At 42.7% G+C, this 72,089-nt stretch overlaps 1 protein-coding gene across 1 annotated transcript; it reads left to right on the plus strand.

The window, feature by feature from the left end:
• Window positions 1-11,230: 11,230 nt before the first annotated feature.
• Window positions 11,231-45,658, plus strand: ZNF800 (zinc finger protein 800). The gene is made up of 5 exons (XM_060244807.1): window positions 11,231-11,544; window positions 19,161-19,269; window positions 21,084-21,179; window positions 41,751-41,894; window positions 43,308-45,658. The coding sequence occupies exons 2-5, from the start codon at window positions 19,209-19,211 to the stop codon at window positions 45,137-45,139; spliced, it is 2,133 nt and encodes a 710-aa protein (XP_060100790.1). The 5' UTR covers window positions 11,231-11,544; window positions 19,161-19,208; the 3' UTR covers window positions 45,140-45,658.
• Window positions 45,659-72,089: the final 26,431 nt, after the last annotated feature.

A 72,089-nucleotide genomic window follows, 5' to 3' on the forward strand; every position in this document is an offset into this window, starting at 1 on the left:
TTGCCAAAGTCAGAGGCTGGGATGAATGCATGAAGTTGGACCAGTTCCAGAAGGGCCTAAACGCTACCTTGCTGGATCGCTCTCCCAGACACCTTGGTCAGATGGATCCAACTAGCTTGCGAGGTGGAGACCTGAGTACAGATGTTCTCACTCCAGCGACGACGACAACAAGGGGATACACGAGACTCAGCCCAGAGAGAAGGGGGAGGGATGAAAACCCCCCCAAACCATTGGAGAAAGAGTGGAAGTCTTCCCAGAGGCTCTATTACCACTGGGGTCACCCACGCATCTGGTGGCTGACTGCCCTCTGGTGCCTTGAGTTCCTCCCCTTGCCCTGAAGACCGGCAGAGGGACAAAATTCAAGAAAGGAAACCCCGGCGACAAGAAGGACCCATGCCACCAGGGAGATGGAACGGTGGTGATCTACAACCCTGTGATGGAGATGACTCTGGTCCTCCCAACCTTGTGGTCTGCATTGCCAGCCTCTAGCCTGGAGAGTGAAAGCGACCAATCGGCAGGGAAACAACCAAGACCTGCTGTGAGTGGACAATCCAGCAGGTCAAGGAGACCACTGCACCATAGAGAGTGAGAATCTCAGGAACTTTGTTCTTTATACCTCTGATCTTACTGAACTCCGAGTTCAAATGGTTCATGCATGTTAAAGCTTTATTAGACTCTGGGTGCACTAAAAACTTAATCGCCCTGTTGGTGATAGAAGCCCTGGGATTACAAAATGTCTTGTTACCCAACCCCATACAATTTGAGCAAATGGACAGGATATCAATGAGAGGGGATCCCTGCACCCATGAGTCTGAACCATTGCCTATAGGGCTAGGACCACACTGGGAGGAAAAGACTTTTGTAATTGCCCCCTCTGCCTCTTTTGAAGTGGAGTTGGGAGTTTCCTGACTAGCCAATCATGAATCATATGTATGCTGGAACAGTCAGGCTATAAACCTTTTTGAAAAGCAATGTGAGACCCGCCTGTGGGACAACAGCTGGGACCCAAACCCTCCTTCAATAAATGAGAAATTGTGCTTAACTTCAGAAAAGGTGTATAGCACCTCAAAAGAGCACAGAAACTTAAAAGCAGTGCTTGAGGAGGAAGAAGCTGTATTGATATCAAATGCATACCCTCTTCCCCTTATAAAAGACCTATTAAGCATGGTGGCACTAAGAAAAATATTAGGCTTGAGGGATGCTTATTACCAGAAGCGCATCCATGAAGGGGATGAGTGGAAAACCATGTTCAGCACTCCAGTGGGACAATTTGAGTATTTGGTGATGTCTTTTGGATTACAAGGAGCACCAGGGGTGTTTATGAACCTGATAAATGAGGTGTTGCGGAAATACCTGTACAACGTTTACTTTGATGTTTTACTGTATAAAAATGGCCTCCCCTCGCACACCCAACTTGTCAGACAGGTGCTGAAAACATTCTATAAGCATAAACTCTTTGTAAAGCTGTCCAAATGTGAGTTCCACAAAGCTAAACTTGATTTCCTAGGGTTCCAACAGTCTGGACAGGGGCTAGCAATGGAATCCGCCAAAATTCAGGCAGTAGTGGACTGGGAATGTCCTAAAACAAGAAAACAGTTGCAGAGCTTCCTCTGATTTGCCAGTTTCTATCATTTCTTTATAAGCAACTTTGCTCAGGTCGCCTTGCCCCTCACTTAACTTCTTAAGACCAAAGGGAAGGGGCTGGAGACTCAGAAACCTGGTGTACACCTAACGTGAAGTACCAAGCAGCTTTTGGTGATCTGAAATGCCTATTTACAAGTGAGCCCAGTCTCATCCATCCAGATGAAGGGGAAAAAATCATGGTGCAATGCAATGCTAGTGACGTCGTGATGCAACTATTAGATGGGGAAGAACACCTTTGCCCTTGTGCATACATCAATTTTTTTTTACTACAACTGAGTGCAATTGGTCAGTATGGGGCAAGGAAGTCGCTGCCATTAAGTTTGCCCTCTCTACCTGGAGGCAGTGGCTGGAAGGGGTGCGAGTGCCATTTGAAATTTGGACTGACCACAGAAACTTAGATGTGTTAAGAAGCCATCATAAACTGTCTATGAAGCTGGGTGAAGTTCTTTTTCAAATTCAATTTCACGTTGTACCACCTCCCTGGCAAACATAATTTCCTAGCCGATGCCCTCTCCCACCTACCTCAGCAGGAAAGCAAGAAGGAGGAGATAACTGACACAATGTTTATTCTATCCCAATTGAGTGGGGCAGTCATGATGAGGGGTCAGAAGTCCCACCTAGCAGAGCAAGCTATGCAAATTTTGTGGGGGGAGAAGCTGAAGGCAGCGACAGAGGCTGAAGGGGAGGGAGAACAACCGCCAGAAATACAACTGGGGAAAGGGAACTTTTGGTACCAAGACAATAAGCTGTACATTCCCAAAAGTCTCCATAGGGAAGTGTTACAACATTGCCATGACAATAGATTATCGGGACATTTCGGATATGTAAAAACATTGCATTTAGTACAGAGGCAATTTTGGTGGCCACAAACGAAAAAGGACATTTCTGAATACATAGCTACCTGCCCTATTTGTCTCATGGCCAAGAAAAGGCATGGGGGGAGGGAAGACCTGGGTCTATTATAGCCACTAGAGACAGCCTCACACCCCTGGTCGGCAGTAACTATGGACTTCATCACTGACTTACCCCCAAGTAAGGGGACAACTGTCATATTGGTGGTGGACACTTTTTCTTTTAAATTTTGTAATTTTTTTATTGATTTAAACTACAAAAGTAAAAAGCAATGCAGAGAATACATAAAAAGGGGGAAAGGGGCGTTGACAGAATGGGGAAAACAGAAACAGAAAGATGTACAAATGTATCAATTATAATTCTACCTCCCAATAAAATACTCAAATCATTCTACCTGCAAGTATAAAGATCTCCATATATTTTACCTTCCTTTCTTTCATTACCAATATTTTTTTAATAAACTAGAAGTAGCAATATGAATCTAAACAATTCTTCTTAAACACAAATAAGTATATAAAGTTAAAAAAAATTTCAAAACTATCTCAATGCCAATTTTGTCAAATTTAACTTAACCCTATTATAGGCACAAATTAACAAAATCCTTATTAAAACAAGCACATAAAAATCATATCTTTATCCTTAACAAATAACATAACATACAACTTAATAGTTTGTCTATCTCAGTCTAAACAGTTTCTCCAAAGGAACATGTTAGAAACAAATCTACCAAGTTACAAAACAATTGTGCTATCTGCCTTTTCAACCGTTAATCCAGCTCTTACATCAGTATGAGCATTTTCACTAAATAAGCATATTGTAAATACATCCACTATATAAAGAAATATGTTATCTGCACTCTTTAGCATTAATCCAAGTTGACTATATATTTAATTACAGTTTTACCAACTCTCTTACTTCTTTAGGATCTCCCTTATTCTTTTAAAATCGGATATCTGTTCATTATTAATAGTTGCATGTTTGTTTACCCACAAAAAAAGAAAAATCAAAATTCAGGAATCCTTCTTCTCAAAGATTAAAAGCTTTTGAGTTCCTTTTAATTTCTGCATCCATATTACATCAGAGACAGCCCATTTAATCACAGTTTGCCTTTTGAAATCGCATGCCACTGCTTAATCAGGGTTCCATATCCAATCATCCACAAAAATGAAAAAAAAAAATCAAGATCCTTCTTCCAGAAAGCTTTCCACATCTTAATTTGTTGATCGGAGTGTACCTTTTCTCTTCTCAATGTGGCCTGCGCCCTCAACAGTGGGAGGAAGAATTCAACACCATTTTCCCCTCTCAGCATGACTTCACTGGATCTTAATTTCCGGTCTTGTTTTAATGCTGCAACATAAGAGACCATTTTGGTTTTCCTTTGTTTGTTTCGGAGCATATCACTTTCCCATTTTGATTCCACAGACGTCAGCAGACTCTCTTTAGCACTCAACTCCTGTACGTTTGCAATTTCACTAGCTTTAAGCATAAAACAACTCATTTGTTCTTTAATAAGCTGCATAAATGAGCCAAGATCCTGTTTCAGAGATATAAAAAAGATATCTTTTCAAATGTCATAAGACATTTCGCTAGGCAGTGCCATTTTTCTCTGGCAGCAAACTCAGTCTCTTAGTTCAAATTGTAAAGTAGCTTCGAGCTCCTGCTAATCCACATTCCACGACAGCTCCAGCTGAGATTTCAAATGTTCAAAAGTGAGGCCAGGGCTGCTGGAGAGCTGCTATTTCTAGGCTGGAGGGGGTGTGGTGAGAGGGCAATAGGTTTGTGGATGTGCCCATTGTTTGATGGGGCTTCCTGGAAGGGTAGTGATAAGGAAACTGGCTGTTGAATGTGACCATTGTTCTGTGTTAATTGCTGGGAGGGTTGAAGATGGTTGTTGACTGTGCTGATTGTTCTGTTGAATGTGCTGGTTGTTCTGTGAATTTGCCTTTAGGAGGAGAGATTGTACCAACAATGGCTCTTGATTATTGTTCTATTGCTGGCCATTGGTTGTTTGTTAAGTTGTTGTATGTCATTAAAGGTTACTTTGACTTTGAGAAGAAGAGGTGGTTGGAGTGGGAAGTTGGAGGGGGTGAGGGTGGATGGGAAGACAGCAAGGGGGGCACTCACCCAGAGCCTCTTTCTAGAGTCTGTTGTATTTTTCTTCACAACGGGCCTTATCCCTAGTAGCCTATAAAGATCAAAAATTCCTCTCTAAGTAGTATCCTTTGGATGTCTTGTTCCTGACTGGGGGCACCTTCATATTTATAAATCACAAAGAACTTCATTTTATCTATAATCATGACCAAATCCCATATAGTGAGAAACGAGGGGAGGCATCTGTAATTCTTTTTCTTATTCTAGAATGGTGCTCAAGGATACAGGTTTATACGTTTTATTGAATGAACTGTATATTGTTCATTCATCATTGAACAAACTATTTAGTCGCAGTGCATTTTGCAATTTGCATTCCCCATCATCTCAGAGAAGTAAGGGCCAGCAGGCACAACTCCCAATTTTCTCTTTATGTATTGTTCTTGAACAGATGAACAGTGCTGATGCATAGTAGCTTTTGAAAAGCCAAATTCAAGGTGAGAGATTATCTGAAACCGAATTAACATAAAACTAGAAATATCTGATGCCCTACAAGTGAACCTATGGTGTGACAACATTTATATTTTTAAAGACATTCATACCAACTTTTCTCCCCAAGAGGGTTTGAAAGCAGCTTCATTATTCCCTCCTCCATTTTATCCTCACAACAACCCTGAGATAGCTTGTCTGACAGCCAATGGTCCAAGCCTCCATGGCAATGTGAGGTTTGAAGTGAGTCAGTGCATAAGAGCCGGAGAGCCGGTTTGGTGTAGTGGTTAAGTGTGCAGACTCTTATCTGGGAGAACCGGGTTTGATTCCCCACTCCTCCACTTGCACCTGCTAGCATGGCCTTGGGTCAGTCATAGCTCTGGCAGAGGTTGTCCTTGAAAGGGCAGCTGCTGTGAGAGCCCTCTCCAGCCCCACCCACCTCACAGGGTGTCTGTTGTGGGGGGAGGAAGGTAAAGGAGATTGTGAGCCGCTCTGAGACTCTTCGGAGTGGAGGGCGGGATATAAATCCAATATCTTCTTCGTCTTCAATAAGCTTTCATGCGCATGCACACTTCTTTGTTGGCTTAAACGGCGCCATTAGATTCTAACTCTGATCTATTGCTTCAGACCAACACGGTTACCCACCTGGATTTACCTGTCAGTTCAGGTCAATTTTGGATCTGCCAGCAGTGATAAGGCAGCCAATTAACCCATGGGCTGTCTGCAACCTTTCTGTGTGTATTCAGAGGAACAGACTACTCGCAGAAATCAAAAGCCAACTCCTAGAAGATGAGAAGCCGGAAGTCCACTTCTGAACTCCTGCTGGGGAAATTTTCATCTGTATCCAGTGATGTTTTTTTAGTAGGAGGGGGGAATCAGGAGCCAGCTCATGGCTGCTAGAAATGGGATTTTTCTGATCTCTCAACTTGGAAACTTTGTTGCCTTCCACACTTGTTGAGAGGCAGCAAATAAATGGATGGGGATGATTAGAAGGACAGATGATTTTTGTTCCTTTTCTCTCCACTCCAGACTGCAGGCTTGGGCTGCAGAGAAAAAAGAGAAGCAAACTCTTTCTCCTCTTCTGTTCTCAGTGCAGAGATTAAAAGCATTGCACTTGTCCATACCCAGCTTGGACAGCAGGGAGGAACAACCTTCCACAACTTCACTATGAATCTATTTTGCAGAGGGGGTGGGGTGGATAAGAAGCCAATTCACAGTGATCAGAGAAGTCAGTTTATTCTGCTTCTTCAACAATTTTGCTGAGAGGTAGTGGTGGATAAAAACCTGACTCCCCAGCTTTTGCCCAGCAGGCAGCTGGAGAAACTTGTTTGGCAGCTGTTTGAGTTGTTTGATACAATCTGAAGATATACTCGATCAGCTCACACTTATTGCATCAAACAAGATAAATCTGACTGCCAAACTGGTTTGCTGAGAAATGTGTGGCATCCTTGCTAGCGCCAGATCCTAGTCTGATACTCTAACTACTACTACACAACACTTTTTCCAGAATACTGTGAACAGTTTTTCTGGGCTAGATCCGCACATTACTGGACACAGTGCTATTATTGTGCTGTAGCAGTCATTTGCTCACACAGGAAAATCCAGTTGTGAATGATGACTATAGCACAGAAAGAGTGCAATATTCAATGATACGATATGAGAGAGAAATACAGACAAAGATAACGAACCTCATCCAGGTTTTGGAACACCTTCCCTTTGTAGTTAATTTACAGTGTGGAGTTTTAAGAAAAACAGCAACTGAATATGAACTGTAACCTTCAGCCTTCCTCATCCTTGCTGCTCTAGCTGCCTAATATTCTTATGTTCCCCAGTTTTCCATTCTGGCCCTCCTCATGTTGCTCTTTCTACTAACTCTGCTGCTGAACCACCTTCCTATCCAGCCCTCCGTCTGACTGTGTTTCTCAAGGCCTTGCCTCCTCTTTTCCTAGCTCTTCTATCATTGTATTCTCTCTGCCCTACATAAAAGATATAATTAGTTCAGCCAGTGGCAGTCAGAAATCCTTTTATTTGCCTTGCCACATCCCTCTGCTCAGCAAATTACTGCAAGAGCAGTAACTGCATCAATCTTTTTAAAATCTCATAATCACTGTATATATATTTTGCTTTTGCTTTGTCACAGGGTCTCCATTCACTTAGCCTCACAACAGTTCTGTGAGATACATTAGGGTGAGAGAAAGTGACTTGCCCAGGGTGATTTATGGGTAAACCAATTAACCAATGAAATCGGCTGGCAGTAAACTCAGGCCAGACAAAAGGAAATGCTGTCCACAGTGTATAATTTTAATTCTCAAAATACTTTTACTCTTCCTTTTAGGTTGTCAATGCCAGTGTAGAAAATGGAATTCTACAGGAGGCAGTGATGGCCACTATATAAGATTTTTTAAAAAAAAAAAAATCAGGGGCTTTCCTATTAGGAGCTATCAGTAATCACAACTGAAAGGAATCTTCATTTTCAGAGGAAATAGATATCCAAGTACAAACAGACCCAGGAAGGCTAGCTCCATTATGCTCCACTTGTGAGCTCTGCCCTAAACAGCTGCCTGGATTCTCATACCCTTTCAACAATTCTGTGAAATAGGTTAGATTGAGAGACAGAAACTATCTAAAGGGATATGAATACAGGTATTCCTGGTTTGACACGTTAACTACTACCAGAGTTATTATTATCTGTAACATCAGGAGTAGACAGAGCAAGTTTTGGGGGACCCTAGACAGACAGTACGCAGGAGCCTCCTTTGCCCATGAGCTTCCCTGCTCATACTTCACACCCACTCGTGCCTCCCTGTGCATCCTTTCCACATTCATTTACAAGCCCTCCCACTGCCGGGGGGGAGGGCTGCGGGACTGCCTGTCTCGATCTGAGGTTGTCTCCCTTTGCAGGGGAGGCAGCTTCAGAGTGGTGCCGTGCCTCCTCCTTCCTCCGCCTTGCTGCCAGGTGGGGGAAAGGCCCATGGGACTGCTGTGCCTTGCTCTGTCTCCCTTTGCAGGGGAGGCAGCTTCAGAGTGGTGCCGTGCCTCCTCCTTCCTCCGCCTTGCTGCCAGGTGGGGGAAAGGCCCATGGGACTGCTGTGCCTTGCTCTGTCTCCCTTTGCAGGGGAGGCAGCTTCAGAGTGGTGCCATGCCTCCTCCTTCCTCCGCCTGGCTGCCAGGTGGGGGAAAGGTCCATGGGACTGCTGTGCCTTGCTCTGAGGCTGTCTCCCTTTGCAGGGGAGGCAGCTTCAGAGTGGTGCCGTGCCTCCTCCTTCCTCTGCCTGGCTGCCAGGTGGGGGAAAGGGCCATGGGACTGCTGTGCCTTGCTCTGAGGCTGTCTCCCTTTGCAGGGGAGGCAGCTTCAGAGTGACGTCGCTCTGCTCTGAGCCCCGCTAGGAAGAAGAAGATATTGGATTTATATCCTGCCCTCCACTCCGAATCTCAGAGTGGCTCACAATCTCCTTTATCTTACTCCCCCACAATAAGACACCCTGGGAGGTGGGTGGGGCTGAGAGGGCTCTCACAGCAGCTGCCCTTTCAAGGACAACCTCTGCCAGAGCTATGGATGGCCCAAGGCCATTCCAGCAGCTGCAAGTGGAGAAATGGGGAATCAAACCCGGTTCTCCCAGATAAGAGTCTGCACACTTAACCACTACACCAAACTGGCTCTGGAAGCCAGGCTTGGAGGAGAGCATGAACTGGGGTGCAGTTCTGCCACTCTCAGCTTCCAGGGTCTGCAACCAGGGAAGCTGAAAGCAGCGGAGCAGTGGGAGAGGCCACCTACCTTGGCAACTCTCACAGGCCGACCCTGATGGAAGCTTGCTAGGTTGACCTCGGACTAGTCACACACTCTCAGATTAACCTACCTCATAGGGTTGTTGTGAGGATAGAATGGAGGAAAGGAAAATGATGCAAGCCACTTTGGATCCCCATTGAGGAAAATACAATGACCTTTTGTAATAAAGTTTCACAATAGAAACTTCGGCCACACCATAATCCAAATCTTGTTTATTGTGAAGTCAATTTCAGTTATTGTGACCCTAATCCCTTTACTAGGGAGTAAGTGCCATTCAGCTCTGAGGACTCACCCCTACACAAAAATGCTTCACATATTTTAAAGTTTGCAATAACATAGGGTTTTGCTGAAACAGCCATAACAAGTAAACCATTCAACAATAAAAGGTTTTGCTGAAACAGCCATAATAATTAAACCATTCCAAGATACACAAATTTCTGGAGGGCAACTGGGTTAATCTATGGTGTCCAGGATGGGTGGAGAAGTGAAGATGATGGCTGGTACCAAGTTTCCTCTCACACCATTCATTTCTTTGACAAATGTCATCCAGTCCCTAATACATTCCTAGCAAGATTCCAAATCTGATAAAAGAGCTCAGTCACCAATGATCAGCCTATGTTATAAAATGCATTCTAGTTTTTTAAAAATCCTGCAGCAGCACGACAGGGTAATCTATGCTAAAATGGTTATAGAAAAAACCAGGATTATGCTGCAGAACTGAGCCATCTTTTTTTTTTTTTTTTCAAGGCAGGTGACTTTCTTAATAAGGAATGAGCCAGGGACCAACTTCAGGTGGGCTTAACATGGATCAACATGCTTTATTATTGATTTATTTACACTCTGAGTTAACCAAATTTGGACCAAGATGGCTGTTAATATGCAATTTAAGTTAAAGGTGAGGGAAAGGATCCAAATTAAAATGGTTTCTCCTTATACAAGTTCGGCAAACTTGAGATTTCCCATAGTTTGACTGCATGGATTTAGAAAAGATATTAGATACAGCGAAACTACAACTCATATAATTAAATAAAGCAAATATATTTCTTTATGAAGTATAATCCATTCTGCTTCTATGCAGGCCTGTTAAATCATTAATCCCCACGGACTTAAGTATCTTGGGTTTCCAAAATTTCATCAGGAACACGATATGAAGGTTGTCTTTTGCATCTATAAAAGGTACAATAAAATCTGGATTTTTTTTTTAAAGATATTTGAGAGCCAGTGTACGAAGCAACGGTCAGACTAAGATTTGGGAGACTCAGGTACCGATCCCTACTCAACCATGGAAGCTTGCTAACCTCACAGGGTCGTGGTGAGCAAAGGTGGAAGAGAGGATTCCGATATAAACCGTTTGGGAAGAAAGTTAGAATATAAACCAAGTAACTAAAAGCAATTTTTTTAAAAAATATTCTGTGCTCGATCTGCATATGAGCACAGAATCCTCTCCAGGACAGCGAGAGAGAAACGGCCCTCGCTTTTTGCAAGTATGCGGCGGCTGCAAGCAAGAAGGGGGAAACGAACGGGCAAGAAAAATCGACCCTCTTAACCTACCAGCCGCGATCCTCCCACGCTTCCTCGAGCCTCCGTGACAGCCGCCTCCCATCGCAGCCTAAGCACGAGTCCGACCGAGACGCTGTCGCTCCCGTATCCGCAGAGCACGCCTCTCGCCCAAGGCGTCCCATTTGCTCCTCGTCCCTTTTTGAGCATCGCGCCGAGATACCCCCTTTCCCGTCAACGGCGAAGCTTCTCAAACGGCTCCACGCTCCTAGGAGCAGCACTTTGGGAACCCGCTGCTTTTCCACCGCGCTCCTATCCGGCGTGCAGCAAAGCGGGGAACCTGCCGGAGAGCGACGCGCGCGCGCCTGCCGCTCGGGAAGCTGCAAGCTGAGCTGCAGGACGATTCGGACTAGAGCAGCGGGGCGGGAAAAAAGAGCAACCCCCCCGTGCAGAACAAGCCGGGAGCGTCACACTCCCCCGTGCAGCGGGGAAGCGCCGCGGTGCCGTAACTCGCGCCGGCGGAACGGAAAGAGCCCGCCGCGCCTCTCCTTCGAGCGCCTGCCAAAGGCCCGGGGCGAACTTCGCCGCCGCTGAGGCTGCAGAACGAACCGCCGCGTGCTGCGACGGAGCTCCTGCCCCGCCGGCAAAACGTCGCTCTGATTGGTTTAGAAAGAAAGAAAGAAAAAAAAAAAAGAGCAGCGGGCCCTGCGCTCATGCGCGCTCCGACCAGCCAACTTTCTATTCCCCGGCGGGAATGCAGCCGCCGACACCTGTAGGCGCTCTCGGAGGAGGAGGGAGGGAGAGGGAAAAGCCGGGTGCGGCGCATGCGCGCTGCGCTGCCCCAGGCCTGCGGCGGCCGTAGTCACTTCCTGCCCCTGCGCCCATCCGGCTCCGGGGTCGCGTCGCGCTGCCGCTTGGGCGGGATAGGCGGCGGCGACGACAACAAGTTTCACTTCGGGCACGGCGGGAGCGCCTCCGTCCCCGCCCCCCTGCTCGGCTCCCTCTCCTCTCCCTCCTTCCTTCCCTCGGAGGCGGCTCGCTGTCACCTGCTGCTGCTGCTTGCCGGGGAAGTGGTGCCTCACGCGGGGTGGCTTCCTCTCCTCCCGCGCCCGGGCAGCCGACGGGCTCCGTCTTCGAGGCGGGCAAAGCAGCAGCTCGCCTCTTTCTCCTCCCGCCGTCTCCTGTCCGTAAGTGCGGCCGCCCCTCGCGTCTTCCGCAGCCCGCCTGCCCTGCTGGGCAGCCCCTCCCCACTCCCCTTCCCTTCCCTTCCTTTCCCCCGGCGCTGAGCACTGAAAAGAGCGCGGAAGGTGGGCGGGGAGGTCCATTCCTGGGGCGGTGGAGCTGTGACAGGTGGCGGAAGGGAAGGGAAGGGATGGGCTTGAGCGTATGAAGCTGCCTTCTACTGAATCAGACCCTGGGTCCATCAAAGTCAGTATTGTCTTCTCAGACTGGCAGCGGCTCTCCAGGGTCTCAAGCTGAGGTTTTTCACGCCTATTTGCCTGGACCCTTTTTTGGAGATGCCAGGGATTGAACCTGGGACCTTCTGCTTCCCAAGCAGATGCTCTACCACTGAGCCGCCATCCCTCCCCTGCTCTCCAGGGTCTCAAGCTGAGGTTTTTCACGCCTATTTGCCTGGACCCTTTTTTGGAGATGCCAGGGATTGAACCTGGGACCTTCTGCTTCCCAAGCAGATGCTCTACCACTGAGCCACCGTCCCTCCCCAAAATGTGGAGGGGGAAATTAGCATATAGGTAAACAGGAGAGGGATGGGATGAACATATGAAGCTGCCTTATACTGAATCAGACCCTTGGTCCATCAAAGTCAGTATTGTCTACTCAGACTGGCAGCGGCTCTCCAGGGTCTCAAGCTGAGGTTTTTCACGCCTATTTGCCTGGACCCTTTTAGTTGGAGATGCCGGGGATTGAACCTGGGACCTTCTGCTTCCCAAGCAGATGCTCTACCACTGAGCCGCCATCCCTCCCCTTCTCTCCAGGGTCTCAAGCTGAGGTTTTTCACGCCTATATGCCTGGACCCTTTTTAGTTGGAGATGCCGGGTATTGAACCTGGGACCTTCTGCTTCCCAAGCAGATGCTCTACAACTGAGCCACCATCCCTCCCAGCATATGAAGCTGCCTTCTACTGAATCAGACCCTCAGTCCATCAAAGTTAGTATTGTCTTCTCAGACTGGCAGCGGCTCTCCAGGGTCTCAAGCTGAGGTTTTTCACGCCTATTTGCCTGGACCCTTTTTTGGAGATGCCAGGGATTGAACCTGGGACCTTCTGCTTCCCAAGCAGATGCTCTACCACTGAGCCGCCATCCCTCCCCTGCTCTCCAGGGTCTCAAGCTGAGGTTTTTCACACCTATTTGCCTGGACCCTTTTTTGGAGATGCCAGGGATTGAACCTGGGACCTTCTGCTTCCCAAGCAGATGCTCTACCACTGAGCCACCGTTCCTCCCCAAAATGTGGAGGGGGAAATTAGCATATAGGTAAACAGGAGAGGGATGGGATGAACATATGAAGCTGCCTTATACTGAATCAGACCCTTGGTCCATCAAAGTCAGTATTGTCTACTCAGACTGGCAGCGGCTCTCCAGGGTCTCAAGATGAGGCTTTTCACACCTATTGGCCTGGACCCTTTTAGTTGGAGATGCCGGGGATTGAACCTGGGACCTTCTGCTTCCCAAGCAGATACTGAAGTAGGGTAGGTTGGTCCAAGGCTACCCACAGGGGCTCTCCAGGGTCTCAAGCGGAGGCTTTTCACATCAGGACCCTTTTAGTTGGAGATGCCAGGGATTGAACCTGGGACCTTCTGCTTCCCAAGCAGATGCTGAAGTAGGGTAGGTTGGTCCAAGGCTACCCACAGGGGCTCTCCAGGGTCTCAAGCTGAGGCTTTTCACGCCTATTTGCCTGGGCCCTTTTAGTTGGAGATGCCGGGGATTGAACCTGGGACCTTCTGCTTCCCAAGCAGATGCTCTACCACTGAGCCACCGTCCCTCCCCTGAGATGAGCTGTGTGAAAAGGAGCGGTTTGTGGCTAGACAGAGAGGGTTTGGGAGGTGGTTGGGCGTAGGGTTCTTTCAGAGGCATTTCTGAGCGGCTCTCCCTCTTTTGGCACCGTCACAACAATCCTGTGAAGTAGGGTAGGTTGTACAAGGGTGTGGTTGGTCCAAGGCTACCCACAGAATGGCTGGCTGTGGAAAGGCAATACCTGCACATCCATGAAGACACAACTCTTATGATGCCAGATTGTTGGTCTGTCAGTCAGCGTTGTCTGCTGTGACTGGCAGTAGCTCTTACAGGTTTCAGGATGAAGCCTTTGCGTATCACTTGGTTCTGTTGAACATATATGAACATATGAAGCTGCCTTATACTGAATCAGACCCTCGGTCCATCGAAGTCAGTATTGTCTACTCAGACTGGCAGCGGCTCTCCAGGGTCTCAAGCTGAGGTTTTTCACACCTATTTGCCTGGACCCTTTTTTGGAGATGCCAGGGATTGAACCTGGGACCTTCTGCTTCCCAAGCAGATGCTCTACCACTGAGCCACCGTCCCTCCCCAAACAGGAGATGCCGGAGAATAGACCCATGGGGCCTTCAACATGCAAACCAGATGCTCTTAGACTGGGTCAGGGAACCTTTGTTGCATGTCAATGAGAATGTAACCCTGTTTGGCCACTGACTTTTTCCTCAGGGGAAAATGAAATCCAGACTTCCCCCATCCCTTAACATGTTTTGTTAAGGTGAAGCAAAGTAACATAAAATGTGTGCAAGCTTTTGCATTCTCTAGAGCAGTTTATTAGGATGAATGTTGGACAGCAGCTTGTTCTTTGCACTGGCTGGAACACAGAGTCTATTTTCCCAGTTATGACTTGCTCCATGCCTCTTTTGCCTACAGGGTGACTACAGAATGATTATCGCTGTCTCAGGCTTCACATGCAGAGCTACAAAAGATATTTTGAATGTGGCCAAATGCACATTTCAGTAGTTGTGAAGTCCAGAGCATAGCTTTGACAAGAGAAATGGGAGCTGGGATTGAGTCCTAAAGTTGGCTGGTTCAAATTAACCAGAGACAAAGCTGATACTAAAACAGAAGGCATGGCTTGAGGATAAAAGTATTGCTTAAATGTAGGGAGAGTATTTGATGGTGGTGAATACACTTCAGCGTGACATATAAATGAATGTAATGAAGGGATAGAATCTTTAGTGCATGTCCTGTATGACTGCAAGATGTACAACATTCACCGTGAAATCCTTCCTATTCCTGCAATCTTGCCTACCACTCTTAATCAAAAAACGCAACAACCAAAGGATCTTCGGAATGATAGGAACCCTATGGTTATACTCAAATTAGCTAAATTTGGCTGGCTTGCCACCAGAACTAGAAAGTCACTCGTAGCTCTGAAGGGTAATAGCTAGGCATTTTCTTTCTCTCTCTTTTAGTTGGTAGTTTTTTAAAATGTTTAATCCCATTATAAACTATATGTTTTATAATTAATTGTAGCAGTTTTACCTGTGTTCTCTTAGCACAATTTATACGGGTTACTGTAACCGGCATTGGTTTTATCTGTTTTGTTTTTGCTGGCTTCTGCTGTGAATAAACTTGACTAAACTTGACTTGTCAGTGTGGCATATGAGTGGCGTTTTGATACATAGAGGGGTTTGGAAGATGTACAGGAATATTGTGATGGTATTTTGTGGACAGTACACACACACATACACACAAACATCCCAGGTGAGGAAAGCTTAGAGTGTGTTGCGGTGCAAAATTCAAGGACAGTGTCAGGAGGCCTACCTTGCTGTTACTCTTCTGCAGTCTGTGCAGAATAGAACAGTTTAAACTACTTCTTTCCCCTGAAATTGTTTACTATAGAAGGCAACTTGTAGTATGATTTTTGTATTTATTTCTTGTTACTTTTGTGGCTCTATTATGTCTTTTATTCTTGTTTTCATAATAATTGTTGTGATTTTATTCCATATTTTTAATTAAATGTATAACTTGCCTTAAGTCCTGTGGGAGAAAAGTGGTCTAGAAATAGTGTAACGAAATAATGGCAATATACAGTAGTTGTGAGACAAAGTCTTTAATGTTAATTACTACTGAAGAGGCTTTCATAGGGCTTATTACAGAACTAGTGGCATATGGTTCCAGCAAAAGGGCTTACCTTTTAGGTTGTTAAATTTGGGAGTTGTCCCACCCATAGATGTAATAAAATGAGGGAACTTTCCTCTGTTTTTTTATCATGCAGAGAGATTCTACCTTGCATCTGAGTGAGAAAGGCAAACTGTAAATAAATTGAATAAATAAATATAAAAAGATTTGATGGCATCAGCTCACAGAATGCTAGGATTTATTCTCAAAGAGTGCATTTCTTTTTTGGCTACTGTCCCTTTCCTTTTCCCACTTTGATTGAGGCCAACCATTGGATGCTGGAGGAGTGCCAACATATCCTAAGAGCATGTATAACTTTGCATGTTGTTAACAGTCATTCTTGAAGGATGGCTTGCAGGTTGTTATCTGCCTGTGTTTCATCGCAGTGGTATAAAATTAAAGAACAGAACGGTATCATTCTGTCATTCAACAGATAAGATAGATGAATTTATTGTCATTGTTCTCAACAAAAAGAGAGCAACGAAATGAGGTGCTCTTCCACAAACATACCAACACATCAAACACACATATTCATAAACCATTTAAATACATCTGAAACCATTAAACCATTAAAACCATTTAAATACATCTAAAACGGATAAACATTCATAAAACCATAAAGATGTTTACACTGAAATAAAGAACCAATAAAGATTTTTCAAACAAATTCTGTGTCTTAGTTTGAATAGCCACAACTTATTTTTACAGTTCAGTCATTGATGAAAGCAGGTTCAATTCATCAATAGGCAATAATTCAGCAATAATATCATCCAAACAACTTGTTTATATCACCCAAACAACTTGTTCCGCTCTCATTCTTGGACATCCACCGACTCCGGGGATGTCTTGTTACCAGCTCCACATACCCACCATCACACCTTCGCATGGAAGGTAAGCTGCAACAGGACCATGGAATGACTGTTGGAAGTTTTGTTGCATCATTTAGCACAAACCTTGAGAAGCCAGCCAGTCCACGCTTTAAAATATTGATAAGAGCCTTGACTGTTGTTTGGGTGATAATATTGTTGAATTATTGTCTACTGATGAATTGAACCTGGTTTCATTGATGATTGGATTGTAAAAATAAGTTTTGCAACTATTCAAACTAAGACACAAAATTTGTTTGAAAAATCTTTATTCTTTGTTTCAGTACAATCATCATTATCTGATTTTTATAATTTTTATTGATTTTAACTACAAAAAGAAAAGGCAAAAGCATAGATACATTAAAGAGGAGAAGGGGTGGATACAAAGTGGGAAAAACAGAAACAAAGACGAATGCAACTATATCAATTACAATTCTACCTCCAAATCAAATACCCAATTCTTTCTACCTGCAAGTATGAGATTCTCCCCATATATTTTACCATCTTTATCTTTCATTATAGATTTTTTTTACTAAACTATTACTTGAAATGCAAGTCTAAACAATTCTTCTTCAACACATATAAGTATAAAAAAGTCAGCGCAGTCTCAACACAGAACTGGCTGGTTAAGCTTATCCATATTGAAAGCACAGACTAACTTGTTAGTTTAACCATATCGTCATCAAAATAAGCCTATAAAACCAATAAAGCTAAAAATAAAACATAATAGTTTATCTGTCTCAGTATAAACAGTTTCTCCAAACAAACATACTAAGAGCAGATCTGCCAGATTACAAAATAGTTGTGCTGTCAGCCTTCTTAACAATTGATCCAAATTAACTATTTATTTATATAACATTTTTTTGTAAAACTTTTCCAAAGATCTCACTTGACCTTTTAAAACCGCATATCAGTTCTTATTAAAAAATTCCATATGTAATTACCCACAGAGGGAACAACAGTTTAAAAACCCTTCTTCCTGGAAGGTTTCCACATCTTGATTTTTTGCTGCTTAACTCAAACCATATTAAAAATACAGACTAGCTTATTAGTTTAACAATGTCGTCATTAATATGAGCCTAAGAAACAAATACCTTTATCTATTAAGAGCAAATCTACCAAATTACAAGATAATTATGTTGTCTGCCTTCTTAAAAATTAATCCATGTTAACTATTTTTTTACATAAAATTCTTTTCAAAACTTTTCATCCCTTTAGCTCTTATGTCCGTATTACTCTAGGAGAAACAATTTAATATAACCCAAAAATCTCACTTAGCCTTTTAAAATTGCATGTCAGTTCTTATTGAGAGTTCCATAACCAACTATCCACAGAAAGAGAGACAATTCAGAAACCCTTCTTCCTGAAAAATTTCCACATCTTGATTTGTTGGCTGAGATGCACCTTCTCTCTCAATGCAGTCATCCCTCTCGGTAAAAGTAGGAAGAATTCCACGCCATTTGTTCCTCTCGACAAAACTTCAATCAGTCTTGATTTCCAGTCTTTCCTTTTAACTGCGCCATAAGGTTCCATTTTGGTTTTCTATTGTTCGTTTCCCAGCAGTTCACTCTCCCTTTCCAATTCCACAGACGTCACCAGGATCTCTTTAACACTCTGCTTGTGTAGATTTGAGATTTCGTTAGCTTTCAGCACAAAAGCTCCCATTGGTTTCTTAATCAACTCTGTTAATGAACCAATATCCTGCTTCAGAGAATTTACGTTACATAAAATGTCTTTTTTATAAAACATTCCGCTTGGCAGTGCCATTTTTCTCTGCCAACAAGCTCAGTCTATTAATCCAAGTTAAAAAGTAGCTCAGAGACTCAGTTAGTCTGCCTTTCCAAATCTTCTCCAGCTGTGTTTAAATGTTAACATTTCAATTGCTATCAGACGACAAAGAGAAATCTTTCTAGAATATATCTTGTTTTTGTTCAGACCATATTGCAGCCAGATAATAGCCTCTTTAACCCATATCCAATTATAGTCCGGGTCGATTTAGGTATCTGTATTCAGTCTAACTCAGATTATTTCCAGTGCTTAAAAATGTTCTTTAACTTTTCGAAGCCTCATTTACAGGGAAAGTGGAGATGGAATCAACCCCTTTCCTTTCCTTTGAACTGACTTGTTATGTAAAACAACCCATTAGCCAGTGGTATTTAAAGCACACTTACTTGCCAAGTAGAATTGCCATGCTTGAGGTAGAGAAGCGATACATCAGAAGCTTATTGAAAGAAAGGAAAGCAAGGGGTAGGGCGTTCACCTCTTCCTGCTGAGTTATCATGGCGGAGGAGCCTCGGGGCATACAAGAAGAACAGGAACAACTGCTGCTGTGCCCCTGGCTTCCTGTAAAAGTCCCATGCCTAAAGAAAACCCCTTCAGGGTCTCCCTCCACCTGCCTGATTCAGAGAGGCCACAGAAAAGACGATCCGCATACCCCTGCTGAGCTCAAGGCGACATAACCCGGACAGCTAATCATCATTATCTGTTGTGTTTCATCTCAGCCAGATAATAATAATAGACAAAAGAATATTATTTATTATTATTATTATTATAGTTCACATTGCAAAGTTCACACTAGGAGCTAGTTCTAAAATAGTTATCCATGCCAAAAGACAGCCAGTTGTATAATTTCTGGCAATATAACTTCAGTTGCCCACCTGTAGAATTCGATGTTGTGTGTGTTCAATATTCATGACTGATTGTAAAATCAGTGACTTGATAGTACTGTTATGTGCTGCAACATCTTTTATTCTCTTGAAAATGATTGAGGATTTGCTTATTTTACAGAAAAAAAGCTGCTGGATGTAGAAGGAAAGTAGGTCATTGATGTAGAAAATGCCTCTAAGGGACAAATGTTGTCAGACAGACCACCATCACCATGGGTGCTGTGAACCAGGTAATAATAATATGCTAGTGCTCTACCTTCCTGTTTAGATTATTTTTTTTAACAAAGGTTTTTGGGACAGAATCAAAATGGAATTAGGACAACTTCAAATACTAAGTTTCATCTTAAGTATTTTAAAATAGATGGGTAAAAACCTACAACTGTCACATTCAATTATTTCAGAAAGATCAAAGCAGAGTCAAGTGCAACTTTAAGACCAACCAAGTTTTATTGAGAACGTAAGCTTTCATGTGCTCTCTAAGCGCTTATGTTCTCAATAAAACTTGGTTGGTCTTAAAGGTGAAACTTGACTCCTGCTTTGTTCAACTGCTTCAGACCAACACAGCTGCCCTTTTGGATCTCTCTTCAGAAAGACCGGTTTGTTAGTTCCTCTGGGATTATACAGTAATTCCCAAGGTTGAGCAGTCTACCTGTGTGCTGAACAGAGGGTGGGGGATAGGGAAAAGAAAATCTGCGAAGATAACTTGTGTTTGCATTTTTGGAAATTGGGATACAGCTCTTTAAGCTGTGCAAAACAATTGCCCCCTGTGTCCAAACAGTATGCACTATAAAAAATATTCCGAGTACATTATTGTGATAAGCACAAATGCTCCTGCCAGAAATAGCTTCTGACCTAAAAGGACACAGAAGACAGGAAAGTGTTAATAAGTGCATGCTTTAGTGTGCCATCCTAAGCAGAGTTGCATCTATCCATTGACTTCAAGAAACTTGGAGGAGTGTAATTCCACATATGAACATATGAAGCTGCCTTCTACTGAATCAGACCTTTGGTCCATCGAAGTCAGTATTGTCTTCTCAGACTGGCAGCGGCTCTCCAGGGTCTCAAGCTAAGGTTTTTCACATCTATTTGCCTGGAACCTTTTTTGGAGATGCCGGGGATTGAACCTGGGACCTTCTGCTTCCCAAGCAGATGCTCTACCATTGAGCCACCGTCCCTCACATAAGATGGTGCTGCTAATATAGTGTAATACATGTATGCATAGTTTATAAATAGTGAAGTCAAAGCTGAATATTTAAGAAGGGAGGGAAGATGAGACATCTTAGCCTTTTTAAAAGAAAAAAAAAACATTAAATATTAGGAAGCGTGCTGTGATCCAGCTGAGGAGCCACAGCAATGAGGACATACCCAAAAGTGCATATTGGAAGGCTTTATAATATGTTGAAGTGATTCTTCTTGATTAAGCCCTTTTCGAACACTGTGAGACATTTCCCAGTAAATGGTGTATGAATGAAGTGGATGCACTGCAACAAAACTGGTGTGTATTTTGAACAGTCATTGTTTTGAGAACTTATTAAAATAATATATAGCTGAAATTTGATGTGCATGTTTTCTTGCAAGGATGCTTTCCTATTACTGGGGCTTGTGGGGGACATACGGTCTTGCATCACATGGATTTTGTATCTATCAGTTTAGTCATATTCTTTCTGTACAAACCCTGTCGATAGTTGTAAGAAAACTGAATCTTGCAAGACGTTTTGCAGTAACGTAATGATTGTTTTGAAACTAGTTGAATACAAAGTATTTTGGCAATGGCAAATTGTGCATCCTGGATATCCTAGAACGGTCTCATAAAATTATATCTATTTCAGAAAAGCACACAAAAGGATCAGTGGCATACTCTATATTTTAACAGATAGAGGTCAAATAGCTGGTTTGGCAACTTGCTAACTTTAGTTCAGCAGTACATTGGTGTGTTTTAATAGAAAGCACTTAGAAATATACTGCAAAAGTGCCTTAACGTCAATCATGAACGCACAGATTTAGCTTGAATAATCTTTTTATGATTTATTGTAAAATCTTGCAGTGCATATGCAGGAGGCTGGGGACCCACCTTTATTGCAGCAGCCTCTTCAAACATCAAAATCTGGCATTCAGCAAATTATTGAGTGTTTTCGTTCAGGTACGAGTAGCTTCTTTTTAAATGTTTTGATTTGATTCTCAGCAATGTAACTTTCTTAAAATACTTTAATATTCATTACTTGGATCTGAGGCAGATCAGTCTACTCCACCACTCTCTGGCTCTAAAATGTATATTGTCTCTGAATTTGCTTTATTTTTAAAGCCATCTAACGTAATGACTGTTCCTATCTCTTTTAGAGGATTCCCAGAGTTTATTATGTGTTGTAGAAAGTACTTTGTTTTGTATATATTGTGTTGAGAAATGTTGGATTTCTGTTTTGTGGCATTTACAATCTTATAGTGCTGCTTCTATGCCAGCTTGGTGTAGTGGTTAAGAGCAGCGGACTCTAATCTGGAGAACTGGTTTGATTCCCCACTCCTCCACATGCAGCCAGCTGGGTGACCTGGGGTCAACCACCGTTCTCTCAGAGCTGTTCTCTCAAGAGCAGTTCTTGAAGAGCTCTCTCAGCCCCACTTACCTCACAGGGTATCTTTTGTGGGGAAAGGAAGGGAAGGAGATTGTAAACTGCTCTGAGACTCCAAGTGAACGGTGGAGTATAAATCCAATTCTGCTTAACTTCTGAGATCTGATGAGATCAGGCTAGCCTGGGCTATCCACATCAGGGCACAGGGCTTCTTACATCCTGAAGAGTAGATTAATATTTTTTGTGAAGGTCACATTGGAAGTTATTTATATTTGGACAATTTAATTTGGTCTTTTATGTACATAACAATGATCAGATATGTAGGCTTATGTCAGTAGTTGTAGGTCTGTGGGGGTCCGTGGGTGTATAGGCAACAATAGGTAGATAAGAGTTTTGTGAGGGATTGCTGGTTTATCAATTGGTCATCCTGGGAAGAATCTTTTGAAGAAGAACCGGCAGTTTTAGAAAACAATTGGAACAAACAAATCCTCAGGAGTAGATGGGATATCAATAGAACTGTTTTAAGTCACAGAAATGGAGTCCATCAAAATCTTAATGAGGAGACTTCCGGTTTTGGTAACACATGATTAGAAGCGCCTCGGACCGGTGTGTCCAGAGCCGCTTCTAAATTGGACCGTTCGAGGGGTCGCCCATGAAGGGCGACTTGACTCTGGGTCCCAGGAAGGGTCCCAGAAGGCAGGGTGCTTGAGCGGTAGAACGGGGCTGTCAGCGGAGGCGGCTGCCCTCCAATCCCGCTTGCTCCTAGCCTCATCGCTCCGATTGCCATTTTTAAATGGCATGAGGGTCGACCGCCGGCTTTTCTCTTTCTTTCTGCACTCTGGACTTAAAAAACTCTGCATTATCAAGACAAACTGCATCTATCTTGCTATTACTGTAAGTGTTCTTTCTTCATATTATTGATGTGAATGGCAGTATCTCTGACAAGCAGGGAAATGGAGAACCAGGGCTGAAGCAGACTCTTAAGTGGAGGCAAAAGACTAAGGGGGGGGGGGGGACTCTCTCCTTCTTTTTCAAGGCTTGTAAAAGTTTCTGCCTATCCTGGTAACATTTATAACACTTGCATGAGGAGAATCACACCAATCTTTAGTTATACAAGAGGCTTGATGGCTGAATTTAATTGACTTGCTTTCAACCCCCTTCAGGGGGAAAAAAGTTTTGGATTTTGGGAAAGTTGCTTGCTTGCAAATTTATATGGATGTGAAGGACAGCTGGCTTAAAAGTACTTTGAAACTTAAATTGAAGTGCTCTGAATGAATTTATGAGTGCCCCAACCTGATTTTTAAATGCTGATGGGTATTTTATATTGAATTATAAGACAAGCAGGATCTCTGGTTGGAAGAACATTTGTGCAAATTTCCAAAGTGGTTTTTTACTTATTCTTGTTGGATGTTATGGATATAATCTTTTAATCTTGTTTTCATTTTTTCCCCCTTCTTTTTATCTGTGGCTGGAATATTTTTTTGACATGGTTTAAATATTTTTGGCTCTGGATTCTTTTCTTTTTTTTTACTCACCCTTCCTTTTTTGCATTACCAAATATGGAAACTTTTTCTTATTTTCTATCATTTTTTGCTTTTTTCTTTGGGAGTGCCTGGTTTCCTTTTTTTTTTTTTTGATTACCTGTTTAATTTTTAATTTAATTTTTAATTCTTGATTTCACTTTTGGATTACAAATAGGGCATTCAGCCCTGGATTACAAATTTATACCTTGAAGTTGTTGAAATTTGAAGTTGAAAGACGTTGTAGTGACTTGGATCTGAACTGAATTATTATTGCTAGAGGACTTGTAATAGTGAATTGCTTTTGTTGTTGTGAACTGAAATGTTTTGCCTAACTACTATTAAGCGTGGTTGCCTAAAAAGTCTTGTTTATTCTTATTCTTACTATTGTTTTAAGTACCACAAATTGTTGATAGAAGCTAGAAGGCTGTTTTCTTTTTGGTATTCTCTTTTTTCTTGGTATTCTCTCCTCTTTTGTCTCACTGGCCAAGGTACCTCTCAGAATTTTCACCATGTTTCCATCTATCATCATGCGTCTGTCTCTTGCTTGCTTCAAAATGTTATCTCTAGTCCTCTTTCTTTTGAACTTCAAATCAACTACACTAGGTAATTTATTTCATCTTGTATAACCTGATGGCACCCATCTAACTTGATCAAACTCTTCTTCCATCCTCTGAGGAGTCACCTGTAAAATTTCAGCCAAGGCTTCACTTAAAATTTTCTGTAAATTTTCAGTTTTCTCTTCTGGTATATTTTAAAATCTCAACATATAGGCAGCTCTGTCTACTTCCAATCTCAAAAGTCTAGAATCATGTTCCACCTTTTAGACAAAATTATTTTGAACATGCCGACAAGCCTGGAAAGTGGTTGGCTTATAGGATGAGAGAAGAAAAGGCCAAAAGAATAATTAAGACCCTGAAAGATGAGAATAATAAAGTGAAAACTCAAAAGCAAGAGATATGTCAAATCGTGGAACAGTTCTATAAAAAATTATATGAAGATAAACAAGCTCATAAAATAGATTTAGAAGAATATATCAACCAAAATAATCTCAATACATTTACAGAAGAACAACAAAAATTTTTAAATGAACAAATAACAATAAGGGAACTTGGAGATGCAGTGGCATCTCAAAAGAATGGCAAAACTCCGGGTCCAGATGGATTGCCTGCAGAATTTTATAAAGCTTATGAGGAGTCTTTACTATTACCATTTAAGCGTCTTATTGAAAAGATTCAAGAGGAAGGCCAAATACCAGTTTCATGGCAAGAAGCTGCAATAACTTTGATTCCAAAAGAAACTAATCTGAAAGATATTAAAAACTATTGTCCAATTTCCCTTTTAAATGTGGATTACAAAATTTTTGCCGCAATATTGGCACAGCGTTTGAAGAAAGTCTTACAGTCTACAATACATTATGACCAAGCAGGGTTCCTTCCTAGATATGAAAGATAATGTCAGAACGGTTTGTAATATCTTGGAATATTATGAAACTCATCCAGAGAAACAATTGGCTCTAATTTGCTTGGATGCTGAGAAGGCCTTTGATAATGTTCATTGGCAATTTATGCTACAGCAACTGAAAGGTATGGAATGTGGTGAAAATTTTATGAGAGCAGTAGAAGCAATATATTCTTCTCAAAGTGCAAGGGTGACAGTGAACGGTGAATTAACAGATGCAATTAATATTCAAAAAGGTACAAGACAAGGCTATCCATTGTCCCCTCTACTTTTTATTTTATCTCTAGAGGTACTGAATAACCAAATAAGGGAAGATACAAGTATCAAGGGAGCTGTGATAAAAGATGAACAATATAAACTTAGAGCCTTTGCAGATGACCTAGTTTTTATACTAGAGCAACCAATAGATTCAATAGACTGCCTTATAAACAAGATTAAACAATTTGGCTACTGGGCAGGATTGAAGATCAGTTACCACAAAACAAAATTTTTGACAAAGAATATGACGATGAAACAAATTCAATCTTTTCAGCAAAAATCAGGGGTTTTATATGAGAAAAGAATTAAATATCTAGGTGTCCTTATTTCACATAAGTGTAGCAGTTTAAAAACAGGGAATTATGATAAACTACTTAAAGAAATTAAAAAAAAACTTGGGAAAATGGCATGACAAATTTATCCTTAATGGGAAGAATAGCCTTAATGAATATCCTTCCAAGGCTATCGTTCTTGTTTCAAACTATTCCAGTATTTTTAAATAGTGATTTTTTCAAGAACTGAACAAGATGGTCTCCAAATATGTTTGGCAAGGCAAAAAACCTAGAATCAAACTAAAGACATTGCAAGATTCCAAATTAAGAGCAGGTATGGGCCTTCCAGACTGGCAATTGTACTACAAAGCTTCTGTGCTTTTGTGGGTAAGAGACTGGATACTATTGAATGATAAGGAACAATTGTTGTTAGGACATCATCTCACTATGGGGTGGCATGCGTATCTGTGGTATCAAAGACTTGAAGGCCATTCCTATTTTAAGAACCATTGGTTTCAAAAATCTTTGTACGACACGTGGTCATGGTTAAAAATCAGAATTTATCAAAAAATTCGAAGATGGATCTCTCCAGTAGAAGCATTTACTCATCCAAATCTTCTAAAATCAAATCAGAATTATGATGACTTGTTGGGAAAAGATAATCAGTTGAAAACCAGAGAAGAGTTGGAAAATATGGACATCAAAATGAACTGGTGGTTGAGAATGCAAGTTGAATCTAGGTATACCAAAGACAAGATGACAGGTTTCAATGCAGAACAATATCCATTTGATAAAATATTTTTGGGTCCACAGGAAAAGCTAATCTCCAAATTATATGCATATCTACTTCAGGTGAAGACACAAGACGAAGTTGTGAAAGATTGTATGGTTCAATGGGTGAAAAATTTTGGTCACAATATCACATTAGAAGCATGGGGGAGACTGGAAGTTCAGTGTTTAATTAACTTGGTCAGTAACTTTTAAAGAAAATTTGTATAAGATGTTTTATAGATGGTACTTGACTCCACAGAAATTGTGTAAGATTTATACTAGTATGTCTAACAAATGTTGAAAATGCGCTAAACAGGTTGGTTCTTTATATCATATGTAGTGGACATGTGAGACGGTGAAGTGTTATTGGAAAATGGTACACAAAATATTACAGAAGATTACGAAGACACAGATTCAATTTAAACCAGAACTATTTTTCTTGAATATATTTCCTGAGGACTATTCCAAAGAAATGAGACATTTGTTGGCACATTTCAACACAGCAGCCAGGATTCTCTTGTCACAGAGATGGAAATCTCAGGAAATTCCCACAAAGATGGACTTGGTGGAGAAAATTCTGTAAACAGCAGAGCTGGACATTCTATCCCAGCTGTTGGCTGGGAGATCTAAGGAAGAAGCAAGAAAATACTGGATGAAATTCTATGCCTTGTTAGATACTCAAGGAAGAAGCAAGAAAATACTGGATGAAATTCTATGCCTTGTTAGATACTCAAGGAAGAAGCAAGACAATACTGGATGAAATTCTATGCCTTGTTAGATACGCAAGACTCTTAAGATTCTCTGGTGTGAACTTATTTCTCTTTTTCCCCCTGTATTTTATATTACAAAATTGCCTTTACTGGAATTGTCAAAACCAATAGATACCTTAACCAAAAGATATAAAATATTAAAATATTGATGATGTTTACCTTAGAGATAATAATATGGGACAATTTATGTAAAGAAAGTATTGCAGATGTAGACTTGTACTCTTTGAAAGTATCTTTATACTGAACAAGGTTAAAATATATTGTGCTCTCTATTCCCTCCCCCTATTTTTTCTGAAACTAATAAAACTTTTTATTATCTTAATGAGGAAATGCCAACAAATATGGCAAAGAAAACAATGGCCCACAGACTGGAAACACTCGATCTACATTCCAATTTCAAACAGGGGGACATTAAAGACTTCCCCAGCTATCAACCCATTATATTAATTTTTCATGTGAGCAAAGTGGCGCTCAAAACTCTTACAACAAAGACTGTTACCATATATGGAACAAGAAATGCCAGATGTTCTAGCTGGATTCAGAAAACAAAGAGACACTAGAGATCATATTGCGCATTTGTGTTGGTTACTGGGAGCATACAAGACAATTCCAAAAGAAAATCAGCTTGTGTTTCATAGACTGCTGCAAAGTTTTTGACTGTGTGGATCATGAAAAGTTATGGTTAGTTTTAAAATAAATGGGTGTACCACGACATCTGATTGCTCTGATGCACAACCTGTACGCTGGCCAAGATGCTACTGTCAGGACAGAATATGGAAAACAGAATGGTTCTGATTGGCAAAGGTGTCAGACAAGAATGTATTTTATCTCCCATTCTGTTCAATCTGTATGCTGAGCATATCACAAGGAAAGATGCATTAGATTTAGATGAAGGTGGAGTGAAAATTTGTGGCAGAAATATTAACAATTTTTTGAGATATGCAGATGACACCACGTTACTGGCGGAAAATAGTGAATACTTGGAACAACTGATGAAAGTCAAAGCAGGATTACAGCTGAACATCAAGAAGACAAAAGTAATGGTTACTTAAGGGATACACAACTTTAAAGTTGACAATGAAGAAACCAGAATTGTTAAAGGTATTCTATTCCTTGACTCAGTCATCAACCAAAAGGGAGGCTGCAGCCAAGAAATTGGAAGGAGATGAAGACTGAGAAGGGCAGCCAGGAAGGAGTTAGAAATGATCATGAAGGTGGAAAGGATGCATTGCTGGTGACCAAGATCAAAAAGACAAGCAAGTTCCAGATGAAGTCAAGCCTGAACTCTCTGTATAAGTTATAATGATTAAACTGAGGCTATTGTGATTTTGGTCATGTCATGAAAAGACAAGAGTAACTGGAAAAGACAGTAACACTAGGGCCGTTTTCCCACTCACGTTTTACTGGCGCCACGACCATCCTGACGCCGGCGAATCTGCCTGGATTTCGCATCAGAAGCTCCGGCGCTCCCAGAAGCGCCGGCTACTTCCGTCGCTAAGCCAGCGCAAACGGAAATCGCAAAGATGCAGGAAAACGTTTGCGCTGGCTTAGCGACGGAAAGCGCCGGCGCTTCTGGGAGCGCCGGCGCTTCTGTTGCGAAATCCAGGCAGATTCGCCGGCGTCAGGATGGTCGTGGCGCCAGTAAAACGTGAGTGGGAAAACGGCCTAGGAGAAGTTGAAACCATCCGGAAAAGGCCAAGGCCCTCATGAGATGGATTGACTCAATGGAGCTATGGCTCTCAGTTTGCAAAACCTGAACAATCTGATTAACAATAGAATGTTAATTCATTTGCTGTGAAAGGCCTCTTCGGCAGCTGAGGGGACCCATGCAGCCAGTATGATTTTAGGGAACCAGGTTTGTTTTAAATGGTTAATCTTCCCCTCAGTTACCAGATGTTCTTAAGGTAGCAGGTGTAAAGGCTTTGGCCTTTAACATGCCATCAGGTATGTTTTATGCTGAGCCAAGTACATCATGGAGATTTACTGAGCCAGGAGTTGTATATGAATAAGAAAGAAGATTTATTTGTTTATTTACAGATTGGTTTCCAAAGAACAGATCAGCAGCACAGGTCTCCAGATAGTCAGAGGAGAAACCTGACTGAGACACAGTAGTTTTAAGCTAATGACTTTAGAGTGTGATTTGAATTTCAATATTTGAAGATACAAACAGGCTTTTACTAACTAGCCGCTATGGCGGGCCCTCTCACATACACAGGATTCTACCCACACCAGCCTACCCTTTCCCAAGAGTCAGACAAAATGGTAGAAGGTCTGCTTATTGCCAGAGATAGGCCTAACGACTGGGTATTCTGTTATCTCCCATAAAGAGAGTTAAACCACTCCGTCATGCTACCAGGCAAACTGACTGGTCTTTTGTTGAGGCAGAAATGGACTCTGACTGCACTCTGCCTGAGGCAAACCTGAATTAGCTCCTTCTGTGATTCCCTCCAACATTCCATCCCTCTCCTGAATGGTGATTGGATGCTGAAGCAGCACTTCTGTAAACTCAACTGCTAGAAGTGCCTTGATGGAACTTAACATGAGCAAACATACAGTGCTGGGAAGATATTAACTATGGAACAATTACAATTGTGATGTTTATATAATGCTTTTTCGAACGAACTGAAAGTGCCGCAATCCCTCACGTAGGGGTCAATTTGTAGAAAAATAGGTGGTGGAGCTCATCCAGGGATTGTTATACAGCTGCACATACTATTAAATGGACAAGGAGGTGGAACTCTCAGAAGCAGGGAGTTGGAACTCTTAAGAAAGGTTCAGGAACTGCGCTCCTGTGAGCTTTCACTGAATCCGAGGCCTGCCCTCATGTAATGTAAAGTGGTATTCCAGACCATCAGGAATAGATTGTGTTTCGCACATAGGATTATGAAAGAAAATCTCCCTTCATTTTGTCTTACAGCTCAAAAATTAGGCAAGATTGTATCTAAGGGTGATGCACGTGGCCAAAAAAAAAAAAAAAATCCGAAGACTATAGAACAAATACCAATTACAATTTATAGATTGTCAAAGGAAGTGGATTGCCATATTTCACTGTATAAATTATTTACCAAATTCTTGAAAACTGCACTCCCCCCCAACATTCTTTCCTTTAAAACACTGTGTCTTAAATTACGAGTAGATAGCCCCTGGCAACCTTGACTTAGATAGCCCAGGCTAGCCTAGTGTTGTTAGGTCTTGGAAGCTAAGCAACGTTGGCCTGTGTCAGTATTTGGATGAGAAACCCCAAGGAAAGTCTGGGGTCACTGCAGAGGCAGGCCACGGCAAACCACCTCTGAATGTCTGTTGCATCGAAAACCCTGTGGGGTTGGCATAAGTCAGCTATGACTTGATTGTGACACAACCGACCAACCTCAACGTATTTGTTGAATACCAACCTGTTTTGCTTGACACCCACTGTTGGTTCTTTGCCGTGAGGCTCTTCAGAACTTCTAGGGTGCTATTTTTTCCCCATTGTATGGCCAGTACAACCCTAATATATCCCTCTTTGTTTTGCTTCAGCGCACAAGTATCTTCTCAGATAGGCATTGCAAATGTTGTGGTGCTCAAGCCCAAAGGGTTGCATATCCTATCTGATGCCTTGCAAGGTAGTGTGTTGTATGAAACTGTTCTGCATCAGTGCAGCCTATTGCATTTTAGGTTCCTAGATCCTTTGTTTAGCAATGAGTAACTTTAGCAATGATTAACAGTTTCAGACTAGACCTCAGAAAGTCTTGGGTTTATAGAAAAGGGTTTTGCTTGGGTTTATAGAAAAGGGTCTTGTTGTGAGCAGTTCGCTGAATCAAAAGCCTTCCAGGATTCAGGGGGCTAGTACTATTACTAACTTTTGTCCATTGCACATACACCTTAGTATATGTCTACTCTGTTACTGTGCATCTGAATAATCATATATCTAATTCTGAACTTGGCACCTGTGTGGATTTAAAAACAACAACAACACAGCAGCAGTGAATGGAGCCAGGCATAGCTAGGGAGTATTTTTCTGAAGATCTGGGGGACTCCTCCCCAAGTTTGCAGGAAAATACAATTTTAAAAAAAGGTATTTAGGGAAGCATAGAGACTTTGGAATGCTGCATCATGAGATCATATGTATACAAGCCAACCTTACCATGAAAAACACAAATCTTATTTCTATTCCACAACGTATGAAATAAATATCTCAATAAAATGTACAAAACATTCTATATAGCTGTGTATTTTTTTGCATATTTGTTTTTTTTTTAAAATAAGTCATCCCAAAATCCACCAGGTCTCAAAAGCATAATGGTAATATTTCAGATATCATTAGTAAGAACAGGAAGCTATACAATGACTCAAACATCTATCATATTATAATATCATATTGTAATTTGGAGCTAAATATGAATGTATTGTAGCCATTCTTTGAATACATAATAAATCGGAAGAAATGTCTATGAGTTTGTGAATTTTAAAATTTATACTAAGGAAGCTCTATGTAACATTTGTATTATGTTACACACACGCACACATATATATAAAGCTGATTCCACCATTGGGGCGCTTTTATAGAGAAGGCCAGCTCCCTAGTTGTTTTAAGTTTGGCCTCCTTAGGCCCAGGGATTTCCAAGAGATTTTGTGAGCTGGAGCGCAGTGCTCTCTGGGGAACATATGGAGAGTGGCGGTCCCTGAGGTAGGCAGGTCCTCGGTTATATAGGGCTTTATAGGTCATAACCAGCACCTTGTAACGAACCCGGTATACAATTGGCAGCCAGTGCAGTTCCCGCAGCCTAGGCCGCACATATTCCCACCGAGGTAGTCCCACTAGTAGCCTGCCTGCTGCGTTCTGCACTAGCTGCAGTTTCTGCGTTCGGTACAGGGGCAGCCCCATGTAGAGGGCATCACAGTAGTCCAATCTCGAGGTGACCGTCGCATGGATCACTGTTGCCAGGTCGCCTCGCTCCAAGAAGGGGGCCAGCTGCCTCGCCCGTCTAAGATGAAAAAAGGCAGATTTGGCAGTGGCCGCTATCTGGGCCTCCATTGTCAAGGAAGACTCCAGTAGCACTCCCAAGCTCCTGACTTCACGCACTGGTACCAGTGGCGTCCCGTCAAAAGCTGGAAGGGGAATCCCTCCTTCCGGGGTGCTGCGGCCAAGGCAAAGGACCTCTGTCTTCGCTGGATTCAATTTCAACCTGCTCAGCTTGATCCAATCAGCAACGGCTTGCAATGCCCGGTCCAGATCTACAGAGGCGGCGGCGGCCTGGCCTCCCATCAATAGATAGAGCTGGGTGTCATCAGCATACTGGTGACAGCCCAGCCCATGTCCCCGGGCGATCTGGGCAAGGGGGCGCATATAGATGTTAAATAACATTGGGGAGAGAACCTCCCCCTGAGGCACTCCACAATTAAGTGGGTGCCTCTGAGACACCCAATCTCCCCCAATCGCCACCCTTTGTCCCCGACCTTCAAGGAAAGAGGAAAGCCACTGTAAGGCTAACCCCTGAATCCCTGTGTCGGCGAGGCGGTGGGTCAGCAGCCGGTGATCGACCATATCGAACGCTGCCGATAGGTCTAGCAACAGCAATACCGCCACACTGCCTCGATCCAGATGTCTCTGGAGATCATCCATGAGGGCGATATTGGATATGAATCCAATATCTTCATCTTCATCTTCCAATATCTTCATTGTACAGCTTCCTAATCTTATTAGTGATATTTTAAGTATTATTTTAAAAAAATATGCAAAAAATACACAAATGTATAGAATATGTTTACATTTTATTGAGATATTTATTGGATATATTGTAGAATAGAAATAAGATTTGTGTTTTTCATGGTCAGGTTGCTTGGTGTACCTAGGTTTGTGTCCACCGTGATTCCTTTAATTTTTCCAATTCATACATCATTTAGGCAGTGGAGGATGAGTGGAAGCTGCTGACAAGCCAACCAGTCAAATGGGTAAGGGAGGAAGAGCAGATGCTGCCACTCCTGCTGCCAGCACTGCAGGTGGGCAAAGTAAGGAGAAGCAGGAGCCACTGCCCCTTCTACCAGTAGTCAGGAGTCTGGGTGAGAGGCCATCACTCTGCCACACCCAGTTCTGCAGGCTGGTGAGGAAGACAAGGACAGGTGAAGAAGAGTGGCAGCTGCTGCTGTGGGACTCAGGTGAGCAGAGAGGTGGCACTGCAGTGGGCTGGTAAGAGAGAGACTGCATGAGCAGAGGGAGAAGGATGGAATTCTCCTCCCCTGGCAAATCTCAAAAGGTTCCTGCTTGTTCAGTCCTATCTGCAAAACCAATCAAACTTTGAGCTGGAACTTTGGTGGTTATGAGGAGATTCTCAGTTCCACTCTTGAGATTCTTTGGAGCAAAAAGCTCTACACATCATTTTGAAAGATGCAGGCAGGCTGCTAAATTCTCATGTTTTTCAGACTATTACGTCAGTTATCTGTATTCCATTTAAGTTCATCTGTAGTTGGTGCTTTGTACTGCAGATGATTCTTGTTCAAAACATATGATTTGATGATTCTGCAGATGATTCATGTTCAAACCATAATATCCTTTAGTCATAAAACTGAAGCTGTGGTGGCAAATTCCAGCATCCTGATTTGTTGCAGTCACTGGGACTGTACTGCACCAACTATTGGCTGACACTCTGTCACCACTTCCCACTACCATTGGGTAGCCTCTCTGTCACCTGCCCACTGTAGCCTTCCCCATGTTCTTGCAGGATTGGCTCGCAATCCATCTCTGCCGTGCCACTGGCTAATTCTGCTGTCCCTCATCCACCACCAGCCCTGTCAGGCAAGAACTCCCATCAGAAGGCCACTGATCTCTGAGGGACACAGTTCTCTGCTGGGGGCTTACTGATCACTACTGCCTCTCCTCATGGCCCTGTCTATCTTCTTTTTATTTTTCTTTCTCTCACGCCTTTCTCCCCCTTCTGTTCTTTCTCTCATTCTTTCTCTGTATCTCTGTCTTTCAGTCTTTTTATTTCATTCTGTCTATCTACCTTCCTACAGTAGAAGTCTTCAACTGACAAGGAATGTTTGTTCACAGTAGGGAGGGGCCACTTCAACACCAGTGGATAAACAGAGGGAGCGAAAGGGAGGCTTGCAGTGCCAGCTGCTTGGTGCTACCAGCCATTTCCTCCCGGGGAACCACTGTTGCCAACTCCAGGTGCTTGGTCCCCTCCCCCACTGTGAAGAAAGACTGCCCTTATCCCATGTAGAGGCTGCAGGGTGGCCAACTCCAGGTTAGGAAATTCCAGATGGCAGAGATCACCTCTCTTTGAGGTGGGGGGGAATGAATGCCTTCACTTGGGTGGACTGGAAGACAGCAAGGCTGGGGGGGGGGGGTACTCGCCCAGCGGCCTTTAGTGCAGGGGTGTCAAACTAATTTGTTATGAGGGCCAGATCTGACGTAAATGAGACCTGGCTGCGCCATGTGTGTACCTATTTAAGATTAGGTAGCAGAGATAAACAGATATAAACACAATTTTTTTTAAAAAAAAAAAACTTAAAAAATAAAACATGCTTTTAAAACATTAGCACTTGTTGGTCTTAAAGGTGCTTCCTTTGTATTTTCTCCAGGAAACTGGGCAAAGGAAGCTCTGGCTCTTTCCTTCCCTTCCCAGGGGACGGGGGGGCGGGGGGGTTGCTCAACCAATGGAGAAACTCGAGGCTTTGCTGTGTAGCTCCTGTGTGACTGAGCCTTGCAAAGCAAGTTGAGATGCAGAAGGAAGCAAGAGAGAGGGAAAAAGAAGCAGACAAGAGCCAGTTGCTTGGGGGCCTGATAGGAGCCCTCGGGAGGCCTGATTCATCCCCCGGGCTGTATGTTTGATGCCCCTGCTTTAGTGGTACCTTTCCATGTTGGTTGGAAGTTCCTAAGGTATCTCTTTAGGTCTCCAAAGGAGAGGCCTTTCCTCCTGGGAACCACTGTTGCCAATCTCCAGGTGAAGGCTGGCAATCTCTCAGAATTACAACTGCTCTCCAGATAGATGGCAGAGATCGGGTCCCCTTGAGGTGGGAGGGAAGGGAATGCCTTCACTTGTGTGGGTGGGAAGACAGCAAGGCTGGGGGAGCACTCACACAGAGGTCTTTAGTGGTACCTTTCCAGGTTGGTGGGAAATTCTTGGAGATTCTGTGGTAAAGTTTGAGGAGGGCATACGAGTTAAGGCATCAGAGCAGGGTCTGCCAGACACAAGTTCTTGCTGTGGAAGTGGACTGGGTGATTTCGGACCAGTCACAGACTTCCAGCCTAACCTGCCTCACAGGGTTATTGTTCAGATCAAAGAGGGGAGAGGAGAATGATGTAAGCTGCTTTGGTCTCCCCCACACTGTGAAAAAAACCTGCAATTTTCCTATGGAGAGGCTTTAGGGAGGGGGAAGGCGATGAAAATCTGAAGTCAGAGGGGCGGATAAAGGGAAGGAGATAGGTTGCCAACTCCAGGTTAGGAAATTACTGATTTAAGGGGTGGGTCCTGGAAAGGGTTGGATTTGAGGAGGGATGGGACCTCAGACAGGTACAATGCCATTTCCTCCAGGGGAACCACTGGAGATAACTCAGATTTACAATTGCTCTCTAGATGGCAGAGATCAGCTCCCCTTGAGGTGGGGGGACATCAATGCCTTCACTTGGGTGGATAGGAAGACAGCAAGGGTGGCAGGCACTCGCCTAGAGTCTTCTTCTAGAGTCCGTTGTATTTTTCTTACTCCTAGTATCAGCATTACTTTTGCCTGCAGTGTGTTGTTACCACCTTTTCGTGTTGTATTCAGCCTTGCAGCTTTTAGCATCAGCGTGTAATTGTGGTACGATCTGCCTTTTGGTTGTGTTATGGTATACCATAGAGTATGCACTTTAAGGCAGCCGTTTCTGTAGGGGAAGTGATCTGACCAGCTTTTCATCTCCTCCCCCTTCCCTGCACCTTCTACCTAGGAAAAAGAGTTTTTATCCACAGTAGGAACCAAAGCAGAAAGGAAGCGACCTAAGCAGGGTATAATGACACAGTCTACCATTTTCTCCAGGGGAAATGATCTCTGCCATCTGGAGAGCAATTGTAATTCTGAGTGATCTCCATCCCTTACCTGGAGATTGTCAACAATGATTCCCCAGGAGGAAATGGCTGGAGTATGGAGCCTATGGCATTGTATCTGAGGCCCCACCCCTCCTCAAACCCCACCCTGTCCAGACTCCACTCTTAGATCTCTTGGAATTTCCCAACCTGGAGTTGGCAACCCTATGTCCTTTCCAGCTACCTACCAGCTATCAACTTACCTTTATTGGGCCCCCTGAGTTCAGCTTTCCATCTCCTCCCCCTCCCTGCAGGCTCTACCTAGGAAAAGGACAGTCTTTCTCCACAATGGGGACCAAAGCAGCTTATATCATTCTCTTCTCCCCCGTTTGATCCACACAACAACCCTGTGAGGTAGATTAGGCTGAAAGTGTGAGTGGTCTGAAATCACCCAGTCAGCTTTCACAGTAAGAACCTGGGTCTGGCAGACCCTGCTCTGAAGTGCTAACTGCTATGCCACACTGACTGCCATAGGGGTGCTGCTGCTGAACAGCAGCAAGCAGCCAGGCCTAGTTAAGTCTGTCTGCTGGCCACCTGGATTCAGCCCCACAGGACCTGGGTAGGGCATTGCAAGCTGTAGCTGAATGATTGCTACAGAGCCAACTGAAACTGAATCAGTTGAAGATGGAGGTCCTGTGCCTAGGCTACAGTGGGTTGGGATCAGCGATCAGGCTCCCATCTTTTGATGGGACTCCATTGATGCCCAGATTGGGGGTGAAGAGCTTGTGGGTTCTCCTGGATGCTTCTCTGACTATAGAGGCTCAGGTTACCACCACTGGCAGATCTGCCTTTTTCCATCTGGGGTGGGCCAGATAGCTAGTCCTATATCTCACCCCCTGTGACCTGGCCACAGTGACCCATGTGATGGTCACTTCCAGGCTAGATTATTGTAACTCCCTTCGTGGGACTACCCTTGACCCTGTTCCAGAAACTCCAGCTGGTGCAGAACGCTGCTCCATGGGTGTTGACATCATTGCCTGTATGAGCACAGACCCATCCTGTGCTGCGTGAACTGCACTGGCTACCTGTTGAGTACCGGATCTAGTTCAAGGTGCTGGTACTTACCTTTAAAGCCCTAAATGACCAGGGGCCAGCATACCTTTGGTACTGCCTCTCCCTGTATGAGCCCCATAGACCTTTACGATTAGCAACCCAACATCTTTTGGTGATACCTGGCCCCAGAGATGTCCAACTTGTTCCACCTGCCTGGTGGAAGGAGATCCTCTTGGAGATCCAGGCCCTGTGGAACCTACTCCAATTCTGCAGGGCCTATAAAACAAAGCTCTTTTGCCAGGCTTTCAGTTGAGACAAAGGACATCATTTCAGTTGAGACAGAAAGTCAATTTGGTGTAGTTGTTAAGTGCGTGAACTCTTGTCTGGGAGAACTGGGTTTGATTCCTCACTCCTCCACTTGAAGCTGCTGGAATGGCTTGGGTCAGCCATAGCTCTTGCAGAGCTGTCCTTGAAAGGGCAGCTTCTGTGAGTTTTTTCAGCCCCACCTACCTCACAGGGTGTCTGTTGTGGGGGAGGAAGATGAAGGAGATTGTAAACCACTCTAAGATTCAGAGTGGAGGGCGAGATATAAATCCAATATCTTATTATTAGTAGTATTGGTCTCCCTCCTTTCATTCCATCCTAGTGCTGTAGGACCTGCTGGACCTGGACAATAGGCCATGCTTGTGAGGCTGAATCTGTCATTTTTAGCTTTCAATTTTTAGTTCTGTAATTTTGGATTTTATGTAGTTTTATTTTGGTTTTAACTGTTGATTGTTTTTATGATTCCTGCTCTGAGCCTTTTCTACAGGAAGGGCGGGTTATAAACTGAATTAAATAAAGAATAAATTATGCCAATCAGGTGGCTTTAAGTCACCAAGAGAGTGCTGCCAGGCCTCGGGTAGCCAACCTCCAAGTAGAGCCTGAAGATCTCCTGGGATCACAACTGAACTTCAGACAACAGATCTGTCCCTCCCCTGGAGAAAATAACTGCTTTGGAGGGTGGACTCTATGAAATATTCCGCTGAGGCCTCTCCTCTCCCCAAACTCTGGGTTTTGTAGACTCCTCCACAAAATCTTCAGGAATTGCCCACCAACCTGGAGCTGGCATCCCTAGTCAGGACTGCCCACCTCAAACTTCTCCCTCAAAGACCAAAATAGGCCTGAAAAGGGCCTCTTCCCCGCACCAAGCTTGGAATGCTATGGTTGCCTAGCAGCAGCCATGGAGGGATTCTGAGGACCTGGCAGGACAGGCCAATAGGATGTGAAGGCAGCTTCCCCGGTGGCCCAGTCCTCATCTGTCTGGGGCCTGGAGGTATTGAGTGTCACATAGCTCAGCCAAAGGGAAGGTTATATAACCAGTACAACTGGGCTTTTATATCTATAGTGTCCCTGTAGTGTGTCCCTCATTTGGAATATTGAGTACAATTCTGGTCACTGCAGCTCAAAAAAGATACAGCATTGGAAAGGTGCAGAAAAGGGAAACTAAAATGATTAAGGAGATGGAACACTTTCTATATGAAAAGGTTAAAGAGATTAGGGCTCTGAAGCTTGGAGAAATGATGATTGAGGGATGACATGATACAGGTTTGCAAAATTATGCATGAGTTTTTATTTATTTATTTAACTTAGAGAAGGTAGAGAAAGAAGTACTTTTCTTCCTTTCTCACAGTACAAGAACTTGTGAGCATTCAATGAAATTAATGAGCAATAAGCTTAGAACAGATAAAAGGAAGTACTTATTCATCTAGAAGGTAATAATTAACATGTGAACCTCACTGCTGCAAGAAGTGGTGCTGGCTACAAGCACAGGCAACTTCAGGAGGGGATTAGATAAACATATGGAACAGAGGTCCATCAGTGGCTATTAGCCACAAGATATAGATGGGGCACTATGTCTGGGGCAGTGATGCTCTGTATTCTTGGTGCTTGGGGACAACAGTGGGAGTTCTGGTCCTGCTGGTAGACCGCCTGATGGCACTTGGGTTTTTGCCACTGTGTGACACAGAGTGTTGGACTGGATCCAGTATGGCTTCTGTTACGTTGTGATGCTCCTTAAGTCTAGAATACCCTGTCCCTCTTGAGGTCAACCAGTTTTCATCTACTCTTGAACATTTGCTTCCTTCACAGAGTATTTTCTAGGTACCAGGAGAATGTCAAGATTTTAACTGTTTTAATGATGTACCTTATGGTTCTGCTGTATTTTTTAAAGATGTTGTGAGCCCCCCCAGAACTCCATGTTGCAGGAGAGGGTTAGGATATATGTCTCACAAATAAAACAAATAAAATATTTTCCAAATTAAATTAGCCTATTTTTTTTCTGCTATGACTCTTCTATCCTTTACCCTGTTTATTTAGCTATCACAAGTGTACACTCAAACTAGTATCTGTGTTGTAAAGCTAGTATTATTTGACTGTCGTCTTATCCGTAGAAAGCACTGTGAAAAACATGGACCGCCTGTGTTCTGCACAGCACCTAGTATATTAGCACAAATATATCTCAAATAGTAGCATTAGTAATTTAGCAAAGCAAGTAGATTTTTTTTCAGATGATTGAAATGCAAGAGATAATACAAGAAATCTGAAGCCTATGTATTGCTGTTACCTGATTGTCTTTAAAGTAAATAGAATTTGGACTGACAACTTTTAAAGTAAACGATAAATGCAAGCAGCCATAGTGCTGGATAAAGAAATGAAGATTTTTCCAAGCATGCTATTGAGGCAAGGACTGTCTTACTTATATTACTGTGTATTAGCAGTAAAGAACTGCAATATCTGATATTGTCCATTCAGTATGAATAATCATGAACTTATATTTACCTATGGGAAATGTGTAAGTAGTGTAGGATCAAGTCATGTCATTCTTGAATGAAACAAGTCTTCATGTAATACAGTATTTCAAACTGAAAACTTTGAAATGTTAATTCTGCATTTTTATTTCACAAAATTTAGTTAACTGCATTTAAATAATTATTGTAGTTAGGTGTCCTAATTAAATTAACCTTTTCCACTAAACCAGCACTTGGGTTTGTAGATTATTGCCAAAACAATAATCTATTTATTGAATTGATTATCTGTAAGAAATAAGTGTATTTGTAATTTGTTGTAGTTTTAGAATATGCTAAAAGCAATATCAGTTTAATTTCCAAATTTACATTGTTTCATAGAAGAAATATGACCATGTTAAAATAGAAACAAAAAACGTATGTATCATCTAGAGCTTCAGTTTTGGTAGAAAAATTAATATTTTTAAAAAATATATATAGATAAAAGACATCACGGCGAATGCCTGTTATATAGTATGTTGTGACTAGGTGTTGATTTATGTGAGTTATTTGGTATTGTAAATTCATATGCAAGGACATAAATGCCTGTAGTGGCATAGAGAAAACTTAAGTGCCTCTCTTTTCTAGTAAGCAACACATGCCAAATGTGAGCATGCATGCATCAAGAGTGGGTGCAGCTGAGAATGAGTATCAGTGTTGCTCTGATGTCGAGCCAGATTTTGAGGGGGAAGTCTTGTGCGCACAACTCTGTAATATGTTCCTGGTTTGTAAATTTAAAAGCTGCTGAGTGAAGATTACCGTTTGAGGAGCTAATCTTGATCATGGCACCTGTTTTTTTTGTCCACTGTGTGACAGAGTGTTGGACTGGATGGGCCATTGTCCTGATTCAACATGGCTTCTATTATGTTCTTATGTGAATAGCGGGGTGTGTTTGTATTTTATTACTGATAAATATCAGTATTAGGGGCAAAATAAATAAATAAAATAAGGGGGGTGGACAGCTCCTGCATGGAGGTGCGAATTCATGAAGTCGCATGTCTTAATCTGATTTTTTTTGGTCTTTCAACAAGAAATATGTTGGCTAAGTGTTTTTGCTTATTATTGCCTGTTAAACTCAGTAACACAAAAATAGAAGACAGAAGACCGCAGATTTATGCCCCACCCTTCTCTCTGAATCAGAGTCTCAGCAGTTTACAATCTCCTTAACTTCTTCCTGAGAGATCTCTCCCAGAGGCTGTCCTTTCAAGGACAGCTCTGTGAGACCTAGGACTGACCCAAGGCCATTCCAGCAGCTGCAAATGGAGGAGTGGGGAATCAAACCCGGTTCTCCCAGATAAGAGTCCGCGCACTTAACCACTACACCAAACTGGTTCTCAGTTACACCAAACTGGCTCTCAGTTACAGTGACTCACCTGAATTTGGACAAGACTGGTCTAAGCCTAAGGGATTTTATTTATAGTTGATAATGTATTGATTCCTTAATGTAGAACTCAGCCTATAGTTACTGACTAATGTTACAGACTTTTTCATCAAAAACGGGGGTGGGGAACCTTTCTTCTGCCAAGGGCAATTTGGATATTTATAACATCTTCCGTGGGCCATAGAGAATTATCAACTTAAAAAAACAGTGCTCCGCCGAGGGAGCAAAATCAACGCAAATAATTGTTTTTCTATTTGAAGGCATGTGGGGAGAGCCTAATTTGGCACACACACTCCCGACCCACTGCCCTAGAAACAGCCCACAGGAACTCATTAGCATATTAGACCTCATCCGCTAATATTAGCATATTAGGTCACACACTCAAGAGCGTATTAGGCCACATTATCTGGGATAATCAAGTGCAAATTGAACCGGTGGTAGCTGGCTGGGCCCCATGATCCTCCCCAGCCAGCAGGGGCCCAGGGAGGCCGCCACATGGCTTGGCTCGGCCCAGCATTCCCTGAGAGCCAGACCAAGTAATCTCAAGGGCTGTAAACGGCCCTCGGGACAGACATTCCCCACCCGTTCTACAATAATAAGTCTATGCCAAAATGCAAAACCAACGATGTAAAACTATGATATTAATATTTTACTCATGATCTGTTCTAATGAAAATCATACATATAAATTAGAAAATAGGCTTGTATAATCTGGATGAAATTTACATACTTAAAATATTGATTTCGGAAAGAAAGCTTTAAGCACATTGTTAACGCTGCCATCGCATCAGTGGGATTTAAAGGAATATGTCTTCAGTGTGCCTATTGTTAAATCTTCTTTTTGTTTTTGTTTCAGGAACTAAGCAGCTTAAACATATTTTGTTGAAAGATGTGGACACCATATTTGAATGTAAATTGTGCCGCAGTCTCTTCAGAGGACTACCAAATTTAATAACTCATAAGAAGTTCTATTGTCCTCCAAGTCTTCGGATGGATGACAGTAAGTTTGGACCTCGCAGAAATCCTTTCCAAAAGTTTGGAGGCATTGGCCCAGGGTTTGCAAAGCTGGTAAACATTTAGAGTTTTTAAAAAAATAAACCAGGTCACCCTCCTACGTGCCAAAAATTGAGTTGTCTCATACATTAAATGATATTCTGCCTGTTACCGGCACTGTTATTTGTGTTCTGCTCTCTGTTTCTTCCAGATCTCTGATTTCTAGGGCTATTTAAAGCCATTTGTAAAATACCTTAAAATGTTTTGAATTCAGAGTACAATATCTAAGTGTGCTTGTATTTTATTACTGATATCATAAATATAAGCTAAGGTTTCTATATAAGTGTCTGAATTCTTTGGGAAATTTAGACAGTGATGGGGGGGGGGGGGCAAAGTCAGTTCATTGAACCTTCCTTCAGCCTAGGGGCCTTCTTCCAGCTTCAGTGACACTCCTGGTGGAGGAAAAGCTATTTATGTTGGATGAAGTCTCTGAATGCTGGAGAAAGACTTCTTGGAGATGGTTGGATCTACCCAATGGCATGGATATAAGCAAATGCAGTTACATATGTTTAATCTTGGTTGGGGGCAAATAAGAGGGCTTTAGTGTGTCTCCCTCTCCTTCTGCCAGGTAGAGGCTGGCTGCTGAGAGATTCTGATCCAGGAATGGAGGAACCAGCTAACAATTGGTCTGGAAAAGGCTTTCCTATCTCTCACGATCTTCTGCAAATATGTGTAGCTTTTAAGACCTGCACAGGTAGAGCTGGGTGTCCCCTGCATATAACCAGCTTGGTGTAGTGGTTAAGAGCAGCAGACTCTTAATTTGGAGAACAGGCTTTGATTCTCCATTTCTCCACATGAAGCCTGCTGGGTGAGCTTGGGCCAGTCACAGTTCTCTCAGAACTCTCTCAGCCCCCCTGCTTCACAAGGTGACTGTTTTGGGGAGAGGAAGAGAAGGCAATTGTAAACTGCTTTGAGACTCCTTAGGATACAGAAAAGTTGGATAGAAAAACCAGTTTGGTGTAGTGGTTAAGTGTGCCAGTTTGGTGTAGTGGTTAAGTGGGAGAACTGGGTTTGATTCCCCACTCCTCCACTTGCACCTGCTGGAATGGCCTTGGGTTAGCCATAGCTCTGGCAGAGGTTGTCCTTGAAAGGGCAGCTGCTGTAAGAGCTCTCTTAGCCCCACCCACCTCACAGGGTGTCTGTTGTGGGGGAGGAAGGTAAAGGAGATTGTGAGCCGCTCTGAGACTCTTCGGAGTGGAGGGCGGGATATAAATCCAATATCTTCATCTTCTTCTTTTTCATATGTGCACAATAAAACAGGTGATGAAGGTTCTTGAGAATCAAGGTTTTGTTTTTAAAGCAAGTATGTATCTAAGAATGACAGTCATAAAATTGTGTCCCTTAAACATTGTAATTACAGACTCTCCTGATGTAAATGATAAACAAAGTCAAGCCATAACTGATCTGTTGGAAGCCATGTATCCAAAAGTGGACAAGCAAGATTACATCATCCGACTGGAGCCTATAGAAACAAACAAAAACGCTGTGTTTCAGCATGTTTCGAAGGCTAACAGTGTCACTGAGAACATTGAAAAGAACATCCCTCCCATTCAGCCCCCTGCAGAAATGCCAGAGCCCAGCGTAGAACCACCTAAAGCGGTTCCAGCTCCTTCGGAAGCAGAAACTGTAGAGATTCCTCCTCCACCCGCTGCTGCTGCTAGCAAGGTAATGTCTCCTCCAGAAGAACCATCCCCATCCTCGAAACCTGAGTTGGAATGTGAGAATTCCAGTTCTGGACATCAGTTAATTTGTTGTCTCTGTAAAAAAGAATTTCATTCCAGACGCAGTGTACGTCGTCACATTCGAAAGGTGCACCAAAAAAAGATGGAAGAGCTAAAGAAATTTATTGAAATTAAAAAAAAGCCAAATCAGACTACTGGCATGGGACGCAATAAGAACGTCCTTGTCACATTGGGCAGAAGTTGTCCTGTGTGTTTTAAATCCTTTGCTACAAAAGCCAATGTGAGACGGCATTTCGATGAAGTTCATAGAGGACTGAGGAGGGATTCTATTACTCCTGCTATAGCTACGAAACCTGGCCAACCTTTGTACTTGGATATAAGTAATAAAAAATCCCTGAAGTCTCCAAAACAGAAGTCTTCTTCAAAGGCAGAATACAATTTAACGACTTGCAAATGTCTTTTGTGCAAGAGAAAATACAGCTCCCAAATAATGCTTAAAAGGCATATGCAAATTGTTCACAAGATAACTCTTTCGACAAAAAGTACTAAAAGAGAAAAAAAGTCCAGTAGTACTGCTAACGCAGAGGTGAAAGTTAAAATGGAACCGGCGGATACTTCAGAGTCTGTGCCTCCTGTCGTCACTTCTGCTCAAAATGATGTGAAGGGAGCAAATCATTCGAATGAGAGAAAGAACGCTTCATCTACTGAGAGAAAGAACTCTTCGTCTGTTGAGAGAAAGAATGCAGGACCTGCTGAAAGAAAAAATGCACCATCAGCTGAAAGAAAAAATGCATTATCTGCTGAGAGAAAGAATGCGTCAACTGAAAGAAAAAATGCGTCATCCGTTCAGAAAAATAAAGTTAAGCAGGGTTCAGAAAACTCAAAGGCTGCTAATCAATCTGTAGTGAGTAGTGCAAGAAAACCCAGGAAACCAAGACTTTCAGCAGGCTTTGATTTCAAAAAACTTTATTGTAAACTCTGTAAACGTCAGTTTACTTCTCGACAGAATCTGACAAAACACATTGAATTGCACACGGATGGAAATAACATATATGTTAAATTCTACAGGTGTCCCCTCTGCACTTACGAAACACGCCGAAAGCGTGATGTGATAAGACACATAACTGTAGTACATAAAAAGTCGTCGCGTTATCTTGGTAAAATAACTGCGAGCTTAGAAATCAGAGCAATAAAAAAGCCCATTGACTGTGTTCTAAACAAGGTGACAAAAAGAGGCCCTCAGAGGGATGAAGGAAAACAAAATGGTTCAAAACAGGATGCTGCCTCTAATTCACCAAGTAAGAAGTATGAAGGAGCCGATGTCGGCATTGAAGTGAAAGTCACAAAAAACTTTTCTCTGCACAGATGCAATAAGTGTGGAAAAGCATTTGCCAAAAAGACTTTCCTAGAACATCACAAGAAGACGCATAAGGCAAATGCATCACACACACCTGAAGAAAACAACAAAACCAAAGGGAGAAGTACGCGATCTAAAGCTCTTGTTCGATGAGGAACAGCTAGTGCCTTCTGAAGTTTGTCTAAATTTTCCACTTTTCTGCATAAATTGATGCTATAGGAGATACAAAAAAAATCGTTTAATCGTTTCAGCCAAATTTTTTTTCTATAGCATGAAACAAAGAGTTCACCGCTGAACTTCATTCAGGACACTGCTGCCCAGTACACTTTTTATTTGTGCCGGGTTAGTCCTTCAAGGTTTAATATTCAGTATCAAGTTGTATTGGTATAATACTTAGCAGTAGGTATAGTAGTTCCAAAGGTTTTTGAAAATTAACTTTGCACTTCTTTGGTACTATTCAGGCTGGAGGAAAGTCTCTTTGTGGGCTGGATATGACCTGCAGGCACTGTATTACCCAAGTCTGGTTTAGTCAGTTAGCAAACATTTTTGGTGTAGAATTTTCACAGATAAGCTAAAATGCTCTCGACAATTATAAAATGACGGCAAATAAAAATCAAACTTACTTTTGAGGTGCAATGGCAATTGGTTGTGACACCTTTTTGCATTAATAAAAAAACTTTTCTTGCTTGATGCAGGACGCCAGTCCTGTAAATCCCCTGCTTTATCTGGGCGAGTTTTGTTGCTTTTCGGTCCTTACGTTTGAATTTTCAGCCATGGCATTTGTGCCGCAAACGGTTGGAAGAAAAATAAATGTTTCAGATATTCCACAATTCCATTTTAGGTAATGGAAATGACTAAATAAATGAGAAATGTGGAAAACCCGTTTAACATTACATTTTTGATCCAGGATATTTTGGGACAACTGGCAATTAAGGAAAGTATAGGTTTAAAAAAAAATATTACTGCTTCATACAAAAGATTGTTAATTATTTAACATGCGTTTATTAAGAGCATATGTCTTTTGATACTCTGTATTTCAGTTTCAAAGTTGTTCTTGTGTGAAGGTTAAAATGGATGGATGGATGAATGGATGGATAGATGGATATATATATACACACACAACCATCCATCCATCCAGAGGGGGTCAAAGGAGATACCAGTTCTCAGATATTTGGAAACCACCCTCAGATTGTATATGCATGCTCTTTTTAAATGCAACATCATAATGAGATGAGTCATTACCAAAACCACAATTAACAAAATTTCTTGTGGCATTGCATTGTAAGCTTTAAGTGCTGCCCTCTGTTTAAACCTCGTTTTTATTGAGTAGGAATTTGTAGATACGTCTCCTTGTAACATCAATTGATGTGTTGTAAAATTTGGAATTAGAACCACTGATGTCTTGAATAGTACTTTCAGAAGAATATTTTTGTAAGCTATTTTCTTACTGAATGTTTTGACTTATAACTGCAAGGCCTTGTCCAGTGTTTTCAACAGCAGTTAAACAAATGACCTTTGAACTTAAAGCCGGCTGTCCTCGTTCATGCAGTTCCAGTAGCATTGATAATAGGAAGCAAACATTTTTTTTAAAAAGGAAATTTTACAAACATTTTTGGGGAAGACTTATTTTTTTAGGAAATTATCAGTTGACGCGTGTGTTTCGTAAGCGGTCCCTCCTTAATGCTGATCTCGCTGAGCAGACTCTTATGTTCTTTGTGATAAACTACTAAGCAAACACTTGCTGTATGGTGTACTTTTAAAAATCTTTTATAAATGAATGTATATGAGCAAATAGTTTGTTAGTGTCGTTTGAATGAATTGTAATTGAATTGTAATGATTCTAGCATTTGCTCTAATTTCAGTTCATGGTTGACTAATCTTTTGATGTCTTGAGCTGGACTGTACTGAACTTGCTGCAAAGATTCACAATAACTTTTTTTTTGCATGCCTAACATATTGTCCAGCCTTTCATTTGGAAGTTTACAAGCTGCCCACATTCCCCCCTATTTTAATTGTTTTTAAATTTTTATACACGAGCACTTTAATAGTTACAGTGTTTTTTTTTTTAATAAAAAAAAAATCAGTAATTATTTTGAGAAAACAACACACTAATGTCCATGCGAAAGTAGTACTTGGTTTATGTAGACGATCCATACACAACAATTTATGGTTTCTTAAATATTGCTTAAAAGGAATATAGTGCAGGTTTTTCTTAAGATGTTGAATGACCACTGTAGGCAGCACTTGACATTTACTGTAAAGTTTGTAAAAGGCTTGCTTATTCTTGTCTATTTTATAATCAGTTTGATAGCAAAGACAGTAGTACACTTGCCACAACGACATTTTTTGGCAGGTTTCTGCGCATTTTTTTTTTAATTTTTAGAAAACGTTTAGTAGTTTGTGTCAAATTGCCACAAAAGGTACTGTATATTTGAAGAACTGCCATTTTTTTAAAAAATAAAAAATAAAAAATTGGTCGAGTCCCTTGCTTAGGGAAATGCCTTTTATCCATATATTCTTTTGTATAAAATATATCTAAAATGATCATAAATAAAATATTCTTCTATGGATAAGTGTTTGGCCTTTTAGTGCTTTCCACTGAAAAAAAAAAACTGTGAATGGAAAATGGACTGTAACTGTTGCTGGATATGTTCTATGTTGAATGTACATGGTTCTTGGATAAATGTACTTTATTTGGAAATAAAGCAGACTGGAAGTTATTTCGGATAAATGTGTATGTGAATTCTTTTACTTAGACTAAATTTGTGTGCATTTGGAAAGGCAGCGATGCAGGTGATGAGAACAAATAATCTGATTATTTTTACCAGTTAAATTGTTGGTTTAAAGGTAAGATTGTAAGGATGGCTCACTTTCCCCCTAAAATCCTGGATGACCCCACTGTAAGATCATCACAAATTATGCACTTTCATCTTCATCTTTCCACTAAATCGATGGCACACATTCCAAAGGCAGGTATATTTGTTTTCTGAAATTTTAGTCTCAGTAATATTTAAAGACTTTTTGGGACTAAATTTCTTGTTTTAAAAAAATTATTCTGGGATTTATCACTAATTATTCAAACTGAGATTATGAGAAGCCTAGACAATTATTATTTGACTAATTCATAACTTTTCTGAATAATCTTGGGAGGGAAATCACAAGCAAGCCCAAAAATATATTAACTAATTCCATCCCAGTGAAAACCCTCCTGAATCTTAACATTCTAAGGCCAATTTCCTTTTTTCCTTCTGCGAAATTCCAGTTCAATCTTATAAACAGTAAAAATGTTATGTCAGGAATATAACATGACTTTGACTAGCCAATAAAGGGGGAAGAAATTTCAGAATTCTGCAGGAACCACAATTAATATATAACACAGAAATGGAGAAGAGTGTTCATGAGAAAGCAGAGGTCCATCAGTGGCTATTAGCCACAGTGTGTGTGTGTGTGTATACACACACACACACATTGGCCACTGTGTGACACAGAGTGTTGGACTGGATGGGCCATTGACCTGATCCAACATGGCTTCTCTTATGTTCTTAAACTTGGAAATTGATGCTAAAAATAAGGAATAAGGTGATCAGATGTATGTAGAACTTGACACATTAGAATAGTTGCTGGAAGCCTACTAAAGCATCGTTGGAGCTGATCTGTGCCTATGTAGTCAGTCTTCATTTGTGGTAATGCCAGTAAAGAAATGTTACTTCTTTACCATCATGCATCAGTGGAGCATTGGTCAACAGTTTTGAATAGTGAGAAGCATGTTTTGGTTGTCACAAGAAAGGAACCCTTAAGTTGCTTGGTGTGATCATCTTCTAAAGCACTTTGCTGTACTTTCATCCGTTCTGACTTCAAGTACTGATAAACCAGAAAACCAGTTCTAGATTTTCTTTTAGTCTTTGCTTGTATGGCTGTATTTCAGTTTATGAGCCTGAGAATATGGATGGGATTCTTTGAGAGACCCAGCCTGCCATATGCAGAATCTACCCTTCCTGTTCTTGGCTACTTAGAGCAGCAGTCCCAAATCCTTTTGGCATCAGGGACCAGTTTTGTAGAAGACAATTTTTCCATGGACCGGGGGGGGGGGGGGAGTTGATGGTTTATTTTGGTGTGGTGGTTGTGTGCGGACTCTTATCTAGGAGAACCAGGTTTGATTTCCAACTCCTCCACTTGCAGCTGCTGGAATGGCCTTGGGTCAGCCATAGCTCTTGCAGAGTTATCCTTGAAAAGGCAGCTTCTGGGAGAGCTCTCTCAGCCCCACCCACCTCACAGGGCATCTGTTGTGGAAGAGGAAGATAAAGGAGATTGTGAGCCGCTTTGAGACTGAGATTCAAAGTGGAGGGTGGAATATAAATCCAATGTCGTCTTATTATTATTACATTGTAATATATGATGAAATAACTATATAACTTATGGCCTGGTTGCTAACAGGCCGCGGACCAGTACTGGTCCACGGACCGGGGGTTGGGGACCCTTGACAGAGTAAACAGAGGGAATGGCTAGTTGAATAGAAGATATAGTAAGCACCTGATTGAGACAAAACAGAAATCCCACAGTTTTAAAGAAAGCAATTAAAAACCTTTACTGGAAACTCCGCCCCCCATTTTTGTTAGCCCTCCTCCTCATAATTATTATAATTTCTAGTCAGACTTTTCTTGGGCAGGCAGTATTCAAGTATATACTGATGACCCAGCTCTAGTTATTACTAGTGAAATACTATCCAGAACGGTGGTTCTCAGCCTTTAGTAGCCTGAGGAATATTATGGTAAGAGGAATATCATTATGGTAAGTCAATATAAGAAGAATGTTTTTGTTACATAAGCTTCAAGATCAGGTTTTGGAGGCGAGCTGATTCTAAGGGGCTGTGACTCAAAAGATCCTTATCTGAGTTTCAACCATCATCACCCCTTTATTTGGAAGGGGCCTTACAGCAGCAAACACAACACACTTCCTTCTCGGCCTGTTGCTTATTGTTTTGGAAATCTGGGTTGCTGAGATCAAATTATCTGTGAGGGAGCTCCAAGGTCGTGAGAAATAGCCCTTAATTTAAGCACTTCTAGCGTGGATTTATGCATGATGGATAGAGCTGCCCTGCATTCTTTCCTAGGTGTGATTCACTGACTTTTTATATTAGCTTAATTCATATTCCTTCTGTCATTCTAAGCCCATGCTCACGGGTATATGTATACAGAAAAGGGGGCGAGTCTTGGGAGCATCACCAGTCAACAGTGTATTTTGGCTAGTGATCTCGGAGGCAGCAACTAAGCTTCCACGCTCTAAAAGATAACAGCCAATTCTGTCTACTTCCCTTGAGGTGGAAAATCCCAGCTGTATTCCCAGAAAAACAGAGTTCAGTTTTCATCTTAGACTGATGGGCATGAGAGGAATGCCCAGCCCCAATTTGAAAAATACTAATCTAGAACCTTTTGGACCTGGTTTTGGTAGACAGGTTTCTTGTGCTGGTAATATCCTTGTTGATCCTTCTGCAATTCTCTGTGTTTTAGCTGACATTAGCCATGATATTGCTTGGGCAACATGGGGCATGAGGGCATTTTATCACTGTGGTTCCAGTTATTTGGTTCTTTCAGATTCAAGAACACAGTAAAACATCTTCATCTCCCATCTCCTTGGAAGAATGGTTGAATATAAATGTAATAGATATCCAGGAGTTCATCAAGTTATTTTACATCTGCATAAAATCTCTGGGGAGGTCTGGAGATTTGTAATGAAGTATCAGAAACGTATCGATTTACTCCAGACCCTAGGCTGTGAACAGACTGTGTTGTTGGCAGAAATGGATATCAAATTGGATGAGAATGACAAATCGAAGCTTATTCCAGGCAAGATAATGTGCCCTTAGTTACAGTGGAGTAGATAATCTGGGAGCAGATTTAAAGGTTGATTTGGGAGAGTGGCATTTCCACTTAAAATTAAGAATTTCTGTAGTGGCCATTAAGGATGGGCAAATCGATGTTCATTTGTGTTCCGGGGGCCGCACAGACTGCAAACCTTCATGGACCTTCCCGTTTACCAAATTGGTTCATTTTGTAAGGTTCATGATGTGGTAGAACAGCCCCCCTGTGGGCTAGAGATGCCAGCTGACTCTCCTCTACCTGCCTTCCAAGTTTGGTGAGGATTGGCTTTTGGGGGACCAGGTTACAGCCCCCCAAACAGGTGCCCCTAAGAAAGTGCTCTCTGGAGAAATCACAGCTGCAGGTTTAAGAGTGTGTCGAACAGACTCCCTGGAAGCTAAAGGCAACAAACTCACAGAGGACCTCTCTGGATGCCCCTACACCTGCCCTCCAAGTGTTGTGCAGATTGGCTTTGGGGGGCCAAAGCAGCAGTCTTCCAAAGCAGGTGCCCCTAGGAAAATGCTCTCAGGAAATCACAGCCACAAGTTCAAGAGTGAGTAAAATCCCTCCCCCAAGCTAGAGGCATCGAACTGACAGCAGACTTCCCCAGGATGCCCCTCTACCTGCCCTCCAAGTTTTGTGAGGATTGGCTTTGAGGGAGTGGCTTTTGGGGGACCAGGTTACAGCCCCCCAAAGCAGGTGCCCCCTGGAAAGTGCTCTCTAGGGAAAGTGCTCTCCACTACTGCCTGACCCCTTCCCAGATGGTGGGTGTCCTCTCAAGGCCTGTGGGGGACCACCATCATCACCCTGATTTGAGGGCTGGTCTCTGTGTTGGCCTTTGTACTGCCTGCCGCCTCATTGAAGACATTGTAGCTGCAGAGAGACAGTTCTTCTTGAGCCCAGAAGGTGGTCACCTGCCTGCCTCCCCTGCTGACAGGGTTTGGGGGGATGACCTGCACCATTCTCTCTTGGGCCCATAAGGTAGCTACCTGCCCACCTCCTCATAGTGACATGGATTCTGGGTGTGGCCATCCCTTCTTCTAGGGCCCATGAGGTGGTCACTTGCCCATCTCCCCTTGGTAACAGGGTTTTAAGGGGTGGCCTACCACTCTTCCACTCATGCTTAGGTGGTGGTCACCTGCCCTCCTCCTCGTAAACATTGTTGCTGTAGATGGGCCTAGAAGGCAGACACCTGACTGCCTCCCCCTGGTGACAGAGTTTTGGAGGAATGGCCTGCCACACTCCTTCGGGCCCAGGAGGTGGTCACCTGCCTATCTCTCCATGATGATATGGGTGGCCGACCCTTCTCCTAGGGCCCATGAAGTGGTAACTCTCCTGCCTCGCCATTGTTGAGCTTGTTCTTGTAGATGAGTAAATCTTCTTGTCCCCGTGAGTGACATGGTTGGGGGGGAGTGGCCCATGAAGTGTTCACCCACCTTCTCAACGTTGACAATGGTTGCTGGAGATGGGCAACTGTGGGAGACGAACATGACAGGAGGCTGGAAGCCCTGATGGGAACACAAACCCTGAAGTGATGCATAAGGAGAGGGGGGAGGCTGGAAGCGCTGATTCATATGGGAACCCAAACTGAGAGATGTGTGGACAGGTGGAGGTTGGAAGCACTTAGGGGAACAGAAACTGTAAAGAGGCGTATGTGGGAAGGCTGCAAGCATGAAGTCTTAGGGGGTCGCAAACCATGAAGAGGTGTGTGTGGGTATGACCAGCATCCCCCTGCAACAGAAGTCTCTTCAAACCAAGAAGCGTTCAAAGAAGTATGTGGATGAGGTGGATGCAAGCCCTGAAACCCAAACAAAAGGCAGAATGTAGCCTCAAGAATAACCAGCAGTACACAGCACAGCACAGTGACAGCAGTCATCTCAACAATGAGAGAGGCAAGTGAGAGTTTGGCTCCACCATCCTGAAACAAAAGCAAGAGTGCCGAACTCCAAAATGTTGCCCCTGGAACGGCTGGCCATGCATGTCAACCATCTCACCAAGGTGGCAGGTGGGCAAGTGACAGTGGCAGCAGGGCCCTAAAGCAGGAGTGGTAGGCCATCACAAGATGGAATGCTGATGTGCATCACCCATCTCCCCAACAGGATGGGTGAGTGAGTGGTGGAGCAGCCTTTGAGCCCAAAGGAGATCTGCCAAGTCCAAATTGTAGCCCCAGGGAAGAGTGGCAACACCCAGAAACCATCTCAACAATGGTCTAGGTTTACCTACAGCAACAGTGTCCTTAATGAGAGACAAGTGTGGACTGGGAGAGGCTGGAAGTGCCCATTCTTGGTGAGATAGAAATTGTGACAAGGTGTATATGGATGGGGGGAGGTTGGAAGCACCAATTCTTGGTGGGACACAAGTGCTAAAGAGGAGATGTTCACAAAGTCTGGGTCCTCAGCCAAGAAGCCCAGTAGCTAAGCCTCTCTGCTTGGCGTGAGCAGGAGGACACTGTGATATACAATCAGCTGGTTGTTGCTTGATGAGGTAGGTGTTGTGCTGCAAGCTGAACATCATTCCTCTAGGTTTGAGGTAGGAGTTTCATTATGGGGTAGATGTTGTTTGGGTTGTGGAGATCCAGCCTGCTCCCATGTGGCAGAGGTGGCCATCCTCTTCTACCCAAGCACCGAGAGCACAACCCACGGGCCACATGCTGGATGACTCAGAGAGGAATGGGGGAAGGGAGGGAGACAGGGATCATGGATCTTTATTCCCCAATGTTAAGAGAGGAGTAGCGCAGCAGGGGGAAGTTGGCCTTGAGGAAGTGGGTGGTGAGGGAGAGGTAGCCATGCTGCTGGCTTCTCCATAGGTCTCCATTGAAGTGCATGGTCCACCCTCATATTCTGGATGGTCCACCAGGGCTGGTTCCAGGTATGACGGATGGGAGCTGACGATATCTCCCATGTGGGAGAAACCAGCTCCCTCTAGACACTGGTTGGGGGCAGCAGAGGAGACTCATGGCCTTGCAGGACAGGTTGTACCAGATGGCAGCTTTGCATGACCAGTACTTCAGGGGATTTGAGTCAGCAGGCTTGGGGGGTTTGGCAAGGTACTCCTTCACCATCACATCCTCCACCAGGGCATGCTTGGCCTCCATGCTGCTGACCAGTAGTAGGGATCTGCCCTGGGTGGGCTACTGCTGCTGCTCCTCTTCCATCCACCAGTCCCTCTGGCCATGTTGGTTTGCCTGCAGCCTCTACAATTCTTTGCAGAGGTCCTGCTTCCATTGCAGGAGAGTCATGATGGAGTTTTGGAGAGTCATGATGCCCTGACTATCCCGAGCCGAAGGAGGCAAAATTAAAGAATACTCGTACACGGGCCTTCTCCATTGCAGCTCCACACCTATGGAACCAGCTCCCGGAAGAAATGCGGGCCCTGCGGAAGAAATGCGAGCCTTGAACAGTTCCGCAGGGCCTGCAAGACCTTCCTCTTTAGGATGGCCTTTACCTGATTGAATGACTGATGGACTCGTCTTAAGTGATCCCGCCATCATACATTCTTGCATCTAATAGAATAGCACCAGAAATGTTAATTTTAAATTGGAATGTTTTAAGTTGAATGTTGATTTTAAAATTTGTTGTATAACTCATTGTACAGACTGATTATGTTGTTAGCCGCCCGGAGCCTGCTTCGGCGGGGAGGGCGGGATATAAATAAAATGTTGTTATTATTATTATTATTATTATTATTATTATTATTATTATTATTATTATGATGATGATGATGATGATGATGATGTGTGGGTTGCAAATGCAGGCCATTCTGTACTCCCTCTCTGCAAGGAGAGCCTCCCTACCAGGGCCCTGACCCTTGGGAGAACAGCTGCCCCTGGCTCCAGTACGGAAGTCCGCACCTGGTCCAGATATTGGATCAGGGGGCTAGCTTGCCCCAAGATGGCCATATGTCAGCAGAGGATATCAGTGATGTCCTGGAATAGCTTCAGGACATACACCATTTTGGGGAGGATCAGCCAGTCATTGGAACTGATGCTGAGCTCCTGTTCCCTGTACAGGATGGGCATGGAGGAGATGCAATGGGCTGTTCTGCTCCACCAAACACACAATCATTCTGTAAGTGAAATTCCAGCTGATGGACGTCATGTATGAGTTGGTGTTCAGGCTTCCACCTCTACCTGCCTCTCACACAGCAAGTGGACAGATGATGCTGCAGGATAAGAGGGCAGCTAGGCTCCGGCAGGTCTCCAACACCTCAAGTGTGGAGGCATCCGAGAAGGGGTTGACACTGCTCCCTAGCACAAGAGCATCCCTCACCACCAAACGCAGTGTGTGCCCTTGAGGCACACAGCCTTAACCAACAAACAGCATGTTGGTGTCATCTATGACCGTGTAGCAATGGATGAAGTCATCCATACTCACCCGCTCCCTCAGGCTAGCTTGGATAGTGGCAGCAATGTTCTTCACTGTGTAGTTTGCATCCATTCAGTTTGCTTGGAGCAGAAACACTGTGCATGGATCAGAAATACTGCACTGTTACCAGAGCTGGCCCCATCCCATTGTTGGGGAAATTAGCTGTGGGACTGAAGGGAAGCAGAAGGGTACAAAGATCTCACACCTATGTCTACCAAGGTCCAGTTCAGTAAGAAGACTCCAGATTTAAAAGGATTTTACTAGAAAATAGGTTTGCTTACAATCATGCTCAATCACAATATACACACAATCAAGAACTAGGAAAATTAAGAGTGAAAAGCAGATACTTTTACGAGCAGTGGTTAAGTGTGTGGACTCTTATCTGGGAGAACCGGGTTTGATTCCCCACTCCTCCACTTGCACCTGCTGGAATGGCCTTGGGTCAGCCATAGCTCTGGCAGAGGTTGTCCTTGAAAGGGCAGCTGCTGGGAGAGCCCTCTCCAGCCCCACCCACCTCACAGGGTGTCTGTTGTGGGGGAGGAAGGTAAAGGAGATTGTGGGCCACTCTGAGACTTTGGAGTGGAGGGCAGGATATAAATCCAATATCTTCTATCTTCTTCTTCAGTTACAGGGATTATACTACTATCCCAGATGAGGTCCAGGAGTCCATGAAGCAGAAAATACAGGAAGCGACCCAAACAGAGTTTGGAGGAGCAAGTCTCTAGCAAGATGTGACAAAACATACTGAGCATGTCCAGAATGCCTCCTTAACTAGTCAAAAACATATCCTGAGGCAGAGGTGGTCAGGATGTTCCTTAGAACGATACAAAATAGGATTATAAAGCGGTGCGACAATGTGTATAGGAACAAACTGATGGGTTTTCCTGAGGCAGACAAAGGGTCTTAGGAAGCTGGGTGATGGGTTTCAGGTGTGCCTAATAGCTAATGAAGCCCGTTGCTGCTGTAAAGGTGAGGCAAGAAGAATTGAAACTAGGGAGGGTGATTAGAGTGTTTGAATAGGAGCAGGAAAGCAATTAATTTTTGAGATGGAGCAGAAGAATCAAGAGTTGTAGATGGGCTGTCAACAGGAAATACAGATATAAATACACCCAGACCTGTTAATAACAGAGGACAAAGGTTGGAGGGCAGGAAAAGAATTCATACGAAAAGGAACTTTTCTCAAGTTGGTGCATTCCATAGAAGTTGGAGGAAAGATTAGCCAGCGGTCAGCAGTCAGTTTGTTACAGGGCCACTTTAGCCAGAGACTAGGGTCGTTTTCGCACTCACCTTCCGCCGGCGCGACCCCCCTCTTCACCGTGCAGGATCTGCGCGGATTTCGCACTAAACGCTGCGGAGCAGCCAGAAAAGCCGGAAGCTCCCGTCGCAAAAGCCGCGCAAACGCCAAACTGCTTTTTGGCGTTTTCAGTTTGAGTGGCTTTTGCGCTGGGAGCTTCCGGCTTTTCTGGCTGCTCCGCAGCGTTTAGTGCGAAATTCGCGCAGATCCTGCGCGGTGAAGAGGGGGGTCGCGCCGGCGGAAGGTGAGTGCGAAAACGACCAAAGAGATTTGTGCATACTTATTTTCACTTGCTAAACGCTTGTGTGTGCTGAGCCTAGGGGTCACAGTGTGTTTGGGGCTGGGGCAGCTTGACCAGAGTGCTGCCAGCCTCTATTTTGCGTGCCAAGCCTGGCTTAGAATGTACAGTGTCACGAGCACTAAGCGTTTTGAGGATTGCCCACACTGTGATGCAGCCTGACTATGCCCTCCACCAAGCATGTGTATGAACGGGGCATATAGGGGCAGTTACAGCACATGTCCCCTCCTGCCAGGGCCCTGGGTTTGTCCCGGCAGTCTGGATGTAGAGGCTCTCCAATTGCCACCTGTAGGTGTTGAGGAAGAGGTATCCATGCTGCTGGCTGCTCCATAGGTCTCTCATGAAGCGCATGGTCCACCCTCACATTCTGGAGAGTTCAGCCTTGACTATCTCCACCACAGAAATCATGCATAGAGGGTAAGACTTGCTGGCTCAGGGGCCTCCACAAGGGGATGGAATACCATGGAGCAATGTGGCACAGTGTTGGGTGAAAGACCACATCCTCCACTATGGACAAACATTGGCCATCCACAGCTAGGGTTGCCAGTCCCCAGGTAGGGGCAGGGGATCCCCCGGTTTGGAGGTGCTCCCCCCGCTTCAGGGTCATCAGAAAGCAGGGGGTGGTGGTGGTGGTGGTGGTGGTGGAGGGAAATGTCTTCTGGGAACTCTTATTCCCTATGGAGATTTATTCCCATAGAAAATCATGGAGAATTGATCCTTGGGTATCTGGGGCTGGGGGGGCTGTTTTTTGGGGTAGAAGCACCAAATTTTCAGTATAGCATCTAGTGCCTCTCCCCAAAATACCTCCCAAGTTTCAAAAAGATTGGACCAGGGGGTCCAATTCTATGAGCTCCAAAAGAAGGTGCCCCTATCCCTCATTATTTCCTATGGAAAGAAGGAATTGAAAAGGTGTGCCGTCCCTTTAAATGTGATGGCCAGAACTCCCTTTGGAGTTCAATTATGCTCGTCACAGCCTTGATCTTGGCTCCACCCCCAATGTCTCCTGGCTCCACCCCCAAAGTCCCCAGACATTTCTTGAATTGGACTTGGCAACCCTATCCACAGCAAATACCTCACTGATGAGATGAGTGAGTGCATCCTGGGCCCTCACCCCAGTCCTTTTGTTTGGTAGCACCAGAGTCCCTATGGGAATGATCTCCTGGAAGGCTTGCCTGCCTGTTCCATGACCACCCACTGCAGGGCGAGGGGGACTCCTGCTTTCCCCTTCTCCCTGTTGAAAGACAGTGGGCCCCTTTTTCCATCTGCAGGGTGCCACTCTGCTCTGGAGGCAAAGGGCATGGGTGCACCTTTTGCGGGTACCTGCAGAGCATGGAGGATGATATGGGTCTGAGTCCCTCTGCATCTGGCTGTTGCACACCCGGCACCCTGCCACACAGGGGTCATTGGGGAGGGTGCAGAAATGTTACTGAATTGTAGATTGGAAATGGGGGCCCAGAATTGGGGCAGGTGGGAGGCATGTTGACAATCAGATGGGAGAGTGGATGCTCAGCAGAGGCACCCACTAGCTGAGCCCCTCTGCTCAGTCAAAATAGAACCAAAATAGAGATGGATCAGGGGGCCCTATCCACCAGACACAACACCACCCCAGTCAGGTAGAGATTTCCACAAATTCCAATGAGGGAGGGGTGGTCCACACTGAGGAACCCAGTAGCTAAGCCCTTCTGCTCAGCAGTAGCAGGAAGTAGAAAGATGGGAGAGTCAGTTTGGTGTAGTGGTTAAGAGCAATGGACTCCAATCTGGAGACCCAGGTTTGATTCCCCACTCCTCCACATGCAGCCAGCTGGGTGACCTTGAGTCAGTCACAGTTCTCTCAGAGCTGTTCTCTCAAGAGCAGTTCTCTCAGCCCCACCTACTTTGCAGGGTGTCTGTTGTAAGGAGAGGAAGGGAAGGTGATTGTAAGACACACTGAGACTCCGAGTGAAGGGCAGGGTATAAATCCAATTCTTCCTCCTCTACCTCCTCTCTGAGTCTACCAGACACCACCTCAACTGAGAGGTGTTTGTTTGAAAATAAATGGGTGTGGGTGTTCTGGCAAGGCAAATAGCAGCTAAGCCCCCCTGCCCAATGTGAGCAGAGAGAGAGATGGCTCTCTCCAATTCCAGCCAACCAGAGTTAGTACTCACAATGTGGGGGGTGAACCAATGAAGCTAGGCCCCTCTGCTTGGCATGAGAAGAACAGGTGCCTCAGAATCCTGAGTAGACACCAAACACCCCCAACCCCACTGTTCATAGAAATGCATGAGAGCCCTGGACTTGAAAATATTGTCAGCCTTGGTGCAAGATTCAAAATTGACATATACATATTAGGCTTCCCACCCCCCCCCCCGCCCTAGCGGGGGACCCCCAAAATTGCATCCTCCTCCCCCACTCTCAAAGAATCTGGGGGCGGGGGGGGGGAGAGAGAACATACCTTTAGGCACCATGTTGTAAAGCTTCTGATCCGTTTTAAAATGTGTCCCTTTAAGGCTGCACAGGAAACAGGAAGGGCTTCATGGGAAAGTAACAGTTTCCATGGAGAATGGCCCCTCCCTTTCTTTTCCTGTGCTGCCTTGCTTTCGTTTTCCCAGCAAGCACATTCTGCTGGAAGAAGACCAAGTAGGGTAAGTGTGTGTGTGTGTGTGAGAGAGAGGGAGGGGGCAGGGAGGGGGGATTCCCTGGTATGGAGGCCCCCCCTTTAGAAAGCGTGGGGGGGGGAGGGAAATGTCTACTAGGCACTCTATTATTCCCTATGGAGAACAATTCCCATAGGGAATAATAGGGAATTGATCCGTGGGTATTGGGGGCTCTGGGGGGGGGCTATTTTTTGAGGTAGAGGCACCAGATTTTCAGCATAGCATCTAGTGCCTCTCCCCTGGTTACTATTTGGATGGGAGACCATCAAAGAAGTTCAGGGTCACTATGTAAAGGGAGGCAATCTCAAACTACCTCTGAACGAACATCTCTTGCCTTGAAAACCCTAAGAGGTCACCACAAGTCAACCATGATTTGAGAGCATTGTCTAACTGTAGAGAATGAGGGGACTGTGGAGAATGAAAATTAGATAAGGTTCTTTAAAAATCACTTTTAGTTAAAGCCTAAAAGTGAATTATAACGGAAAGCACTGTGCCTTTATGAAGAAGTGGAGCTTGTGAACTTTAGTGTGCAGCTGAAAACTGAGGTGTTAGAGTTTGCAAGTTCTCTCCTTGAAGTCATGACAGAATTTACGTGTTTGTTTATGTATGTTGATATCCTAGCTAGTTTAGTTAGAGACCCAATAACAGAGCCTGCATGTATTTGCCACCAGAGCAAGGTGGCAAGTTTGGGATTGTCCAACTGGGTAATTGATAGATCAGAAAATGTCCCAGGAGTGGAGGCTTAGAAAGTTTATTGCTGTTTGTCCTAACTCTCCCCTTGGGCAAGCACATGAGTTTTAGACTTTAGAGCGTCAACATATAGGTTAATGAAGTCAGAGCTGATGTTAATACTTTGTTTCTAGTGTTTCCCAGTAACCTTTCCCTCACTAGATAAGTAAAGCTTTCTTTTAAAGCTAATACACATGCTTTGGGCTGAATTATTTACTTTGCATATCTCTGCTTCTAAAATACCTAACAAAATGGTTATGGGACCCAGCCATCTCCCGCTGAGCTATTTGCAGCCAGGTGTTTAGCATACAAAAGTGATAAGGCTTCAAAGGGATTGTTGTCCTTGTTTTTTGTGGTTGTCTCTCTACTTTTTCTTTGATTATGCCTGAATGTCTTCCCAACAGCTCACACTTGCCTGCCTCTGACTGACTGCGGGAGAAAGAAATAAATACTTCATTGTGAATGCCTTGGAAGGGAAAAGCAAACCACAAAAGCAGATGCCCCTCAGCCAACTCCAGAGAAATAGCACAGCCTATGGATCATGAGGAAGGGATGGCAAAGCAATGCCAGCAGGTCATATGTAGTAGATTTAGATGCAGATTTTTATTATTTTCAGGAGAAGGTGGGGTACAGAAGGGAAAAAGGTAAAGGAGAAAATATAAATTAATAATTTTCAGATATTATGAAGGAGACCACGTCATCCACTTTGAAAGAACTGAAGTCCTTTCTACGGTCTCACATTATCATACCCGCCTGAACAGAGAAGCTATTGAGATTTACAAACACTAGCACAATTTTAACAGAAAGGAAGAAGGCATTTCCATCCACCAATCTTGGTATCCAGCTCTGCAAAACACCCTATAGACTATAAATTGCAGAAAGTCACAGAACAACCAGTGCAGTCCACAGAACAATCAGCACAGTCAACAACCATCTTCCTTATCTTCACACCCCTTCCAACCCTCCCAGCAATTAACACAGAACAATGGTCACATTCAACAGCCAGTTTCCTTATCACTACCCTTCCAGGAAGCCCCACCAAACAATGGGCACATCCACAAACCAGTTGCCCTCTCACCACACCCCCTCCAGCTTAGAAGTAGCAGCTCTCCAGCAGCCCTGGCCTCACTCAATGCACAGCAGCCAAGAAGGTCAGAGCGCCTGCTCCAGCTGCAACGCCACTGAGGATGTTCTCCGCAGCTGAGAACGAAACGTCTGGAAGAAAAACTTTCTCCAGTAGAACACGGCACTTGAGCCCGAAAGATTCTACAAACCCTAATGTTTTAATTAAAATACGTATTTCAAATGTGAGAGCAGATAGTAAAGCATCATTATTACAATATTTTGAGATGAATTCTCTGTTTAAAAGAATAAACAAGAACTTTCTTAATGGTGATATTTTATTAACAATAAAAAGATTACTTCTTTAACAGACAAATTCCTTAACTAAATTTAAACCACCCTGAAAACCTAAATATTGTCTTAATCATTCAACAATTTCAAATATGAGGACAGTAAAACATTGTTATTACAGTATATTAAGATGAATTCTCTCTATTAGAACAATCAAGAACTTTCTGAGTTGCATATTGTATTAATAGAAATATATATTTCTATTAACTTAGACAAATTGTAATGCTAAGACAAATTGTAATGCTTAGACAAATTGTAATGCTAAGTGTAAACCATCTAAAAACCTGGATCATATCTTAATCATTTAAGAATTTCAAAGTCTTATTCTTACAAAAAATTTAAATGCTAGTGAAATTTTGAGTAATAAAAAACATAACTATAATCGACATCTTCATTGCCTCTGATATAGTACACAAATAGTTTCATGAATCAAAATATTTAACTAATTCTCATAGTATGAGTAGTAGGCTTGCTATTTCTGCTGACATTTTTTCAGTGGGTCTTCTAGTTATATAATTAGTTTTGCCATTGCTTCATATTCAGCTAGTTTCCCTTTCCAGATCTCTGTTGTAGGATAGTATTCTATCTTCCATTTCATTGCAAATATTACTCAGCAGCTTTCAACAAATATCGAAGTAAGTCTTGTACAGTTTTATCTATATTGCCTGGCAAGATTGCCAGTAGCATAGTCTCTGGTTTCATCTGGAATTTGGTTTGTAAAATATGTTGGATCTCTTCATGTATTTGTTTCCAATATCTTTTCATCCTAGTACAGGCCCACCACATATGGTAAAGGGTGCCTTCTGCTTTTTTGCATTTCCAGCAGGACCCTTTATTATCATTTATAATATCCTTTGAGGTAACATACCTTCTGTAGAATGTCTTATGCCAGTTTTCTCTTAGTTCTTGACTAGCAGTGAGTCTAATGTCCTTAGTCCATAGGTTTTCCCAGCAATGAAATTGTATTTCCTCACATTGCATCGAATTTATCATGCAAAGTCTAACCTGTTCTTCAGAGTCATATTGAAGCAATAACTTGGTCTTTTTAGATGGTGAAAACAATCTGCTCAAAGTCAGTCAGTTCTTTAATAACACCTCTCGTGGTACAGATATCATCTTTAAGACTAGAAGTATGAAAGTATGTCCACCATTTTATTTCCTTTCCTTCTTCTTTAATCTCTTGCCACATCTTGATAACCCGTTACAAGTTTACAGATCAACCCTTTCTGTTGGATTCTTCTGGTTCTTCTTGTAACTTATGCAAATATAGAGACTGGTTTGTTAATTTAGATGAGAACAAAAGGCAGATGCTGGTGCAAGCAAATGGAGATTTGTTAGGGACCCAGGCACCAGGGAATGTGAAAATACCTTTGTTTACAGCTGATGGAGAGCTCATTGTTTTAAAGGACTGTCTTTAGTCAAAGGATTCAGAGCAAAATTTGATCTCCGTAACCAGAATAACAGATCAAGAGAATAACTTCCTGATATAGAATAGAGTGTGCAAAATTACTCACCCTAAGGGGAATATCATAATAAAGGCAAAAAGGATTGGAAGTGGATATTATTTGAAGCCAATTGTTGAAGGTGAATATGTTTATCAAGCCAAAGAGGTTACATGCCCACACACCAGTTGCTTATTTGGATGGTATTTGCATCTATTTATTTATTATATTTATTTATTTATTTATTACTTTCAATTTATATCCCGCCCTCTCTGCAAGCGGACTCAGGGCGGCTTACAACATCATAAAATACAATCAATCCAATAAAACATATAAAACCATAATTTATATATATCAGCTTTAAAACCATTCTATGGCGCTATTTCAATACAGTATAGGCGGTATTGAATTCTTGACTGTGATCGCCAGCATTCTGTAAGATGTCTGGTGGCAGTCCTTTTTGGGCACTGGTGCATAGATTCTGTTAGAAAATTGCTGGGTTCATATGAGATTAAATATTCTGAATGTGCCCAAGAATTGGAACACTGTGATATCTGTGTTAAAGGGAAAGGCACAATATGATTTTATAACAGAAAAAAGTCAATCACAATGAGAAGTTCTTCGAGGCTGCATATTCTGATATAATTGGACCTTCTAATCACCTTAATTGGAATGCTGTAAACAACCTGGTCAAATAACTCAGTGGAACAGCTCATCTAAAACTGAAGATCTCAGTTTATGACAACCCAAGATTTGTTGGATGCATGAATGCTGATTACGCTGAAGATATTACTGACCATAAATTAGTAAGTGGCTACATATTTTTCTACGGAAATAACTTAATTGGACAAGTTGTAAACAGATTTTAACAGCTATGTCCTCAACTGCTATGGTCACCATCGTGGACGTAGAATACTGATGCCTGACTGCTTTATTGTTATTATGTTTATTATTTTAATAATGTTTTATTATATTTATGACATTGTAATTTTGATGGTATTTTAATGTTATTATTGTTGTTATTATTGTTGAAAGCCACCCCGAGCCATTTGTGGAAGAGACAGGGTATAAATTAACAGAAATAAATAATAAATAAACAAACTGAAACTGAATTCACTTCCGAAGCAAATGCCTGCAGTGAACATGAGTGAATCATATATCTACTGATAACCAAGAGTGAAAGCAAGCCAATACCAAACATATTTCGGTGAGATACCATAAAGTGGGAGAGATGTAACAACAAGGACTGATTGAAATAAAGTTCTGTCCTTCTGAAGAGATGGTCACTGACATCCTGATCAAGCCACTGAGCAAGAAGTTTGAGTGTCTACAAGAGAAGCTGAACCTTTATGACTTCAGCTGATGAACCTGAGAAGGGGTGTTGGAGTTTGCAAGTTGACAGCTTTAGTTGGAAAGGCCACAAGCATACTCAAGTAACATTCTTAAGGGTTAACACACGACTACATTCCAAAATCCTTCTTCCCCAGAATTGAAAACTTTTAAGTTCCTTTACTTTCTACATCCAAGTTATATCCAAGGCAGCCCGTTTGTCCATAACTTATCTTCTAGTGGCATCATACATTTCTTAATAAAGATTCCTTATTCAGCCATTCACCAAAACAGAAGAAAAGATCCAGAATCCTTTTTGTGGATTGTTTTCCAACACCAGATTAGACAATTGAAGTACAATTTACCTCTTCTTGACATGGGCTGCCTCCTCAACCACCAAAAAAAGAGTTCTTTGCCATCCCCCCTTCTCCAGTTGGTCTTGTTGACGGTCAGCATCTGGTGAAGAGTTAAAACTGCGTCAGAGAGGGCCATTTTCTTTTCTCCTCGTTTGTTTCACATAATTACCATTTCCCCTTCTCTTTTCACTGCCACTGATTCACTCTTTGTAATGCAAGGCTCCTGTGGATTTGCCCTTTCATTAGCTGTTAGATCCTCTTCGCTCAGATAGTTAGCTGTAAACATGAAGTAATCTTTAAGATGCTGCTTAAGTGAAATAAAATCCTCTTTTAAAGATCTGAAAATTACACTGGTATCTTTTCCATGTGCCATTTCATTAAATGATGCCATTTTAGAATTCAACTTGTGCATAAGTTCAGTCTCTCAAATCAGGTTATTTTCCATTTCTCTCTTGTAAATTCTTGTTCTACAGCAACTTTAATAGAGCTTGTTAAGAGACATTCTTTCAGTTAGAAACAGATAAAGGAGACAGAACTTTCTGTGTTTCCCTTTAATAGTCAGATCATTTTGCAGATTCTTGATAATCTTTGTACTATATGTGCAATTAAAGTCTGGGTCAATTTTATTGTTTATATTCAAGCCAGTTTGAGTAATTAAGACTGCTCATCACGTTGCCGGACCTTTTGAAGTAGTCTGTGAGCTAATCTACTGACTGGTATGTTAAGTGGCCCATCAGGGGGTAAAATTGAAGAAGATAAAACACCTACTTGTTAGGCAGAGCTGTCGCTTTTGATGTGGAGGAATGTTGCTTTAAAGAGCGTACTGTAGAAAAAGAAAGCAAAAAGCATTCGGGAATCTTTCTTTCTTTGCTGATTTCAGCTTTCAAAGCCACGGAGCTTCGGGAAGCAGGTCTCGAGGGCCATTGCCTTTGGCCCCTTCCACCCACTCGTGGAACTCCCATGCTAAAGAGAAGGCTCAACAAGCCCCCCCCTTTTTGGGGTATCACTTCTGTGATACCCTTCCAACGACTAAAATCAGAATTGCTGCGGAGAGCGTCCGCAAGCAACCTGAAGCCAAGATGACGGATCCTGGAAGTCCTAAGGTGGTTCTGTACTTGTCTGCTACCATTCCTAAGGATCTGTTTCTTCTCATCGTAAAGTACATTCTGTTTGTTTCAGCTTATTTTTAATAACCACATTCTTTTCACCCTTTCATGAAATCCCTGATCATCTCTCCACTTTTCCGACTTCCTTCTCTCCCTTCCATCCAACAGTGAACATACAGTTATCTATCCCTCTTTCTTCAGCTTTCCCTTTGTCCCTGAAGAAGACTCTCCCTAGGAAAACTATTGCCCAGTTGTGCGATGCTGACCATAGGGCTAGCCTCACTTGCAGGGTAGGTATTGGGAACCCTCAGGGACTTGGGTGGGCGCCTCACTTTCTCTTACATCCCCCTCTCCCCACCATTTCCTCTTTCTCTCCTCTTGGCAATCCCAATATCCTTTTCCCTTTCCCCACTTCATTCTGTCTTCAACTATTCACCAACCTACCTTTTTTTGCCTCCCATCTTCAGTGATGTTTCTGCTTGATTTATATCCCACCCTCTCCGCCAAAGCAGCCTCAAAACTGCTCACAATACATAATAGAATAACAATAAAACAGTTAAATTAAACATTAGATTAAAACAATTTAAAGCAATATGTTGCTAATTTCCATACAGTTTAAGGATGGCATTCAGTGATCTTAAACATCCATTTAGATCTAATAGCTCGGCGGTGGTTGTCATATATGTGTCTTTGTCCAAAGTGGGGACCAAAGTGGCTTACATTGTTTCCCTCTCCTCCTTTTTCTCCTCACAATGACCCTACGAGGTAGGTTAGGATGAAACTATGTGACTGGCCCAAAATCACCCAGTGAGGTTCCACAGCCAGATGGGGATTCTAACTTTGGTTCCCCAGATATTAGTCTGAATTTCTAACTGATATACTATACTGGCTTTTATAGGGTGACTGCTATTGAACAGTTCCAAGCAGCTAGACCTAGCTGAGTCATGCAGATTGGGTGGTATCAAGTTATTCACTGGCGGCTGCCAGGCCTAGGATTGCCAACCTCCAGGTGTAACCTAAAGATCTCCTGTAATTATAACCAATCACCAGACAACAGAAATCTATCCACCTGGAGGAAATAGTTGCTTTGCAGGGTGGACAGTGTGGCATTATATATGGCTGATGCTCCTCCTCTCCCACAACCCTGCCCTCCCTAGACTCAACCCCCAAATCTTTAGGAACTTCCAAACCTGGAGCTGGCAACTCTAACTAGGCCTGGCCCCAGTGAGTCCTCCCTCAAAGGCCAAAAGAGCCCTGGTAAAGGCCTCCCCATTCCATTTACTCACAGAAACTCCAAGCTGGAATGGTGTGGTTGCCTAGCAATAACAACTGAAGGATTCCCTTTCTTAAAGCTACAGGCACTCTTTTCATCATTATTTGATTTTTTTCAAACCCCCATTAAAAAAAAAATCAGATTTTTCTGCAAACCCTGGGACATTGTTCTGGTTTGTAGAAAGTTCTGTCTTGCGCATCCATAGTTCCACTGGATTTAAATATCCTCATATTTGACAGACTTTGCTATTAGAATACAGGGTTATGATGATAAGAACACTTCTTTGATTGCAGCGGTAATATCTTGTCAATGTTAACATTTCGTTCTCTGGGGTTGCGCATCATTCACTGCACAATTCAGGGGGGAGGAGCTTGTTCAGAATGAAGAAGTAAAGAGTGCTGTTCTTTTTTTATATATTACCCATTATTCACTATGTGATTTGTTAAGCTAGACTTTAAAAGATTAAAAAAAAATTAACTTGATGTTGATTATATAATCTAGAAGAATTTAGCTTTACCTTTCTGTTCCATCTTAACAGCTGATGGAAGGCTGCAATATATCTTCATTTTATTTTACATGTGAATTACATTAGGCTGAACATTGGGGCAATCCAAAAGACATCCAGTTAATAAGAGTGCTTTTATCTAAATTTTAAATCTTTGAGCTAAAATGTCTAGCCAATGTGTTTCTTAATGAGACTCTAATGGACGAAATGATTCTAAATACTGATTAGTTTGAGATTATGTGCAAAAATATTTCCTCACTTCTAGATGAGTTTGCTGGCTATTGAATCAAGGTTAATGATTTCTTATACCATCCAAACATTTTGGTGAAAAGTACACAGAAAAAATATTAATCTTGGTACTATTATAACTTATCATGCTCACTAATCCTAGAGATGAAAAAAAAATAGTAATGTGAAACTTTATGGTATGTAATACATTGATCATTCTAGTAGTATATGCATACAAAGAATTAATATACTTACTGTGGCAGATCAACAACATATGGTTGCAACTTAACTCTTTTCAGATATGTTTCACCAGATGTATGGAGAGAATGAACTACCTGTAATCTACATTTTGTCTGAAGGGGGCATGTCTTTTTAGCCTCACAAGGTTTCTATACAACATTGGCTATTTGTGACTTGTATGAAGAATATTAGTAGCAAAGGGAGCAACTAATTTGTCTTAACATTATTGTGGCCACTGTGTGACACAGAGTGTTGGACTGGATGGGCCATTGGCCTGATCCAACATGGCTTCTCTTATGTTCTTATGTTCTTATGGTGGTGGGAAGGTAGAAGTGGTGCATCACTGTCCCTATATTGTTCCTTATATGGAAGTTCTGTGTCTTTGCAGAGCCTGTTCTGGGAACATTCTAGATTCAGGGCAGAGAGCACTCAAGCCAGCTGAACCAAGCAGAAGAGCTGGTCCTGTCCCATCAGATCTTCCCAAATGATAGTTCTGTGGTGACTTGGAGGCTTGGTTCCATCAGCTCCAACTGAAGAAATATTTTTACTGCATCACCAGTCAATAAAGTAGCACACATCAGTTCACAAAAAAAGGCTCTTTACCGTCTCCCCTGAATGGCCAACCCCCCTGACTGGACTTTTACACTGAGTACCTCCACGGCTGCACTCTGGATGAAATTGTGGACAAGCAACATCACTTGTTTTATAATTTGAGCCTTACAAAATGTAAAGCACCCACAACCTCAACACTGACATTTTCATGGGAGATGCTGTTGTGGTCGTTAACAAATCTGATTATGAACCAGGTACCTGAAAGAATTCTCTACCAGCATCTCCTACAACACTTTGTCTTCACTTTCCACTGAGGAATGACATAAGGAACTTTGCAGATTGCTGAAGTAGTTCTGTAAGACCACTGGAGCAAATGTTCAGACACCCTTCCCCCCAAAATATTCTGTCTCCTGCCTAGGATTCATAAAATGGGGAATCTTGGGCTTGGGACTAGGAAGCTTCACTGCAGGAATATCTAGATATGCTGATTCCATTTGTAAACTTTGTTACCAGCGCTCCTTGTTATTGCAGGATAGTGTCCTGAGAATACTGTATTTTTAAAAAATACAAATATTTTTTTTAATAAACGATTATTTATATGTTAATATTCTATACAGGGGTGAAATTCTAGCAGGAGCTCATTTGCATATTAGGCCACACACCCCTAATGTAGCCAATCCTCCAAGAGCTTACAAGGCTCTTTTTTGTAAGCTCTTGGAGGATTGGCTATATCAGGGGTGTGTGGCTTAATATGCAAAGGAGCTCCTGCTAGAATTCTACTCCTGGTTCTATATCTATTGATTTGTATTATTTAACCTTTTAGGTTCTTAATTTATATTTCTTGGGTTAAGTTGTTGTCGTCTTTTGCTCCCCTTCTTTTTTTGTTCTTGAGAAAAGCGCAATCCACTGGTGATCTTCCTGAAGAGAACTATTCTGGCTGCCATGGATGTGGACTCTCTACATAAACAACATTCCATATGAAGATCAACAGATCCAGTTCACTGGTGGAACTGTCGGCTCATTCTCCACCTGGGCTTGTGTATGTAAAATGCTATCAAGTTGCAGCTGACTAATGGTGACTGATAGGGTTTTCAAGACAAGAGAGGAACAGAGGCGGTTTGTACCATTGTCTTTCTCTGCGTATGGCCCTGGACCTTCTTTATGGTCTCCCATCCAATTAGTAACTGGTTAGCTTCAAAGATCTGACGAGATCAGGCAGGTCAGGGCAGCACAGGCTTATCTTCACCCAATCCGTTATCTTATCAATTATTGTTTAACTATTCTATGTCCATCAAACTTTTGAATTCTGTAACTTCTGTGACTTAGCCTCATCCCTTGAGGAACATGTGCAGATCAACCATGGAAGCATTAACTCAAGTAGAACTCTACTTCGTTTCTGCTGTGCATGGCTACTAAGCATTACTAGGGCCTCCCAGATAAAGATAACCTCCGGATCCCAGTTTTACACCGCTTAGATTTACCCTAAGCATTACATGAAGATGTAGCACATAACTTATCTGGCTCTAAAGGTATCTCCCAGAGCCTCTAGAATTTTGACACCCTAGAGCAGCCTTGTACATAAGCAAATCACTCATCGTGAAACATGATGATGATGATGATGATGATGATGATGATGATATTGGATTTATATCCTGCCCGCCACTCCAAATCTCAGAGCCTCAGAGCGGCTCACAATCTCCGTTATCTTCCTCCCCCACAACAGACACCCTGTGAGGTGGGTGGGGCTGAGAGGGCTCTCATAGCAGCTGCCCTTTCAAGGACAATCTCTGCCAGAGCTATGGCTGACCCAAGGCCATTCCAGCAGGTGCAAGTGGAGGAGTGGGGAATCAAACCCGGTTCTCCCAGATAAGAGTCCGCACACTTAACCACTACACCAAACTGGCTCTCTATGGGCCCCTGTGAATCACAGATGAAAGACAACAGCAAGTGCCCACCCTTTTCCAATCCCAGTGCTACCTGCCTATATCATTACTTTGGTAACCGGAAAAAAGCACAAAGGGAAAAAGTCCAAAGAAAAAAACCCATGGACATAAATGCTCACAGGAAAAAAGCCCCCATGGAAACATGCCCACATGGAAAGAAGCCCACACGGAAAAAAGCCCATACTGAAAGAAGTCCACATAGAAAAAAGCCCCCATGGAAAATGCCCCCATGGAAAAATACGTAAAGCACCATAGATTTCTATACTTGTGGATAACCATTCATAATATTTTGTTGTTATTTTAGGATTAAAATAAATCCTATTCACATGCAACAAAAAGTGACCATTTTGTTATTTATATATTGTTATTTTAGGATTAAAATATGTCATAGTCAAATGTAACAAGAAGTGACCATTTTGTTCTCAATGAAAAAAACAGGAACCCTTGTGCTTATTTCATATTTGTGCAAGCAAGTGGCCAGGTTTCCTTGCAATAAATCCAAAAGTGGTAAATTGGGGAAGGCCTGCAGCTTCCGCTTTGACATTTAGTGTGTGACCATTTAAAGGCAAATGTATATGTTGCTTTGTTGTGCTTTAGTTTTTTTTAAAAAGTGATTTGTCTTTTAGTGCTATGGATGAGAGCACAGAAACGGAACGTTGAGCGATAACTGTCTCTTCACCTGATTGTCTGGACCTCTTCCACAAAATGTCTTTGCATTGTCCCACAAATAGATGGCAGCACCACACAATATTTAGCTTTTTCTTTAGCTTTTGTAGCAGTGGAGGTGGGGGAGATAGCAGAATACAGTAATTCGATGTTGGTGGGTTGAGTCAATGATTTTTTTTTTTTAAATGGTATAACAGGAGACAGTCATAAAAGCTGATCGTAGCTGAGGCTGTTCTGCTAATGTTCGTCACAAAGGGACAAAACCTGGATTTTAAAAAAGATGCTACTTTCTGTCTATTATTAGTAGATTTCTGGCAGCCAGTGAAGGCATTGAGCCATGTCCGGAAAGGACAGGAATAAAACCTTCCCCAGATATTATTTATTCTCGGCTTTTTAAAATTAAAACACTAAGGTTTTCAATGACAAGTGTCTGCATCTGTGTCAACCAGAAGCGATCTCATGGTCATGTTTTCTGGGTTTGGCTATCTTGATTATTTTCCATGGGACTATCACTATTCTTTAGGCGAAAGTCTTCTGAATGATGAATACAACCTTAACAAAACTAAAGACATTGGTGGTCCTTCATGGCTTGGAGTTTCTCTTCAGCCTTTGGTGTGCAACACCAATGGTATCTTGCGGAAGGAACAAAGCATTAGAAGCTATTGGAATTTATACACTACCAGAGAAATGCAGCTGAGAGTTTTAAGCTGTGGCTAGTTAAATTTGTTGGAGGGGCTAATAAATGCCTTTCAGGAATCTAATGCATGCTTAGGGTTGTGCTTCTTGCTTTACATATTTATTTTCCATTCTATGCACTGCTTGCATATATATGTAAAATAGATATTACAAAGTCGCTGGGTTTGATCCAGTCTCTCCC

This window comes from Heteronotia binoei, chromosome 8 (genome assembly GCF_032191835.1).
Source record: "Heteronotia binoei isolate CCM8104 ecotype False Entrance Well chromosome 8, APGP_CSIRO_Hbin_v1, whole genome shotgun sequence".
Lineage (NCBI taxonomy): Eukaryota > Metazoa > Chordata > Lepidosauria > Squamata > Gekkonidae > Heteronotia > Heteronotia binoei.

Excerpts from the sequence above, each read along its gene's own strand:
- ZNF800 (XM_060244807.1), top strand. The coding sequence starts at position 19,209 with ATGCCTCTAAGGGACAAATGTTGTCAGACAGACCACCATCACCATGGG. Across the intron at positions 19,270-21,083 it reads CCATGGGTGCTGTGAACCAG|TGCATATGCAGGAGGCTGGG; the intron begins GTAATAATAATA and ends AAAATCTTGCAG. Across the intron at positions 41,895-43,307 it reads AAGTCTTCGGATGGATGACA|ACTCTCCTGATGTAAATGAT; the intron begins GTAAGTTTGGAC and ends TTGTAATTACAG.